The following is a 72,089-nucleotide window of genomic DNA, read 5'->3' as shown; positions in this document are numbered from 1 at the left end:
CTGGATCTCTGGGATGAGGGATCCATATATAGATATCTGTAAGGGAGATGAGCCAGCTTGTGATTTGATTAGTGTCTTCCCTCTGATAGTTCTTGCTTCCACTTGGAGGTTGATGACCTCTTACTCATACCTGGTCGAATTCAGAGAGGCAAGTGTCACAGGAGAAGTTTCTGGAAGATTCCATGCCTCTCCACCTCGCGGAATGACACTGCCATTTGTCACTTCTCGCCCATCGCACCCCATAGAAGGGCTTTTTGAAATGCAATGCACCCACACAGTGTATTTAGGTGAGATGCAACGCACTTTGCCTATGGAGCAGATGAAATGATCCTGTTTTGACCAGTTCTGAGCAGTTTTTCATGGAGAACTTCTGGGAGAAGCTCTAATCAGTTGACCTTGTTCCTTTAGGGGTTAGAACAACACTTTTAGGGACTTAGGAGCCCTTGGTTTATGGACATTTTATGCTTGGGGTTGCAGTGCCCAAAAATGTCTATAACAGTTGCCCCCTAAAGCATGAGGCCGTTAATCTTTTGATGTCGGGTGAAATGCTTTATTATGAGGATCCGAAGTTCTTTCAAGCTGAGAGGAGACCTGTAATAAGATACAATACAATACATTATATTCATAATATTTTCATGATCTAGCTGAGGCGGGCATTCCCATGCTCAGCTTTATAAATTCATTTTCATGTACATAGGACAGACAATCGTCTGAGTGTAGACTGATGATTCTGGTAGAGCCATTATCCCTTTGATTGGATGATTATCTATGCAGCAATGATGTACATTTGATGTATTTATTTCCCTGAATATATATCGCAGCACAGATGGATGAAACTAGATTCGGGGTCTTCAATCTCGTTCGATCTTCACTCGAAGTACAAGTCGATCCATGTGAGAGATGTTCTGGAGTCGAACATGGAAAGACATCGCCTAATTACCAGCCAATGATGTAAGTTGTTAACAGGTGCGAGAGGAATCACCGATAATGATAATGACCCTCAAGGTACTACAGTACAATTCACGTGGTGTGAATAAAGGACTTGGCGTCGAACACCATGCAAAATCTTTCGGTCGAAGGCCATTGATGTAAACCTGTTTCCGGAAGTGAGAAACTTGCCATTGAGGCATGCAAGCTTCAAAGTACTGAACGGGGTGTTCCTCGACCGACTTCTTGGATAATGAGCTGATGTCGACAAGAAGCGATCCGTCACAGGAGGGCCTTAATGAATCATTTAGGTTATACAATCATTTAGTCATATATTAATCATATTTCACTTATAAAAATTTTTAAGTTATATATTAGGGTTTATGTTATCATTTTTAACTTACATTTTAGGTTTAGATATCATTATCATTATAGATTTTAGGTTTTTATTGTTTTATGATATTAATATTAATTTATATATTAGTTTTTAATATTAATATTAATTCAGATTTTAGTTTAAAGTTTTTATTTTATTTTTAGAGATATTAATTAAATAATATTAATTTAAAATAAAATTAGGTTTTCATTATTAATCTCTCTGGCCGACCTGTGCTGTTCCTTTAAACTTTCATCCCTCATGTGTATTTATTTCCTTCATGTGGCTCTTCTTTTTATCATCTTTCTCTTATCATCTTTCTCTGTTCCCTGATGATGGATCCCATTTGGGATTCGAAACGTTGGTGTATAAATTCTACAACTGTGGATTCTCCGGTCAAAAATTCAAGAATCCCACATCAATGACACGGAACAGAGAAAATGATTTTAATGGAGGTGAAAACGATCTGATGACATAAGGTTCAGGGTGGCAGTCATGAAAGAATGGAGTGTAAATGTATTGTAGCGGGTGAGACACAGATGAATTCTCTGAATGACTTCTCTTGAACATATCGGCGACACTGACGTGATGGATTGGTAGCATTAACCCCAAATGTGGATGGTGTGATGGGACCATGGTGATGTGACCGGTGAATGAAACAACCCAACCCGACTTGGATGCAGAATGAAAGTGTCATGTTCAAGAGCGACTTGCTACCAACAAAGTTTCTTCAAGTTTTCTTCCCAATTTTTCCCCAGTCATTGCTGACCAGTACCTCTTTATTTTTGTCAAGCTTGAGGAGGATAACATATGCTTGTTCTATAATTTTCCCTTCGGGCAAACCCATCGCTATGTTTTAACGAGCCTAGCGATAGTGAAACTCGTTCTTGTCTGCTATGGACAAGTTTGTCGCTATTAGGTTTTAACGAGTTTAACGACAAAGATAACTCGGTCCTTTTCAATTTTAGAGAGTCTGAAAAGGGGCGTAAAGGAAACTCCAAAATTCCTTTTTCGTCATCTAATCCCTTAAGTCCGAAAAAGTATAAAACAATACAGAAGGGATGAATTTTCGATACTTTTAACGAGCCGAACAAAACAAGCGCTCGATCTTTTTGTGTAATAATCCCTCAGGTCCAAAAAGATTAAAATCTAAAGGAGGGATAGCACTTCCGGTCCCTTTAACGAGCTAGAGAGGCCAATGGCTGGGCAATCTTTTCATATTTTATGAGTCAGTTGAAAAGAGCTTAAAGGAGACTCGTCTTTTGAGGAACGAGTGATAAAATTGGGTAGCAGTTGATTCCAGGTAAGGTTTGGAATTTTCCAATCACGGCAGTGTTACAAGGATGGCTAGTGGGATCACTCTTCGCAGCTGTTCCTCAAAAGGGGTAAACAATCAAATGGAGGTGAATGATCGGCCAATACAGAGTGGAGGTGATGATGAGAACACGACCAAGGCTTTAAAGGCTGAAGTACTACATTCACGATGGTTATTTACCAGGAAATAGTTCATTTTTTAATGAGCTTAAATGCGGGGAGAAACATTTGCTCATGACTTATGTTTATTTTTTAACGAGCTTGAACTATGTGCTAAAACTACTCGATTAATCCAGTCATATAATAAGAATGTCCCATATATGATAACGGCAATTTTTAGAGTTTTTCCCCACATCCTTTCTTTATGCAAGTTAGGAAACGACCAATCCAAAAAACAGATAAATGATCGTTCTTCGCTTGCACGCCAAAAGGTTTGCATGCCCCTAGGTATAAAACAGAGTTTGAAGGTCACCCTTCAAATCACCGACAAAACATTTGTTTTATCAGGAAAGGTCTACCTCTTTCAGGTTACCAAAGATTGTTCTATTCACAGCGCAAACAAAACACTTCTTCGGCGATGTCTACCGAAATAGAAAAAGGTGAGACAATCCACTCACATAACTTTGACGAGAGAATCTTATTCCAGAATAACTCCCTCTTCCAATCACGGACGGGAGTATAGACCAGTCATATATCTCTCGCGGAAACCTACCCTATACCCGAAGTTTTCCTGCTGAAGCAGACCAGGGTGCATGCCCCCTGGGTTTCAGTCATGTCCCCTGAATCACTCGCGCTCATCAGGTGGACGGACTGGAGATTGATGAGACATTCCTTGTGTGAAAGGACCATTCAGGGATGGTATATGACTATTTGCTATGCGTGATCCGGGAAATGAAAGCTGGTCTACGAGCTTGACCACTCTTCCTTCGTGCGGAAAACACATTACTCTAAAGAGTGATGAGACAATGGCTCCCATGCAATAAATATAGTCTCGTCCAAGGAGTAGATTATAATCCAAGGGTCCTTGGACCACCATTACGTTCATGTGAACAGTTTTCCCTCTCAATGTTATGGGCACATTGGGAAGGATCCCTAATGGTCGACTAGTTCCTTTGTCAAAGCCTGTTAGATTTCTCATCTCAGGCAAAAGCGATGGCGAGCCAAGCGCTTTCCAAGCAGTCGAGGAAAGGATACTCACAGAAGCCCCTTCATCTATGATGGTACCAGCCATAACCATTACAAATATTTGAGCAATAATTCAGAATGGTACGCTAGCCGGTAAACGGGGTCTGCCTAGTTGATTCCAGTCGAAGGAGACAACCAGGTTGCTTGGAGGTGGGACCGAATAGACGGCCGGGTACGACTCTGACGAACTTCCTTCCTGCGGTAAAGGAATGGGTAAATTTCCCCCATGTTCATCAGAGTCAGTGCTTACGAAAAGAATTTGGACAGTGTCATCTTCATTCTCTTCTGTGACTGTATCATCTGAAGATGGAACCTCTGAAGGCAAGACCGGGTCAATTGCCGCCTCGACCTTTTGACTTCCGTCTGGTATGGATTCAGATGGTTTGTCTTCAATGGTAGACGCTTCGGCCGACCACCTGGGCGGGTCAGCCGGATTTTCAACTAGTGACGGACTCGGCAAGAGTTTTTTATATCCAGGAGGAAGTCGTAACGATGAAACCAGACGATCGTCCAAAACTCTTTTAGCCTCGTCTAAGAAGGGACAACGGTGGACGGCATGATCGCCTTTGCATAGTTTACAAGGAAATCTATATTTTCCTTTTTTTCCTGGGGCTTCACTTTCACTAGTCGACGGTGTGTTTTCAACATGATCATCAGAGGTTGACGACACCAGGTTGTGCAAACGAGGAGACCAGTCCCTTAAGATCCGAGGGATGCAAGGACAATCTCTATGATAGTGGTCTCCTTTGCAAATGACACATGGTGATTTAGGCTTGGTCGGTGCAGTGTGTGGATTTTCGCTAGACAACGCTTGGTTGCCCCCTTTCGCTTTTGGCTCCTTCTTCTTCTTCTCTTTCTTCTTCTTTTCCTTCTTCTTCTCAGGTACTTGATTTTTGGCTTTACCAGCCCCATCAAGCGAAGAGGAAGGAGGAGAGGAAGAATTGGAGGAAGTAGAAGGTTGGTGGGTAACTCTGGATTCGTCTAGTTGCTGACTCGATTGTTCAGGAATTGCGGTGTTCTGAACGACAAAGATTGAGAAGAGCCATATGGGCAAGCCGATTGTCAATCCTGGAAGTGACAATGTGGCCATATGGGGTGCACCAACATCTCCCCAAGAGGAGAAGGGGCTAGGATTTCCTCCAAGGGGAATTCCTTGGTTGGTGGGTTCCGTTTTCTCAACCTAAGATCAACATAGGAAAGGGTGATGATTATTCCGTTTAAAATAAATTTTAGACGCTTTGACACAACTTGTTTTTTCAATTTTTAAGAGTCGAGAAAAAACAAAAGATGACTCTAGTCGCCTTCGATTTTTAATAAGCCTGAAGTGACAAGTGCTCAGATGGACCTTTTCCGTTAAGGAGTCTGAAAAGGAATGAAAGGGACTGCTCTGGAAATCTAAGTAGAGGGATTACCAAACCAATCGCAAAACTGCAGAATACTTTTTACGGTACGGCAGTCAATCTTCCTGAATGCTGTGTTCAGTGCATTGCGATCGATAGGGCAGCAGACACGGCTTCCTATGGATAAAGGATTAAGCCTATTGTGGTCTCCCAAAATATACTCGACGGTACGTGGGAGCACAAGTCCGTACTGGCACTTATCGTCTCAAAGTGGAGGAATCACCCAACCATCAGTGAGAACAATAGTTACCAGGCTTTACGACGCCGGAATACGTCTCTAGCCTAGACTTCTAGATGTTGTGCGTTAGGTTCCAAAGCGTTGTTAGATTCATTAAATTTATTTTATAGTTGATCTTGCTTAAGAAATTTTCCTTTCAGGTTCACCACGAGATGTAGATGTACAATTCCTAAAATGCAATCTAAGATGATAAACAGTCTTTTATCTTCTTTGTGCAATGAAAATCCTAGCTACTAAGGAGAGAGAGATAGTATTCTTTCACAAAGAGCAAAGAGCACACACTAAATGCATTGTCCTAAATCAAACCAATCAAACGGTCTAAATGCAAATGCACATGTATGTATTTGTTTTCGACTTTCTTAGTATGTGAATGGTAAAAAGAAAGCTAATGCACAAATTTGAATTACTTTTCAAGCGACAATTACTAACAAGTTTCTTTTCAGAATAAAAAATGGAGACAATCACAACACTTTACGATTCGGAAATGAATACTTGCTTTCGACACTAGAAAGACTACAAATTCAGACCAAATACAATAGTAACAGGGTAATCGACCATCAATAGCAACCAAACTCTTTCCTATGACTAAAAACGACACTTGCGACACTTTCAAATCAAAGGATGACAGTACAATTACGTTACTTTTTGCAAAGGAGAACTGAAAATGACTCAACAAATACACAAAAACATTTACAGTTATTTGCACATTGGAGGCGGAATAACAGCAAGGAAAAGGGGTTTCAAACAGAGATATACTGATTACAGGCAGCAAAGTTGATGAATAGAACTGAAAAGAATGAATCGCAGAAACCAAAACTAAACAATGCCTAGTCTGATTAGTGCACCTGTAACACAGGGAATTTGAAATGCAGCGCACCTACTACACTCGGGAAGTGCACTGAATTTCAGATTCACAGAACAGTACCTGTGCTGGGCCAGAGACGAGACTTTGCTTGGGTTCCGGGTCACAGTTTGCAGTTCAGTTCATGGGTTTTGGCCGAGCAAATGGTAATCAGTAATGCAACAATCAGGGGTAGATCTAAGGAGGTTCTAAGAGCTACCACGAGGGCGATCAGAGAGTTTGTGAATCAGTTGTTTAAGTCATAAACAAATCCTGGAGATTGATTGAAGCGACATTTATCTACTTTGCATTTGCATAGCAAATGTAGTTCGAAAGCTACCTGGCTCGACTTCAGGCTCCGTCTGTAAGTTTATAAAATAGACAACAAGGAAGATAAACAAAAAAACTAATTCGTCCCCAACGGAGTCGCCATTTTGCTACAGGGAAAAGTGTCTACACAGAACTGCTTATCCCACTAAGGTGTGGTAGCTACCTTAGAAACAAACAAAGTAAAGCTACTTTCGTTTTTCCATTATGAAATATAGATGAGAGAAGAACAAAGAAGACCAACCTCTATCTTGCGCTAATCTCCTAGTTCGATTCCTCTCTCTCTTGATGGTCTTTTGCTACTTGCTTCCTTGTATGCCCAGCTTCACAGAGTACCTGTAGGATCACAGTAGCATAAAACTATACAAGAACATGGATCTATAATCATAAACAATCTAGGATCAAATGTAAATTGACCATACAAATGCATAAAACATAAATGGCACAAGAGTATGGAGGAAAACTTGAATAGTTTTTATTGATAAACAAGAAAGAGCCAAGGGAGTTACAACCAATTGTTCTGACCCATCATCATCCTCTTATCAAGTAAGCCCTTCTTCACCTCATACAAAGCTTAGATCACCCAACACTCTGATGTTGTCTCAAGAAACCAACAACAATCCTTACAATATGCAAAATTCCAGCCTCTGGATCTCTGGGATGAGGGATCCATATATAGATATCTGTAAGGGAGATGAGTCAGCTTGTGATTTGATTAGTGTCTTCCCTTTGATAGTTCTTGCTTCCACTTGGAGGTTGATGACCTCTTACTCATCCCTGGTCGAATTCAGAGAGGCAAGTGTCATAGGAGAAGTTTTTGGAAGATTCCATGCCTCTCCACCTCGTGGAATGACATTGCCATTTGTCACTTCTCGCCCATCGCACCCCATAGAGGGGATTTTTGAAATACAACGCACCCACACAGTGTATTTAGGTGAGATGCAATGCACTTTGCCTATGGAGCAGCTGAAATGATCCTGTTTTGACCAGTTCTGAGCAGTTTTTCATGGAGAACTTCTGGGAGAAGCTGTAATCAGTTGACCTTGTTCCTTTAGGGGTTAGAACAACACTTTTAGGGACTTAGGAGCCCTTGGTTTATGGACATTTTATGCTTGGGGTTGCAGTGCCCAAAAATGTCTATAACATACTCGTCAAATGATATGTTGTGCATCTCTCCTTCCGGTTGATCTCCAAGGATCTCATTGTCTCCTTGATCGTTTGAGACTTTCTCCGCTTCCAAATCTAGTGAAGCTAGTAAGTTGGCCTCTTGATGATAATGGATGAGGTCGATGTCTTACTCTAACTCCCGTTGCTCCATATCCGTATCCATTTTCTCAAGTGCTTGTTCAATCTCTTGAGCAATGTCTTTCTCTAGCGACTACTCACACTGTCTCTTTGGTGTTAGCTATTTAGATGAGTCTACTACCCGTACGAGTGAAATTTCATCTTTATGTACATGTTTCACCCCTTTTTGTACCTGTTCTTATTGTTCTTCCTTCTCCTATCTACGCAGCTCCTGTTCCTTCTGGAGATGCTCCTCAACTCATGCAACTCCTTCTTTGTTTCCTCCATTCTCCGTTTTTCTCTTTGCTTTTGCGCATTCCTCCTATTACATTATTGCCTCTTCACCTCTATTTCCAAAGATGCTTTCTACACAAGTGGGTCTGCTCGAAACTTGCAGCTTTGTTCTGCCTCTGCACTGTTGAAAATCTTCCTCTTTCCTTTGTCGCGCACTAGTATGTTTACCTCTGCTACTACTACTGCCGGTGCTCTCCTGGATGTTGCTTCGCTAACAATTCCACAATGATGCCGACTGTTTCATTGGGCCTGGAGAAGCTATAGCAATATCTCCATGGGTCCTCCTCCGCCCAATGACACACCCCATGGATCCACTGAAACTGTACTCTCGCATAATGATCTTTTACAAAATAATGGGGGTCATACGGATTGTAGCTTTAGGCATCGAAAGGATATTTCTTTATCTCCTCTGCTTCAACTGCCGCATGCTTGAAATTTTGTATCTCGTATAAGCTGATCAGCGATGGAAGAACGGGCCAAGGTGCCTTCTTCTTCTAGTGCAAGCTAGCCGACAATCTTACCAAGATGTGGTATGATACCTTTTACATGACGAGCTTGTCCATGGAAAGCTTCGGCAAAATATGCAGAGGCTTCTCTACACTATACATTAGTATAAAGGTGCCGGACGGTGAGGCATACCAATCCGCTATATCAATCAGTGACTCCATTGATGCCTTCGACATGCAAGGTGGATCCTGCTCAAATATCATCTTGTACACTGGGGTGACAAAATTGTCTGACAGTTGTGTGATAACTCCTCTGAAGCTGCATTTGGACAACATTTTACAATAAGTGTTCACAGAGGTCTCCGCTGATTTCCGTGCCCACTTCAAGCCTGGGAACTCCTAACGGGCACAGATTACATCCAAGATGTAAGTGGACATGTAGATTTTTGCTTGCTTACCTTTGGGTAGCTTTCGAGCTCTTGTTACCTATTCCTTCAGCTTGTGAGCCAACATGTCGAACCAATTTCATGCTTTTCCTTCACTGGCCAGTTGGCCCAACGCGATCACCAAACTCCGCGGGAAGGTTTTCGTGGTCTCTTATCCATACAAGCGACATGAAAATATGACTAATTATTGATATGCTTCTGCAGTATCTTCATCTTGTAAACTTGGTTGGGTGTCATCCTGAATTTGGCCGGCTCCTTCACCCAGTTCTTCAAGATAACCCTAGAGTTGGCATTACTGTTGGGTATGCTAAAGGGTGTCTCCATGGTGATCACTGGCTTCGACATATGGTACATATATTCATAATCTAGTGCCCTGAAGGTAGCAATCTCTGTATCACTGACACTTCTCAAATTCATTGTCTTAGGATCAGTGTGCGAAATGATCCAGTGTATCATGTCCGTGCATGGGAACAAGGGATACCTGCATGAAATCTGGTACAAGCCGAACTTGAGAATGTTCACACAGACTTGGAGGTCTTTGAGTTCTTCCCAGAATGTACCTAGAAATGCATCATTAAACTCTTTCCATTTCAGCTTAATGTCCTTGTCTACAATCAACTTGGTGTCTTCATAGATCGGAAAACTTGTAGACACTCACTCAACTCCTGCTCCAGTTGCGCTTCCATTGGTCTCCTTTGATCCTGCTCTCTTGGAGGCCATTGATCCTGAACTGCTGAGAGGTGGACAAACACATGCTAGATCTGGAGACATAGTGACATGCATGGCAATAAATCTATTAGTTAAAACCAAATAAAACTTGAGGAACGACATGCAATATACCTAGGGATTCAGTGGCAAGGATTGCACAATTTGTTTTGGGAGGTCGGGAGACTCGTTGCCAAAACTACAAAAAAGGCAGTCTAGACTGTTGGGAGGCTAGTTTATTGCTGTAATTTCACAATGCGCAATCCATACTGGCCTTGTGGGTGTTGGGATTTCGCAATGCCTAATTTTAGCTAGCAAGGTTTGCAGGCCCTTTGACTACATTGCACAATTTGTTGGGCCAACAGTCACTACCTCTCATAATTATGCAATGCAAGACTTGAGGACAGTTACTAGGCATAAATACACATTTTTTGGGAGGAAGTCAGAGCCTATCCTCTCAGTATTGCATAATTTTGTCTTGGTGAGGCAGAGTTCAGACCAAGGTTTCCCAGACCCACTGACGAGCAACTAAAAGCAAATGTGGATGTGAATGCATGGCAATACTGAGTCTAAGAAGGAGTGAAGCATCGTGCATGCAAATAGTGAATGCAAGATTCAGAAAATGGAACAACATGCATGTGTGTGGAGCGATTCGCCGAATCAACGACCGTTCGTGCAAAATAGTTTCATGCATGCGATAACAGTGAGATGCTAACGAAAACTAAAACAATGTTAGTACAAGCTAATATGCATGCAAATTATGGCAAGCATTCACAAAAATCAAGAAGACATCACCCACACAAGCCAAAACACAAAAAGCAACAAAAATGTTGCAAAAGACAAGTTAAGCGGACTTACCCAGAAATAGCTAAGCCGAATGTATTGAAGACTCCTAGATGTGTTGTGGGATGTCAGAGCTCCAAGATCGATGTGAAGAAGTGAGCCCTAAAGTGTAAAATAAATAATTTTGAGGCTCATGATGTGGATGCCACAAATCTAGGAAGAAGTGACACTTAGAGGAAAGATTCTAAAATGATATTTGCATGTAACCTCCAGTTGCTAAAAATAGCTCCCTAAAATCTAGGGATGTGTTGGTATCATCCCAAGACCCCTTTTTCCTCCCAAAAACATATCATTTATCCATTCATTTTCATCATATATCCCTTAGAATCCTTGAAAATTGATTATTAATAGTCTTATAGTTATTAAAATGCATAGAAATTGATTTAGGGGTTTTATGTTGAAGAATTAGAAGTTTTTGATGAAATGGTTACAGGAAGTTCCCACATCCTGTAATAAGCTTATCGTTTGACATGTGGCGCAGCAGTTGGGCTAGAACAAAAGGCATGGACAAAAAGCAAAATGTCCAAGCATGGACAAACACCTATCTCCCAGCCGAATCGATCCTCCTATATGCGCGGTCAACTCAAGTCAAAGCATGGCACCTGGCAGACAAAAGCAGCAACAGCAGCTCGTTCTATTTTTATTTGGTTTTTGTTCTTTTTGAAAACACTTAGGATAGAAACATTTTGAAAAGGCTTGATGTAATAAAAGCGGCAACAGCCGAATGTACATTCATTGTAGCAATGACATGGCTGTGTTTATACATATGTAAATACAGTCCAGTTAATGGTTAATGTTTAATCGTTGAATCGTTCCAGAACAGAGTTTTTAAGTTTAATACTAAGACCTATTCACAGTTACGACTTGTGTATCTCGTGCATTGATTTGGTAGCCGGTCGATTATAAGCCAGTGTACCCTTGGAACGCGGACGGGCCCTGCGTTCAATCGGTATACTGTCCATTTATTTCATTTACATTTCAGTTATCGTATGGTTTGCACAGTGATTGGATTTCGATTTCAATAGGTTTTATATGGTTTGCATAACAGTTACAATTACATAGCTTTCGATTTCCATTGAATGTATATGGTTTGCGCTTATGGTTGGTTTGCATTTATGGTTATGCTGCACATTCATCACTGAGATTTGGAAGTGCGTCCTGTAAGGGATTCGATCCCTGTGTGTCTTGTAAAAGCACCATCATAAACTCTGTTTTTATTCCACAATTCATTTATGCTCTCTATATAGTTTGATATAGTGTAAATATCATTGAATGCTGTGTGTTTACTGAACAAGGGTTTTCTGGGTAATATCTTTGTAAGGAGATTAAAATCATTGTTACAGTCATACGCAGTTCTTAGGTTTGCACAGTCATACACAGTGCTTAGGTTTGCACAGTCATACACAGTGATTAGGTTCAGGGTTTAATTTGGTAAATGCATTTAATGATAAGCATTGTAATCAGGTATATTAGTAAGGTAATCTGAGTGTTTGAATGATAGGTGACATATCCCAGCCTTCCGTAAAGAAGCCTTGTAACCTACATCATAATCACTTGGCCAACAATCCTTTATGTCTATATATTTTAGACCATGCCTCTAAGCTTACGCACCTTGGTCGATATTAAATATAGAGTCTAGTCTAGTACCCTAGCTAGAACACTACATTTTGGTGGGCAGGTGGAATCAACAAACAAAACTTTGGAGGGGATCATTACCAAAACTGTTGCAATGAACAGGAAAAATTGGGAAGAAAAGCTCAAAGAGGCACTCTGGGCTTACAGGATTACTTGGAAAGATACCACAGGATTTACACCATACCAATTGGTGTACGGTAAGGAGGTCATGCTTCCTATTGAATTCTAAATTCACACTTTTAAACTGGCTGCAAATTTACATATTGATTTGGACCAAGCACAAAAAGAAAGAATCCAGCAGTTGAACCAGCTGGATGAGATGAGGCAGCAAGCAGAACAAACCACCATCCTCATGCAAAAACACAGGAAGCAATGGCATGATTCACACATTAAGAAGAAGCACTTCAAGGAAGGTGACTGGGCTTTACTTTTTGATTCAAAATTCAAGGATCATAAAGCCAAGTTCACCACCCATTGGATGGGCCCCTATGAAATTATTCAGGCTTATGACAATGGTTCAGTTAAGATCAAAACTATTGATGGCGAAGGTCACTCCTTCACAGTCAATGGTCATCGCCTGAAACTGTACACCAAGCCCATCAACAAGCAAGATTTTCTCCATACACTATCTCACAAAGAGAGGTTGAGATACTGCAGCCCTCAGCTGCAGTATCACTGCCTTAGTTTCATTTCCTTTCAATTTCAAAGTCAAAAAGAAAAAATAATAAAAAATATATATATATAGTTTTTTATTTTTTTATTAAAAAAAAAAATAAAAATAATAATAATAATAATAATGGGTTAGATGTGAAAACCAGTATCTGGCACAATCTAACCCCGAATTCCTACTTGAAAACCAATTCGTTGGCGGGTATGAATTCTCTTTCTTTTGTTCACTGTTTAATTTCTCAGCTGAATCATGACTTGAGGACAAGTCAAACTTTAAGTCGTGGAGAGAGGCATCAGCATTCTGTTCTGTTACTTTTATCTCTCCCTTGTAAATTCTTCAAGATTTCTTATTCTATATTTTCACTAGCAGCTTGTTCCAGCATTCCAGACTTCAATAAATAAGCTATTTTGTCATGATTTTATTTCAGAGGGACCTGGTTATAAACATTTTGCAGGGGGACCTGTTCTGTTCAGATATCTACGCTACCAACACCAACAGTAATGGGACCTGTTTTAAGACATTCAGAAGGGACTTGTTAAAGAAATTGACACCAAGGGCTACTTCAACAGAATTTCATCAAGCTTCTACAAGGATTTGGGCACCAACACTCCATCAAATGCCAAGCTCAGTGAACCTGTAACAATATAAGGAGCTGCATGAACATTTTCAAAAATTTTCTGAGGGACCTGTTACATCTTCAAAAATTTTCTAAGGGACCTGTTACATCTTCAATTTTTCTCAAAGGACCTGTGCATTCAATCTTCCTCAGAGGACCTGTTACAACAAGAAAAAGAACAGTCCAAAAAGGGACTAGCTACTCAGCATGTCAATACAATAACGATCAACAAAAGAGTAATGTGTTTCTGTTCTTAAACATTTAATTTCCTAGATTGATTTTTAATGTAACTTTGATGACTATGAACTGTTATGATTAGTTTCAAGGACACCTACATCAATCTCCTATCACCCCTTATCCCACCGATTCTCATCATTCCCATACATCAACCTATTCATATCCCTAAAACCCATTACCAACACATCCACCTTGTCATATATCCTACAGTCATACCAACATCCTCTATACGACCGAATACCAACTGAAAAGGGCACGTGGTGAGTTGTGTTTTTAAATACAAAGGAAGAGACAGATGTAAAGCGGCCTATATATATTTCACTCCACACAGCCAAATCATAACTTCACCACCCAACGTACCCAATGATCAAAAGGGTCTCCCCGAAATCATACCCAGCATTATAGATACGCTACCAGCGCTCTTGGGGTGACATCCATGCAAGCGTACAACACTCCTCTGTTTTTTTTTTAAATGAATGGTTACGTTGTGAAGTGAGTACAGGGTTATCTCACCATCATTTCCACCTTCGATTCCCATAACTTCCAAAGTGAGAACCAGAAGCAAGGAGCGCCGAAGAGAGTATTATCATTTGGGTAGATTTACACAGTGGAATCAGAAGCAAGGAGCGCCGAAGGGAGTATTACCGTTTGGGTCGATTTACACAGTGAAGATTGAAACCAGTGAGTGCCGAAAGAGGAAAGTATCACCATTCTATTTTGACTCCCATCACAGTCATATCGACCGGCCGAGCATCATATTGAAGACTGAAGGAAGCAATACATCAGGTAACCAACTCGAAATTTCTTTGTTAAAATTGTAAGAATATAGACAGAGAAGGGTTAGAAGCACGACCCTCTGCCACCACCATGACTAATAGGGTCGAACCGAGTGTGTTCGACAGTTCACAATACCATGAGGATTGCATTGAAATTCTCAGAGAAATACAGTGGTTACCATTTCTAGAAAAATTCCATGGAAGTAATGAGGAAGTTACCAAGCAATTTGCCTTCACCTTTAATGGAGAAAAGGCCCTAATAGGTAACTTCTCCTTCAGAATTTCAGAGGATACTATAGCTCAGGCAATAGGGATTAGTCCAGAAGGGGAGAAGTACTTTAAAACCAAGCAATTTAAAGAGAAATCATGGACACAGTTCATGTCTAGATCTAGAGTCTCCTCAGTAAACTGGAAGAAGGGTGTTCCAAGAAGCTGGTTAGTTCATCCTTGGGATGAAATGGTTTACATCCTTCAAAAATTCATAACCTGTGAAGGTAGGTACAGTATTGTTTATCTATACCACATCAAACTACTCCTCCATTTGAAGAAACAATGTGTAATCAGTGTGCCATATTTTCTGTTACAAAGCTTAACTAAGATGTCCAAGACTATCCAGAAGCAGAAGGGGAATGAAGACAAGAGCTTGTACCATTTTGGCTTAATTAAAATCCTCATTGAGCATGAATTGCAGAAAAGAGGGAAACCATGGAAAGAATTCCTAGCTGTCAATCAAATTAGAGATGAGGAAGAAAAAGAAGAAGTGCAAGAGGACTCAGGGTTTATGAAGTACATTGATGAAGAAATTCCAGTATCCAAAGCCAGCAAAGCACCTCTACCTGTGGGCAGCATAAGGACCAGGAACATGCAAAAAGGAGATGCTAAGAGGGCCGAAAAAGACAAAATTTTTACCACTTACTCAAGAAGACCAGCTTGAATCTCATGCACCTGCACAAATGGATGTTGAGAGTGGTGACCATTCACTACCAGCACCAGAAGTTGACATGGAGGTAGAAAGCAATAACAAACAGGAAAAATGTTCACCACCTCCCATCAAAAGACAGAAGAAGTTAGAGAAACAAATTGAAGAATTGAAGGAAGAGCTCATGGAAGCTAACATGTTGGAAAAAGTTATTAAAAGAGAAAATGAAATGCTCCGGGCGCAAAGCAAAGAAACTTAGAAGAAAAATGAAAAGTTAAAGGAAAGAATCAGTGAATTGGAGTCTGAGCAAACTGAGATTTCTAACTGGGCCACTAAGTGTTACAATCAGAAGAAGACCCTTAAAGAAAAATATAAAAAGTTAAAGCAGGAGCTCAAGGGACAGAAAAATAACCAGGTGGAAAAGAATGTAGACACCTTGCTCAAGGCAGCAGAGATCCAGGCAGGGACAGAGTTCAAGGGAAGCACTTCGGGGGTAGCATGAGGGCATGCTAATCCTTAAGTCGGGGAGAGATGTTGGTATCATCCCAAGACCCCTTTTTCCTCCCAAAAACATATCATTTATCCATTCATTTTCATCATATATCCCTTAGAATCCTTGAAAATTGATTATTAATAGTCTTATAGTTATTAAATTGCATAGAAATTGATTTAGGGGTTTTATGTTGAAGAATTAGAAGTTTTTGATGAAATGGTTACAGGAAGTTCCCACATCCTGTAATAAGCTTATCGTTTGACATGTGGCGCAGCAGTTGGGCTAGAACGAAAGGCATGGACGAAAAGCAGAATGTCCAAGCATGGACAAACACCTATCTCCCAGCCGAATTGATCCTCCTATATGCATGGTCAACTCAAGTCAAAGCATGGCACTTGGCAGACAAAAGCAGCAACAGCAACTCGTTCTATTTTTATTTGGTTTTTGTTCTTTTTGAAAACACTTAGGATAGAAACATTTTGAAAAGGCTTGATGTAATAAAAGCGGCAACAGCCGAATGTACATTCATTGTAGCAATGACATGGCTGTGGATATACATATGTAAATACAGTCCGGTTAATGGTTAATGTTTAATCGTTGAATCGTTCCAGAACAGAGTTTTTAAGTTTAATACTAAGACCTATTCACAGTTACGACTGGTGTATCTCGTGCATTGATTTGGTAGCCGGTCGATTATAAGCCAGTGTACCCTTGGAACGCGGACGGGCCCTGCGTTCAATCGGTATACTGTCCATTTATTTCATTTACATTTCGGTTATCGTATGGTTTGCACAGTGATTGGATTTCGATTTCAATAGGTTTTATATGGTTTGCATAACAGTTACAATTACATAGATTTCGATTTCCATAGCTTTCGATTTCCATTGAATGTATATGGTTTGCGCTTATGGTTGGTTTGCGTTTATGGTTATGCTACACAGTCATCACTGAGATTTGGAAGTGCGTCCTGTAAGGGATTCGATCCCTGTGTGTCTTGTAAAAGCACCATCATAAACTCTGTTTTTATTCCACAATTCATTTATGCTCTCTATATAGTTTGATATAGTGTAAATATCATTGAATGCTGTGTGTTTACTGAACAAGGGTTTTCTGGGTAATATCTTTGTAAGGAGATTAAAATCATTGTTACAGTCATACGCAGTGCTTAGGTTTGCACAGTCATACACAGTGCTTAGGTTTTCACAGTCATACACAGTCCTTAGGTTCAGGGTTTAATTTGGTAAATGCATTTAATGATAAGCATTGTAATCAGGTATATTAGTAAGGTAATCTGAGTGTTTGAATGATAGGTGACATATCCCAACCTTCCGTAAAGAAGCCTTGTAACCTACATCATAATCACTTGGCCAACAATCCTTTATGTCTATATATTTTAGACCATGCCTCTAAGCTTACGCACCTTGGTCGATATTAAATATAGAGTCTAGTCTAGTACCGTAGCTAGAACACTACAGGATGCTTTTTCCATGTTGCTTTTTCCTATTTCGGGAAAAAGCAACCCATGCATGAAAGTCAAATTTTCTCAGTCCTGGGTGGAACTAGTCAACCTGATGGCACATGCAACAACCTGCTTGCCTGAGGGATAAATTTGCGCATTTCTAGGAGGGTGCTGGGCTGGCTGCCTAGAGGGAATGCACAATTTTTGGGCTAAGAAGCTCACTGCTGCCCAGAATTGTGCAATTTCTGAGTTGGGCAGTCCTATTGGGTCAGATTGCGTATTTTTCTTAGGGAAAGTTGACTGACAGGATTACACAATTTCTGAGCCCAGCAGGTTGCTAGTCAGATTTGCGCAATTTCTGGAGGGAAGATTGGTTCCCCTCCAAAATTGCGCAATTCTTAAGGGATCTTCCCAGCCAGCAGCTCGACCAAGTCCGGAGAAGTAGCCTATGAGGAGAGTGCAACAAGCTATCAAGCACAGGTTGTCATGCTACTAGAAAACTCTTGAAGCTCATGTACTTGACAGTGCAAGACATGTTGTTGAGGATGGTTGGTAGGGAGGCTCCAAAACAAAGCTAAGGAAAAATTTTGGAGGGTGGTTGTAGCTACTACAACAGATGCACAAGAGCATGTGGGAGCTCCTACATCCTTTTGTAGGCAGAGGAGAATACCAAAACAATATACTAGTTATATGGCACTCATGTTAGAACTCATTGATTCTTAGCCTTCTTCATTTGAGGAGGCAATTTCCAAACTAGTGTCGTTAGATGCCATGATGGAGGAGTATGAATCCATCACGGGGAAAATGTATGGGAGGTGGTGCCATGACTAGAGAATAAGTCAGTGGTTGGTTCTATATGGATATACAAAGTGAAACATGTAGTTGGTGGTAGTATTAAGAAGTACAAGGCCAGTTTTATGGCCAAAGGCTTCTCACAGGTAGATGGAGTGGATTATGAGGAGAAATTTCCCATGTGGAATGATACTCCTCCATCAAGACCATTCTAGCATTAACTGCACAAATGGGGTGGAAGATCCAACAAATGGATGTGAAGATTTCCTTCCTCAATGGAGTGGTTGAGGAAGATATTTACATAATGTAGCCTGAGGGGTTTGAGACACTTGATAGGGAGACACGTGTGTAGACTCAGTATATCCCTTTATGGTCTTAATAAGGAACCTCTTGCTTTGTACACTCAAATAGATACATATCTCAATGGATTGGGCTTCACCAAGAGTTAAGTGGATGCCAATGTCTACTACATTATGGTAGATGGAAAATTGCTCATTCTAGTCTTGTATGTAGATGACTTGATACTTATAGGATATGAGAAGTTCATCCACTATTGCAAGGAGGACCTTGCAAGAGAGTTCGAGATGAAGGACATGGGCTTGATGAATTACTTTCTTGGTTTGGAGGTGTGGTAAGGAGATTGAGAGTTGTTTGTGGATGAGGGGAACAATACCACTAAAATACTTCAAATATTCCGTATGCAGGATTGCAAGCCTATGGACGCTCCTCTAGTTACAAACAGGAGGAAGGAGGATGCTTCTACAGGTGACGCAGTAGATGCCACCATCTACATACAACTAGTGGGATCTGTTATGGTCCTATAATAATAGGATTCATAATTTTGAATTGACTATGATTAGTCTTGTAATATTGTACATACTTTTGCTTTCTGCAAAATGTTTTCCCATATTAAAAACAAAAAATGTAAAGAGGATGAAGTCCTAAAAGAAAAATCAAAGGACTAAAGGAAAAGGATAAAAAAAAAAAGTATGAACCCCAACAAAAGGAGATAAAAAAGTAGATTCTGAAAGTGATGCAAATTCAAATGCCACTACTTTTTACTTTGCTTTGCAAAATAAGATTGTGTGCAGCTTGTAAAAAATTCCACAATCCATGATGGTCAAATAGTTTCATCTTGGTTCATTCATGCTTTAAATTTCATGCTGAATGATAGAGAATAAAGATCTAGCCAAACTGTTTAATCTTAGCAGATCAATAGTTAGGTAGACAATAATAATGAGCTCAACAGTTTAATTTGAGCCATTGGAAAGTCATAAGGTTAGAAATAGACAGTTTTCTTACAAAAGAAAAATAAATAAAGGGTCAGCAAGCTCAAAAGCACCTAGTAAATGAAGAAAATATGTTAGGATAAATGATGGGTAGGGAGAAGAAGTTTTCACAACGCATGGAGAGCATCAATTGGCTCATTTTATATTACTGACTTCATTCCAAACTCATTCTCCCTTGTAAGAAAACCCCTTCCCTATTCATTTTCCCTTGTTCTAACACATTCCCCTTCCTGATTTTCCCCTTATTCTAAACCTTTCCCTTTCCTAAAACCCTTTCCCTAGCTTAAAAACCCATTCCCATCATTAAAACCCTTCCCTTAAGGTAATCAGGTCGCATACGAAAATCCCCCCCATTATTATTTAACTCATCCCTAATGTGTTTCTATCACTCACTCTCATATTTCCCCAAGACCCCTTTATATTATTTTAACCTATAGTTTTGATATATTTATTCCCTGCCATATAATCCTAACCCCCATTATATTAAACCTTCGCAATATGTATTATACCCCTCCACATACAATATCCCTAAGTCCCACTTCATTTAAACTCCCTCTATCATTTAAACCTTTGCCTATCTATAACCCAACCGCACACCCCGACTCATCCCTCACAACTCTGCCACCCGATAACCCTCCGATCACCCACCTCGAGATCCAACGGCCTGGCCTGCATTCCATTTCACATGCTCTGATGTTCAACTCTTAACATCACAAAAGAATGTGATATTAGTGGTTTTCCCTGCCCGGCTTTTTGCTATGTGGCAGCCCCACGTTATATCGTGTCCTCCAAAATAATACCACCCTACCACTCAAAAGTGGTGCGATAAACCACCTTACTGCCTCCTCGCGTTATATGAAACTGCCCTGTTGTTTAAACTTAACCCTTTGCCCAAATATTAACCACTGATTGGTTAAAAACAAAAGAAGCTTCCCTTTCAAGTCTTTTCACTATTATTTTGTTAGTAGTTACAGAAAGAACCTCTGCCGACCTATTATAAAGCCCAGAAAATCTACTGAACTGTTTTAAGCCATTTACGACCAGAAGATGTTGCAGACTTCGATTTGAAGTAGCATAAAGAACATTGAAGCCTCAGAAAGCCTCCACTGCCCCCATAGAACCCTTTTGCATACCAAAGCTTCATTTTCCAGGTATTCTTGAAGTGATGAAGGCCTGTACTTAAACTTTGTACAAAATTTCTAATAGGTTAATCAATTGAACCAATTTAAAAGCCTTGCTGACCTAAAGAAAGCCATCGTTGCATCCAAAACCCTTTTTGCAGACTATATTCACCTTTTCACACTATTCCAGAGCTCTAAAGCATACTTCTTAAGCCAGATTGTGATTAATTGAATAAAATAAACAAATCTGTGGCTTCCCAAAGCATTTTGAATGCAAAACCCCTGCAAACTTCTCACCTAGATGTTGGCCACCTCGCATTGGCCGATAGAGATTTCCAGATCAAAGATACAACCTCCCCTAGCAATCTGTTAAAACTCCACTACTGGAGCAAAGATAAATTCCTCAACCAGAATGATGATATTCAGCTATGGGAGTCAAATTTACCCAAATACTTGTTCCCACAGGTATACCAGTTCCCTGAAATCATCCACCTATGCCAACTCTACTATATCCCAAGTCAAAGAGCCATAGTCTCTCCTAATCGAAAAATTTTGTTCACAATCACAGCAGGATCAATAAAGGAAATGTTGCATATCCAGCCAAAGCCTAATGAAGCCCCATTTTATATTGAGAACCTAATTGATCTGTACCTAAAGCTAGGCCTTCCCAAGAGATCCCAAGTTCTTTAGACTTTCCTCCTAGAAAAAGCTCAGGTTCCTACAGACAGCCCTCCATATTCTGCCACCATTTTCTCTGAGAGAGCCAAACAGATTGTAACCATGTTGTCCTGTATTCTAGGATATACTACTGATGAACATGTAGATGAACCTATACTTGGTTTCCTTTCTATTTTTTTCCCAGGCAAGCCTCCAGCTACAGTTTTCAATTTTTCCCAATTCTTAGCAGATAGAATCCATGATCAATTGATCAGATTTCCAGATGAAAGAGTATTCAAATACTCTTTAGTATTGTTCCATATGTTTCTATATTTCCAATCAGAAAGGTTTACAGTTAACATCCAAAAACTGGACACTAAGGGAAATCCTAGATCTGTTATCTTTTGGACACCCTTAATCCAAAAATATTCCACTAATTTTAGCTACAAGGATTTCATTGATTCATTTGTTCACCCAGTTGTTAACATGCTAAGTAGTAGCAATCAACCCAGGATCAGTGATGAAATAAAGAAAGTTTTACAGTTATCAAAACACATTAGAACAGGAGACTGGTATTTATACCAGAACTACACTGAAATTAGGGTGTATGGATGTCAACTCACTCCATATAAGCTGCCTAAATATCTCCCCATGAGGATATTTGCACTAGAATATATCAGGTAGATCATAAATTTAGATGATGTTGATTTTGTATTAGCCAGGAGGAAAACACAGTTTAAAATCAAGAACCATCTTGGTCCTTTTATCTGCAATAATAGGGAGGCTGGAGAGGAAGCAGAAAGATGTTTACAAGAAATGAAATTCAGTGATAGTTTCAAATGGCAGTATGATCCTTTGGGTGTCATAAACAAACTAAGACTCAAGTTTAAATTGAGCCCTTTTATGCATGAGTCCAAGCCAGAGATTGAAATATATGCCAACCAGTCAGAGTGGTTGGAAAACACCTTACTAGATATGGAGGAGCAGGTGGATACTAGTTCCATTCTACATACTCCAACCCTACAGGATAGAAATGCAAAAAGGACTAGAGAAGAAGGTTCTTGCTTAAACAAAGATACAACAGATAACAAATTTGAAATAATGTATAGTAAAAGAACAAAGTTGAATCCAGTAAATGAGCAAGAAGAAGTAATTGATACAATTGAGATCATTAATACAAACACCGTGATTAAAGAAAATGCACTTCCTTCAGTTTCAAAGGAAACTCAACAACCTTCAACTTCTAGTGCTCAGATCATCAAGACGCAGCGTAGTGTTGAAGTCTCTTCATCAAGTGAACCAATGGATAGAGAAATAGACATCAAAGAGAGATACAAAGATATTAAGGCAAAAAATGAAGAAATAAAAGCTAAAATATATTCACAGTATTTGAAGCAGACTCTTGGAGGCCACAACAGATTAATTTTTGCATTTGATTATAAGATAGGAAAAATGTAGATGACCTTTTTGTAGCCCACAGTACAACATCCTAAGTCAACAACAGATTACAAAAAGACAAATTGTGAGATTTCTGCTAAAGATGTTCATCATATAGACCAAATAGAATTTCATAAGAAAGCAGGAGAAATTCTATACTCAACTATGACTGACAAAGCTATGAGTTCCCAAAAGCTTCACAATTCTTTGGAAAATGTAAAAGTACAGTTGAAACTAGAAAAAGCATCCTCACAGGCTAAAGATAACAGAATTAAATCCCTTGAAGATTTGGTTATTGAAATGGGATATGATCCAAAGAATGTCAAAGGTGCAGAAGAACTCATTAAGAAAAAGAATGCAGACATTGCTACATTGAAGAAATAGCTTAAATTGCCTCCTACTGAACATCCATAGACCAAGGAAGTTCTAGAAAATCAAAATCAAAAGGATGAGATGATGAACCTCATTCTTCAGTTAACTACTCAATTAACAGAAATGGAAAATGAGATGGATAAGTTAGTACAGGAGAAAAAGGCCAGCATGGAAGCAGTTACTCTCACTATTATTCCTACAGTTACTACAACAGTTCCTTCCACTCTAGCAGCTTCAGTAGCCACAATAGTTCCAGTAGCTACAACACTTCCCACTACATCAACGACTACATCAGTTACAGAATCATTTACAACAGTAGCTCATCCTAGTGATGAAGCAGGTATATTAATCAAAGCTATGCAGGATGTGTCCATCCAAACAAATGAAATAAATAGACTTAAAGATCAAATAAAAATTCTAGAGGATGAAAAGAAGCTAGTTCAAATCATGCATAAGGATGAAACACAGAAGTCAAATAGATTGACTGAGAGAATACAAAATTTAGAGAAAGAATTGACATTGAAAGAACCACTTGCCCAAGAAAAGTAGTAGTTGTGGGCCAATATCATTAACTCTGTTAATGATATTTGGCCATCCATCCAAGTTATCTTTGAGCAGAAGGATTTAATCAAGGAAGCAACTGAAGCTATTCAAAAAGTTAAGGAAGAACTTGGTAACAAGCCAGAGGAGGCCAATGAAATCATTAAGTTTCTTAATTCCAAGAACAAATAGGGATTGGAAGACATTGGCATAAGTGACAGGACTGAAACAAAAGGTGATTTCTAAGAGGAACTTGATGGTACAACTTGAGGAGAAATGCTAAACAATGGAGCTAGCAATAGCCAGGTTCCTGGTAAAATTTGATGTTTTGAGACAGAAAGGTCTACCTAATCCATTGGTCATTAATGACAGGCTGATGAGGCATGAAGACTATGATAAGAAAATCAGAGAAGTGGCAAAGTAACAAGCAAGCAATTCAGCCATGAAAGGAATTCCAACAGGAAAAGTGTTATATCAGACTTTTGAGAATCTCTTTTACCTCCAGCATGAGGTAAAATATCTCTTTATCAACAAACCTACACTTGCAAAATACACAAAGGCTGATGAAATATTCAGAAGAATGGTAAAGATCAAATTACCAGATGTAGAGACTTGGGAAAAGCTGAATGATTTACTATGAAAATGAAAGGTAAAAAAGTGAAAACAGAGCAATCAAGAGTAGTCAAGGTAAAACATCAAAGAGTACAGATCAACTAAGTCAAAGAGTACCAGATGAAAGACGGAGTTTAAAAGTCAAAGGCAGAGTAAAGGGACAGCCAGTGTAGAGCAACAACAAAAGAAAGCAGCAAAAGATCAAAACAACAAACAACAAAATCAATAAAAGCAGGGACAACTAGCCTTTTAGTCCCCTAGGTGTCTCTATCTTCTTGCATAAATATATTTATTTTTCCTTGAATAATTCATAAATGAGTTTTAGGATATTTTGTAATAGTTTTTGTATAAATACTTCACAATTCGAAGTATTAGGTGTGGATTTCTTAACATTTCTATAGTGGAACTCATCTACAACCTGAGGGTTTATTATACCATTTTCAATTCAATAGACTGGACAAGTAATAAAGGCATTGCATTACAGGATTCATGTGTTGGGAAACTTCAGTGAAGTATCTTTCAATTGTTCAAATTGTTATTTTCTTAAGTGTTCCATAAACTTATTTGTTTTCCAAATTTAAATTTTATAATAGGAAAATTATTGCAGAATATGTTTAATTACACTCTGTCTTGAGCTGTTATTCATTTTGATGGGTTTTTTTTTCTCTAATATCCGGAGTAGGGAATTCTTCATTGCTCCGTAATTTCAATTGACCTCTATCATTTGCTTCATTATCTGGTTTAAGGAATCCTTAACTGCTCCTTGATCCCGATTGAAACTCATTTCACCATCTCAGGCCTAAAAGATCTATTGTTGCTCAACTACCTTGCCCTGTGAACACTTTATTTAGAACCTGATTCAATCATGTTTTCTTGACATTTTGACTCCATATCCCAAATTTGGAAAATAGACAGTGTTTTATCCATCTAAGTCAGTAATTCCAACAACAAATCAAATCAAAACCCAATCAAGCTTAAACGACTAGCCTAAAATCAATTAATTCAACAAAGTTAAATTATTAAGAGAGAGCCCTCTCTGAGCATTAAGAAGGCTAGATCCTGATCTCAAAAGTATGTTTGTGGTTACCTCTATTATTTCTTTAAAAACAACATAACGACCCTAGAGAAAATTTTGGAGTGATAACAGGGTCCTTGATGTATATGAGGAGCACAAGGCTTGACATGTTTTTCAGTTAATCAACTTAGTAAATTTATTGTGAAGCCTACCAAGCTTCACTGGAAAGCAGCAAAGCACGCACTTAGATACCTCAAAGGCACAACAATTTTTGGTTTATGGTACATGAGGACTAATGGTGTGAAGCTCGAAGGCCTCTCTAATGCAGATTTTGCAAGGAGTCCATCACACAGGAAGAGCACTTCAGGAGCTATCTTTAGTGTTGGGTCAACAGTTATTTATTGGTATAGTAGGAAACAAATATACGTAGCACTCAACTTAGTAGAGGTCAAGTATATGGTTGCAAGTCAAGCAACATGCGATGCCATTTGGATGAGGAAAATTATATTTGGTCTCTTCAGTCAGGAGATGGATCCTACTATGATTTACTGTGATAATTAGAGTTGTATCAAACTCTCTAAAAAATTCAGTATTTCCTGACAGGTCCAAGAACATTGATATCAAGTACCATCACTTGAGAGATTGTGTGTAGAGAAGAATCATGGTGTTGCAGTACATTCCCAAAGTGGAGCAAGATGCAAATATTTTGACAAAGGAATTGTCAAGAGGTAAATTCGAGTTACACAGGAGCAGGATAGGGGTGATGCATTATTGTTTTCTTGCTAAGAGGGAGTGTTAAAATGTAGCAAGAAAAGGCTTCATTTTAATTGTGACATGGCTTTGTCTCCTAGTTAAATCAGTAAATTCGAGTTATAACCTAGAAGTAGAGTTGTGCATGGGTTGATTGCTAAAATATAGCAATATAGTGGATTTATTATTAGTTAAACTTAGTTAACTAATCTTTAGTGGGGTCAGTAGGAGTTCAATTGAGTAGTTATAATAGTTGTTAGCTCACTCATATCTCAATTAAATGATCAATTTATTAGAAATAGTCCCATTCAAGTATGGAATTCGAATTTCCTAGTTGGAGTGGAGGAAAAGGAACATTGTAATTTTCAATTGTATACTAGTTGAGTATACAGTGGTTTTTCATTGAGAAAGTGTTCAATTCCTTCAGTATTTGTGCAAGAAAATAGGGAATTCTCCTATTTTTTAGGGGCTAATTTCCTCAAGGATAGTGTAAGGAAATAAGAGGATAACTGAGGCCTTTTTCGGCTAAGTGTTGGTCAGAGCAGGTCAGTCAGTAGGATATCAAAATTGCAGTGTAGGGTGTGTTTTAGGATTGAAGAAATACATTGTAATCGATCCATATTCTCATTTAAATTAATGCAAAGTAGTGGAGTGGTTTTTCCTAGTTGGGTTCCCCTATAAAATCATTGTTTTCCTTGTGTTTTGATGGTTTCACATTATTGCATGTGTTTCTATCATGTGTTTTCCTTTCTGCAGACCTGGATTGAACCTCAAGTTGAAGGAAGGCAATGCCAGGGTAACCACAAACCACGCTTAGCCAAGTAGCTAGCCCTACTAGGCCGGGAGAGGGATCTCTCCGTAAGGATCTTGGCCAAGATGACTGGATGAGGAAAATAATTTTAGGCTAGGTATAGTAGCACAAAGTTTTGATTTGATTTTGAAGGGGTTTTGTTGGGTCAGGAGGAGCTGGATAGTTTAGGTCTAGGGAATTAGGTCAAAATTGCAGGGTGTTCAATGGGGCAAGGTAGGCATAATTTTTAGCACTCTAGGGCTTGATGGGTGAGGTGTTTAAGACTGGCGAGAGGCTAGGAAGAGCATGTGATTATCATGGATCCTTCCCAAACTGTAGAAAACATGAAATGGTGAATATTTCCCAAAGCAGAGCATTGATGTAATGAATTCTGCCTATCAACTTGAAAGCATTCACTTAGAAGCAATGAAATGATTAATGGAATACATAAAACATACTAACATATCATCACAAAAGGAAAATTTTTACTAAAACTCCATACCACATGGATCCCATAAAAATAGTTGCAATTCTTATTAATCTCCTTCTAAAATGCTACAAAATGATGTACAATCAAGGTCTGAGCATCCAGCTGAGTCCAACCCTTTACAATGAGAAAGAAGAAGAAGATATAGGCTTTGTTTCAACCTCCTCCCATCCTCAGGGGTCGAATCCCTAAGATGAGGGGCTAATCTAACCAACACTAAACAAGAAACATGAATATAGGCATCTTAACAACTTGCCTCTGAAAGTGAAAAACTAATTCCTTTGAACTCAAATTGACTTTTAATGCAATGAATCTACCCTCTAATACTAGTTATCCATCATATTTACATTCCAAGTCATCATTTACAATGGTAAAACATCCTCCATGAGAGAAAATCCATGAACACAGTCAAAAAATGGAAAATAGCCATCCTGTGCAAAATCTGCCCTACGTGGAGCGCCACGTTAAGGTCCCTGGTTGAGGCCTTCCCGGCATCCAAATTGAGCTCATGATAGCTCATTGGAAAGGTATTCAAGTATAATTTTCAAAACACCTATAATTTCTTCATTTATAACTCATTTGACCCCTCAAAACGGGATTCTCCCAAGACTGCTTCTGTGTGTCCAAAAAGTGGCAGAAAGGTCATTTTTAGGGTGTTTTTTGACCTTTTGGTGGACCAGTTCTGCCCCAAAAACTTATAAAATTGATAGGGTACATGTACACATCGCTCTGAATCCAAAAATGCAAACCATTTGTGCATTGGATTCCCATAGGAAAATGGCGTTGCGCTGCTTGTTGAGCTTGATTTTCTGTGTTTAAAATTTCAAAATTTGCAAATGACAAAAAATCTTCCAAATTTGACCAAAATTGGTGAGAAGCACCATCATCAAGTATCTTGATGAGCCAAGGAAGCTTCAGCAAGAAACCTAAGCCTATCCTCCTCCTTTTTTCCTTTTAGAGCCCGCCTTAGCACAGCTTTCATCTTTTTGACCCTCATGTTGCAAATTTTGTTTCAGGTCCTGCAATGGTAGGCCATATGACTGATCATATGATTATCCCTACTGGCCTTCTGCAACAGCTTCTCTAAGTGAAAATTGACTCTCTCAAGCCAAGTCTCTCTATCATCTTCAATTTTCTTCTCGATAGGAGTCAAAGTGACCTGTGCCTCCTTGTCACTTTGTCGTTTTACTTTGAGAAGTTCCAGCTCCATGAGGACCTGCTTGTCACTCAACTTCTTGTTTTCTTGTTCCAAATATGTGATGACATACTTGGCCCTCTCCAAATTTTCCATCAAAGCTTGGACTTGAGCCTCCTTTTCCTATATGATTATGTTCTTTATTATTTCTTCGTCCTGAGCCTCTAAGTCAATTATTTCCACACCATGATGAGTATAACGTTGCTCTGGCTCATCATGCTTTGTCAAATCAAAGTCCTTCTCTTTCTCCTCATCATTAAAACTCTCCTCCGGCATCTTTTCCTTCCCTTTGTGCAGTTGTTGCATCTGTACCTGCTATGTTGATGAAGAAGGCAAAGCCCCTTCCACATCTTGTGGAGCTAGCATATGCCTATGGGTTGATGAAGAAGGCAAGGTCCCTTCCATATCCCGTGGAGCAAAAACTTGCCTATCAGCTGCAAACAATCTCCTTGTGCCCCTCTGATATGTCATGTAAGTCTCGGGCACCTCAGTAGTTCTAGTCTCTTTGGCCTCCTCATTTGTTTTCACCTGAGCACTGCTAGAAGGTCCCCCTGCTTCTTGAGACATTGATGGAGGAATTTGAGGACCACTGAAGATTTCATGAGCAACAAATGTCTCCCAAGAGATGTTGAGGAGGCTAAGATGATGAAGCACAATCATCTTGATTAGGGAATAATGATAGAGACTGCTCATCTGCTGAGGGTATGGCTTCTTCTACACAAAATGGGCCATCTTCTCAATATTCTTGCACAAGAAATAAGGGAGGTTTAGCATCTTCACCCTGGTAAAATGCATGAGGAACCTGATGTGATAGGTGTACAGCCTGGAAAATCTACCCTCACAAGTGAAATATTCCATGATGATTTTCATCATGGGGACATACTTGTCTTCAAGAAATCTGAAAGGAAAAATTCTTTTCACCTCATTTTTGTGCTGGGGTTTGATATAAGGCTCATAATAATGTTCATCCAGGTCATGTGCCTTGTACCACTTCTCCCCTACATTTGTAATCCTGGTGGCATCCACAATAATGGAAGGTGAGACTGTGAATGTCACCCCAGCAAGAGTCACCTTGTTGTCCTGGAGATGGGCTACAAAAAGTCTGGTGAGCTCAGGGTGGTGTTGAACTCTCTCTACCTACTCACAGAACTCATAGTAGCCAATATATCTGAAACAAGTGACAACCAACTGAGAATCCTGCAATTCTCTGAGGTTTGATGGCTCTTCCTTGATAATTTTGTCTTCCTTGTGTGGTTTTCTTAGATTCCTAGGTCTATCTGCTGAACTGTCACTGCCTGTGTTTTCCTCCTCATAGTCTCGATCCTCTCTGTCCATGTTTGCAAGGCTTGAGGTTGTATGAATGGAATGAGTGAAAGTGTTTTAGGAGTGAGGGGATGGGAGATGACCTTATGGGCTAGAAAATGAATGAGGGAGTAGGAATCCTAAAAATGAGAGGGAGGGCTTGTTATGTTTGAGATATTGCTTTTTGGGAAGAGGGATAAAGGGATGTGGATGTTATGGAATGTAATAGGGAAAGAGTTTAGAGTTTTAGTGATAGGTGATAGGAGGAAAAATTGGGGTTTAGGGTTTAGGCATAACTAAGGGATAATTTTAGGGTTTCACACTTGCCATGGGGAATGGTGTTTAAAAGTTTGAAATGCAAACCAACAATGTAGTATGGGAGGAAAACTTACTTGCATGAAGGGAAGAGAGGGCAATCTTGAAGATTTTTAAAGTTTTGAGGCCTTTCTGGCCCTTCTACTCAACGCGCAGCGCCACCTCCAGAAGCGCAGCACAATGTAAAATTACACTGCGAAAATATCCAGACGCGTAGCGCCAAACTCTCAACGTGCAGCGCTGACCCTCCTGCCTGAAACATGCACCACCAGTCTGCCTACGTGCAACGCCACTTCACCACTGCTCCAAACGCGCAGCGCCACCCTCCAGAAGCGCAACGCCACTTCTCCTTTGCCCAAAACTCATTCAACCTTTCCACTTCTCCTCACTTTTTGACTCCTTTCTTTCCAAATGAGAACTATGAACTTGAAAATGAAATGTGAGACCTTATATAGGAGTAAATTTTGATTTTTCACTTGAAAAACCCACTTTCTAATGTTTCTTGACCTTCTTCAAAACTCTGTTTTTAATGCCTTTTCTTCTTTGTCTCTTTTCAGGTGGATAATGTTCAACTTGAACTGAGTTTTTAGCGTTTCTTTGTCTTGTAGCAAGGAGAGATGCTTTGGTGCAGCTAGGATCATTTATTACATAAAGTGACTTAAAATTACATAAGAAATACAAATTAACTCAAAATACTCTGTTTTCACCTCAAAAACATGTTTTTGAGGTGAAAATTACATTAGTTTAAAAGATAATTATATAGTGACTATGACCTACAAGCCATCATGCTTGACTTATTTATCATCCTCATACCCTTGCTGCCCTTTATTTACACTTTTAAATCATGCTCTTGACCTTGGTAATGAAACCCTAAGACCTAATGAAACATGCCCTATGACCTAATGAAAGCATGATTGCAAATTGACCATGAAACCATAACTGAAGACAACTTGAAGAAGGGTTAGCAAGTATACTCTATGAGGGAGAAATTAGATTTTCTGAAGAGAAGACAACCATCAGTGGATTAGTTTGACATGACCTAATGAAATGATGTAAAAATTTCAGTATGGGACCCCTAAAATGAAAATGAAAAGAGAAAGATCCTTGATGGAAGTATGCAGATACTGACACTAACATTGGCCTTATTGGGGATGGCAGCTCCTTGGAGGTGTCAAGAACACCGTAGACCAAGTGCCTCATCCATTGGGCAATATGGTCAAACAAACAAAAAAATTGAAAAATAACTCAATACAAATTGAAAACTGACTCCCAACTGACTCTAAACTTGACTCACAACCGACTCTAAACTTGACTATAAACTAAATCAACCAAAGTTGACACAAATCATTCAAACTTTATAGCCTTCACGTCGGGCCCCGAGCTCAGATGACAATGTACTTAAAACCTTGCAAGGAAAAGCAAACTGGTATATACAATGAAGGTGAAGTAACTTTAGGGAATAACCTCAAAAGTAGTAGTGCTTCAGGAGCCTACCATTCACTGGCCCTCCTGAACATTCCTGACCATCCATTTCCTTTAACAAAAATGCATTTTGTCCTTGATAAGCTGAGATTTTATATGGTCCTTTCCATAAATTGTCAAACTTACCATGCTTTCCATTTTCCTCATTCCGTGCATTCCACCACAGCACTACATCTTCCAGCTGAAACTTTTCTGCTTTGGTTTTGTTGTCATAAATTTTATTTATCTTCTCTTGCAACCTGAAAGTGTTTTGGGAAACCTCTTCCCTTGTTTACTGAAGGTGAATAATTTGATTAATTTTGCACTAAATATCATCCTCTTCACTACCAGCTTCTTGTAATAATCTCATGACTGAGACTACAAGTGATGTAGGAAATACTGTATCAGTACCATAAACCAACTCAAAAGGTGACATACCTATTTATTTCTTGTTGCTCACTCTGTCGGCCCATAAGGAATTAACAAGATTTTGATGCCAATTCTTCTTGTTTGCCTCCAACATTTTCTTGATAATGTTCACCAACGATTTATTTGATGACTCAGCCAATCCATTGCCCTGTGGGTAGTATGCCGTGGAATGACCCAATGTAATATTGTACTTGTTGCAAAAATCAACCATTTTCTTGGACTTAAATGCTACTGCATTATCGGTTATAATCTTGTGAGGGCAACCAAAACTAGACAAGATGTTAGATTCTAAAAATTGGATAATTACCGTGTATGTGGCTTGTGTTGTTGGAATGGCCTCAATCCACTTGGTGAAGTAATCGGTAGCTGTCAAAATCCATCTGTGTTGTGTTGATGATGTGGGATGGATTTCTCTCCTGAAATCAAGTCCCCACTACTAAAAAGGTGCATTTATTTCAATTGGCTTCAAAGGAAGAGGAAGCAACTTCCTTTTTCCTTGAAAAACTTGGCATTCATGGCAGCCCATAACTGTCTTATATAAATCTGAAAACAAAGTTGGCCAATAATATCCTGCTCTCAACACTTTTGAGCTATTGTTTTCCAAAACAAATGACTGCCACAATCACCTCTATGAAAATCATTCATTACCTGCTAAGCTTCATTTTCAACCAAACAATTAAAAAGAATTCCTCCCGGATCTTTCCAGTAGAGAGCACTATTTAAAATTCATAATTTTGCAGACTTTAGTTTTAGTGATCTACCTTTACTTCTTGACATTCCAAGAGGTGGCGAAAGATGCTAAAGAACATAAACTATATCAGAATACCAAGGTGATTTGAGAAACATTTCTGATACTTGAATGAGTGAGCCACCATCTTCGTCCTCTGACATTGCTAAAATGAGATTTATGTCTAGAGCATGCAAATTTGATTCAGCCATCAGTTTTGCCAAGCCTCATCCTTTGATCAGTTTGGTAGGCTTAATCTCAAGATCATATTCCAACATTGCTACTATCCACTTACCTCTTCTTCCCTTCGGATGAGTTTGCATGAGAACATCCTTGACTGCTGCATTAGGAACATATGCTATAGTATGTGAATGTAGAATGCATACTCTGAAATCCTTCAATGCTTTTATAAGAGCCAACGCTTGTTTTTCAATGATATTGTAACGCAAGGCAGCATCTCGAATAGTCCTACTGAAAAAATTAATAGGTTGCTCCACCTAATTCCTCTTTTGCATCAACACCGTAGCCATGGTGTTCTCGGATGCAAATGAAAATATAATAAAATCATGAGTATAATTAGGACTGATCAATACTGGGGCTGTGGTCAAAGAAAAATTTACCAAGTTGAATGATTTCATGGCATTCTCGGTCCATTTCATAGTGTTTTCCTTCCTCAACATATTAGTTATTTCACGTAAATTCTCAACCAAATTTGGTATAAATCTGTGTAAGAAATTCATCTTACCATTGAAAGCCTGAATCTCCTTTTTGTTGCGTGGAAATTCTATATGCTGGATTGCCTCCACCCTTGAAGGATCAATGCGAATACCATCTTTAGAAATTATATGACCAAGGAGCTTACCCTCGTCCATGGCAAAAAGACTCTTTTTCGGGTTTAGAGAAATCCCGAACTTCCTACATTTCTGAAAGACAATCCTTAAGTGGTGCAAATGCTCATCATCAGAACCAGAAAATACTGTCAGATCATCTAAATAAACTACCAAGAAAACATCCTTATCATTACCAAAAGCTATGTCCATTGCCCGCGAAAAAGTGGCTCCGACATTCTTCAATCTAGATGGCATTTTGGCATACTGAAAAAGTTCCCCATGGTGTTGTGAAGGCAGTTTTGTCTTGGTCTTTTTCATGCACCAAAATCTGATTATAGCTTGAGTAGCCATCTAGTAGTGACATCCGTGATGATCCAAATACTCTTTGCAGAATATGGTCCATCTTAGGAAGAGGGTAATTATCCTTTAGGGACACTTTGTTGAGGTTTCGGAAATCTATGCACAACCTTATTTCTCTGGTCTTCTTTCGTACTGGGACCAAATTTGAAATCCAATCAAAAAATCTAATTGGAACAATGATGCCAGCTTTAAACAATCTATTTACCTCTTTCTCAATGGATGGCAGCAGCTTTGGATTGATTCTTCTCAACTTCTGTCTAAAAGGTTTTTGATCTAGCTTGATAGGAATAGTATGCTGAATGATATCCTTCTCATACACTTTCAAATCTGAATAATCCCATGCAAAAACATCATAAAATTTAGAAAGTAATCTAACATACTTAGCCTTTACTTCAGCAGACAATGCTTTTGATAACTTTACAGACTTGGGTTGGTCAGCTGTCCCAATATTTACATCTCCAACTCCTTTGTCTGTAGGAACCAAGGTTGGTTTTCTTGCCACATCATCCTGATCAAAAATCTCCTCTAAAGGTATGAGTCCTCTAGGAATAATATTATCCTTTAGCTGTAAAACCTCCATCTGATTTACCTCAATATCTTGTTCATTGGAATCACAAACATCATCAATGGAAGCATTCCTAAACTTTCCTTCATTCTGCAAAAAGGAATTAATTTCATTGTCATCCAAAAAAACTTGCCAATACCTCAAATTATCAGGAACAACAGGCCTATGTTTGACATGAATTTCAAATTTGTTTCTAGAATTCATTGGAATCTTCAAATTGATGGCCGCAATGGCCACTGAATCTGCAATGATGTTTTGAGTCCGGGGTACTGCTGTCAAGGTATATTCAGGAAACATCCTCAAAATATCCAGAATTGTATTTCTGTAGGCTCTCATCCGCAGATGTTTTGCTTGATATTCTCCTTTTACTTGTTTAATCACCAGCTCTGAATCACCATAAACATAAATCCTTTCCGCATCGATCTTCTTCAAAATTTTACGACCTGTAATCAAAGCCTCATACTGCGCTTCATTATTAGAGAAATCAATAGCTAACCTGTAGGAACATACTCTAACATTACTTGTGACTGGCAAGCTAGAAAGCAGGGCTTCAAATCCAAATTCCAATACCAGCACCGTCCTTACCCACAATGCCATCGAAGTCCATGCTCCAAAGGCCGGCTTCATCTTCTGGATGCTGGAATTATATTTCTTTCTCAACCTTACTTTTGTTCTCAACCTTACTTTTGTTGATTACTTCATTTTTCCGCTCTTCATAACCTTTTGTTGTTGTGTAGGTTGCTCAGGAGAAATTTCTATTTTTTCTTTTTCTTGATTAAGAACTGCTCTAAAATTCTCGGAAATTTCTGGTACATCATTTACTTCTACAAGCTGAATATCTACATCATTCAATCCACTATCAGAGTTCAAAACAAAGGACTCTAAATCAGTATGTACAACATTTATCGGATGATTCACAGGCTTCTCTTTACTAGTGATCATATACTTCATTTTCTTTTCCTGATAAAACTTCTTCAATTGACCAAAAACAGGGATGGTAGCATAAAAAAAGTCAAGTTGTAAAGTGCCTTTGAGTTTAGCACCCCACGATCTAGATAAGAACATACCAAATCAAGGTGGTATATCAGCAACTACCACATCCATCAAGACATTTTTGGCTAGGATTTGATCTAAAGAAACCACCAAATCTTTGATGAGACCAATGCAACGAACTCTACCGGAGTCAAAGGAGTAAAAATCATGATATTTTCGGGTGATATCTAGACCCAACTTTTCCATAATGGCTTTAGGCATCAAATTGTGGGAAGCTTCGGAATCTAACATAGCATTATGGAGACTATACTCATGCAGTCTAAGACTCAGGTAAAAGGGAGGGACTTCGCTATCTTCAGGCTAACCTTCTATTGTTGAACCAAAAATGAGTTCAGGATGATCATCCTCAACATTCACTATGTCTGACAAAGGATCTATTTGCAGTATTTTAAATACATGGTGCTTATAATTGTTATTCTTAACAAGCTCAGTCAAAGGAATGGACACTTTTAATTTAGAAATTTCACTTTCTAAATTAAAGGATGAAACTTTTTCTACCTCTTTGACACCAATTTCCTTCTTATCTGCATGCTCTTTCGTTGCACTATCTTTTTGTTGATTGTTCTTCTCGTTTGCAATGATAATTGTTGATGGTACCTTGTTGGGATTCGGATCAACAAACTCTTTCCCTTTCTTCTGAGTGTTCAAGGGATCATTCTTGGATTTCACATCCTTTCTTTTATGAATGGGATTGACCAATACATCTCTGCTCCTTAAAGAGTACTGCCTCTGCTGTGCAGTCAAAGCATTCATATAACCACGCTAACAATCATCAGATTCAGCCTCCAAAACCACATGATTTTCTAAGATGTAATCCTCGTCCCTTTGAATGTATGAAACTTCTGCATATTCTTCATCTTCGGTCAGAAATAGAGGCATACCATTAGTAGTGAAAAAGTGATTTGTGTCAATTACCGAATGTTCCTCATCTTCTTCTTCCATTCCTTGAACATAATTATGTTGTAACGGAGTTCTGATCTGCTATTGTTGCGTTGGTTGCTCTGGTGCTTTTTGTTCTCTCTGCTTGATTCAGAATTGGGGTTGTTGCTGTCCTCTAAAATTTGGATTTTGGATTGGTGGTTTAGGTCTATCTGTGATGGACAACCGGTCAACCATCCTCTCCACTGTTCGAATCAATATATCCATATTTACATCTAAAGTATATGCTTCTTCTTTCATGGTCACTCTTTTCTCAGATATCATTCTTGCTCTTTTGGCTAGCAAGTTCGCTTCTACACTCATAGCATTCTTTTGCATGTCTTCTAGTGTGGTAGGATCATGTTCCCACAACTGATATGCCATATTAGCATTGAAACCGTCTTGAAACTTTAGCAAATCCAATCCCTTCGGTGGTTTAATGTTAGCAGGAATAGCATTGTATACTGCATTAAACCTCACACAATAGTCTTGCACACTGTCGCCAACATTTCTTTTGATGTTCTCATACTTGGACAAAATATGAAGTGGATTCTTCTTCACCTCCCATCGATCCAGGAACTGCCTATGGAGGATTGGTAAAGTGGTGATAGAAGCTGCAGGTAAAGCTCTGAACCATTTTCAAACTCCACCTCCAAAGTGTTGTACAAACAATCTCATTGTCACATATTCAATCTCTACTTCATGGAAGTCAAAGAAATCATTCATTTTATCAACATGTTGCTGAGCTGTAATGGTTTGAGTGGCATCAAAGAAAGGTATTTTGGTTTGATAATCAGTGGGTATGGCACCAAGATTCTGAGGTAAAACAAGGGGTGCATATCGGGTAGCCATAACTTGAGGTGTATTTAAAGCAAGAATTGGGCTACTAGGAGTTGATGCAGTAGTTCATGGAGAACTGGGAGAAATAGGTGAGTGATGGGGAATGATAGGTTGATAGCGAAGTGAAGGTATAAATGGAGGTGGGGAATTAATTTCAAAGTTTGAAGGGAATAATGGTGAACTAAGGGTAGTGGACACTGGTTCAGAAAGCTAAGGGATCTTAGCAATAGTGAGGGATGATTGAGGGGAATTTAGAATATACTCATCAATTGAACGGTTTGCCTTTTGGACTTCGAGATCTACAATAAACTCTGGATCTAGAACTATGTCATCAAGTGCACTTTCAGACTTGGTTCTAAATAGGGAAAGGTCAAACGACAGATCAAAGGGAAGGTCTTCTAAAAACAACCACTCATCAGGGCAGGAATCTACTTTTATTGAAGGTGTTGGACTGACTGAAATTTCTTGTCTTTTGAGTCTTCTCAAAATCAAGTTACGATTATCCACTACTGGGGCAGGTTTTGGATCAGGATTGGCCATAGTGTACTTTCTCGAAGCCAGTGTGCTCAAATTTCGAAGTTTTATATATTGCTTTACAACTTTCCAATTCAGCCTACTAAATTCTAAAACTCATCATCCATAAGCTTAAGAATTCAAATGAAAGATACTACTGGGGTGATTAGTCTTTCATCCCCAGTATGGTCACCACTATGTTATCACCTAGATTGAACCTCAGGCTGAAGCAACGCAATGCCAAGGTAACCACAAACCACACTTAGCCAAGTAGCTAGCCCTACTATAGGCCGAGAGAGGGCTCTCTCCGTAAGGATCTTAGCCAAGATGACTGGATCAGGAAATTAATTTTAGGCTAGGTGTAGTAGCACAAAGTTTTGATTTGATTTTGAAAGGGTTTTGCTGGATCAAGAGGAGCTGGACAGTTTAGGTCTAGGGAATTAGGTCAAAATTGCAAGGTGTTTAATGGGGCAAGGTAGGCATAAGATTTAGAATTATAGGAATTGATGGGTGAGGTGTTTAAGACTGGTGAGAGGCTAGGAAGAGCATGTGATTATCATGGATCCTTCCTAACTGTAGAAAACATGAAATGGTGAATATTTTCCCGAAGCAGAGCACTGATGTAATAAATTTTGCCTATCAACTTGAAAGCATTCACCTAGAAGCAATGAAATTATTAATGGAATACATAAAACATACTAACATATGATCACAAAAGGAAAAACTGTACTAAAACTCCATACCACATGGATCCCATAAAAATAACTCTGATTCTTATTAATATCTTGCTAAACTGCTACAAAATGATGTATAATCAAGATCTGAGCATCCAGCTGAGTCCAATCCTTTACAATGAGAAAGAAGAAGAAGATATAGGCTTTGTTTCAACCTCCTTCCATCCTCAGGGGTCAAATCCCAAAGATGAGGAGCTAATCTAACCAACATTGAACAAGAAACAGGAATATAGGAATCTTAACAACTTGCCTCTAAAAGTGAAAAACTGATTCATTTGAGCTCAAATTGAATTTTAATGCAATGAATCTACCCTCTACTACTAGTTATCCATCATATTTACATGCGAAGTTATCATTTACAATGGTAAAACATCCTCCATGAGAGAAAATCCATGAACACAGACAAAAAATGGAAAAATAGCCATCCTGTACAAAATTTGCCCTACGCGCAGCGCCATTTCAAGTTCCTTTTGGAGGCCTTCCTGGCATCCCAATTGAGCTCATGATAGCTCATTGGAAAGGTATTCAAGTATAATTTCCAAAACACCTAGAATTTCTTCATTTGAAGCTCATTTGACCCCTCAAAACTTGATTCTCCCATGATTGCTTCTATGTGTCCAAAACATGGCAAAAAGGCCATTTTTAGGGTGTTTTTTGACCTTTTTGTGGACCAGTTCTGCCCCAAAAACTTAGAAAATCGATAGGGTTCATGTACTCATCACTTTGAATCCAAAAATACAAACCATTTGTGCATTGGGTTCCCCTAGGAAAAGCACAGTGCCAGTGGCGCTGCGCGTTGAGCCTGATTTTCTGTGTTTAAAATTTCAAAATTTGCAAATGACAAAAACTCTTCCAAACTTGACCAAAATAGGTGAGAAGCACCATCATAAAGTATCCTGATGAGCCAAGGAATCTTCAGCAAGCAACCTAAGCCTATCATCCTCCTTTTTTCCTTTTAGAGCCTGCCTTAGTCTAGCTTTCATCTTTTTGACCCTCATGTTGCAAATTTTGTTTCGGGTCCTGTAATGGTAGGCCATGTGCTTGATCATTTGATTATCCCTATTGGCTTTCTACAAAAGCTTCTCGAAGTGAAAATTGACTCTCTCAAGCCAAATATCTCTATCATATTCAATTTCCTTCTTGATAGGAGTCAAAGTGACCTGTGCCTCCTTGTCACTTTGTCATTTTACTTTGAGAAGTTCCAGCTCCTCAGGACCTTCTTGTCACTCAACTGCTTGTTTTCTTGTTCCAAATATGTGATGACATACTTGACCCTCTCCAAATTGTCCATCAAAGCTTGGACTTGAGCCTCCTTTTCCTATATGATGATATCCTTTATTGTTTCTTCGTTTTGAGCTTCTAAGTCAATTATTTCCATGCCATGATGAGTATAATGTTGCTATGGCTCATCATGCTCTACCAAATCAAAGTCCCTCTCTTTCTCCTTATCATCAAAACTCTCCTCCAGCATCTTTTCCTTCCCTTTGTGTAGCTGCTACACCTGTACCTGCTATGTTGATGAAGAAGGCAAAGCCCCTTCCACATCTTGTGGAGCTAGCATTTGCCTATGGGTTGATGAAGAAGGCAAGGTCCCTTCCACATCCTGTGGAGCAAACACTTGCCTATTAGCTGCAAAAAATCTCCTTGTGCCCCTTTGATATGTCATGTAAGTCTCGTGCACCTCAGTAGTTCTAGTCTCTTTGGCCTCCTCATCTGTTTTCACCTGAGAACTACTAGAAGGTCCCCCTGCTTCTTGAGACACTGATGGAGGAATTTGAGGACCTTTGAAGATGTCATGAGAAATAAATGTCTCCCAAGAGATGTTGAGGAGGCTGAGATGATGAAACACAATCATCTTGATCAGGGAATAATGATAGAGACTGCTCATCTGCTGAGGGTATGGTTTCTTCTGCATAAAATGGGTCATCTTCTCAATATTCCTGAACAAGAAATAAGGGAGGTTTAACATCTTCACCTTGGTAAAATGCATGAGGAGCCTGATGTGATAGGTGTACAGCTTGGAAAATATTCCCTCACAAGTGAAATATCTCATGATGATTTTCATCATGGGGACATACTTGTCTTCAAGAAATCTAAAAGGAAAAAGTATTTTCACCTCATTTTTGTACCGGGGTTTGATATAAGGCTCATAATAATGTTCATCTAGGTCCTGTGCCTTGTAACACTTCTCCCCTACATTTGGAATCCTGGTGGCATCTGCAATAATGTAAGGTGAGACTGTGAATTTCGCCCCAGCAAGAGTCACCTTGTTGTCCTGGAGATGGGCTACAAAAAGTCTGGTGAGCTTAGGGTGGTGTTGAACTCTCTCTACCTGCTCACAGAACTCATATAATCCAAGATATCTAAAATAAGTGACAACCAAATGAGAGGCCTGCAATTCCCTAAGGTTTGATGGCTCTTCCCTGATAATTTTGCCTCCCTTGTGGGTTTTCTCGAATTCCTAGCTCTATCTGCTGAACTGTCACTGCTTGTTTTTTCCTCCTCCTCATAGTCTCGATCCTCTCTATCCATGTTTGCAAGGTTTGAGGTTGTATGAATGGAATGAGTGAAAGTGTTTTAGGAGTGAGGGGATGGGAGAAGACCTTATGGGCTAGAAAATGAATGAGGGAATAGGAATCATAAAAATGAGAGGGAGGGCTTGGTTTGTTTGAGATATTACTTTTTGGGAAGAGGGATAAAGGGATGTGGATGTTATGGAATGTAATAGGGAAAGAGTTTAGATTTTTAGTGATAGGTGATAGGAGGAAAAATTGGGTTTTAGGGTTTAGGCATAACCAAGGGAGAATTTTAGGGTTTCACACTTGCCATAGGGAATGATGTTTAAAAGTTTGAAATGCAAACCAACAATGTAGTATGGGAGGACAACTTACTTGTATGAAGGGAAGAGAGGGAAATCTTGAAGCTTTTTTAAGTTTTGAGGCCTTTCTGGCCCTTCTACTCAACGCGCAGCGCCAATGCACAGACGCGCAACGCCACCTGCAGAAGTGCAGCGTAGTGTAAAATTACACTATGAAAATCTCTAGACGCGCAACGCCAAACTCTTAACGCGCAGGGCTGACCCTCCTGCCCGAAACGCACACTGCCAATCTACCTACACACAGCACCACTTCACCACTGCTCCAAACACACAACGCCACCCTCCAGAAGTGCAACGCCACTTCTCCTTTGCCCAAAACTCACTCAAACTTTCCTCTTCTCCTCACTTTTTGACTCCTTGCTAGCCAAATGAGAATTATGAACTTGAAAATGAAATGTGAGACCTTATATAGGAGTAAATTTTGATTTTTCACTTGAAAAACCCACTTTCTAATGTTTCTTAACCTTCTTCAAAACTCTGTTTTTAATGCCTTTTCTTCTTTGTTCCTTTTAAGGTGGATAATGCTCAACTTGAACTGATTTTTGCAGTGTTTCTTTGTCTTGCAGAAGGAAGATATGCTTTGGTGCAGTCGGGATCATTTATTAGATAAAGTGACTTAAAATTACATAAGAAATACAAATTAACTCAAAATACTCTATTTTCACCTCAAAAACGTGTTTTTGAGGTTAAAATTACATTAGTTTAAAGGATAATTATATAGTGACTATGACCTACAAGCCATCATGCTTGACTTATTTATCATCCTCATACCCTTGCTGCCCTTTATTTACACTTTTAAATCATGCTCTTGACCTTGGTAATGAAACCCTAAGACCTAATGAAACATGCCCTATGACCTAATGAAATCATGATTGCAAATCGACCATGAAACCATAAATGAAAACAACTTGAAGAAGGGTTAGCAAGTATACTCTATAAGAGAGAAATTATATTTTCTGAAGAGAACACAACCATTAGTGGATCAGTTTGACATGACCTAATGAAATGATGTAAAATTTTTAGTATGGGACCTCTAAAATGAAAATGCAAAGAGAAAATTTTGATCCTTGATGGAAGTATGTAGATACTAACACTAACACTTGACAAGTCCAAGAACATTGATATCAGGTACCATCACTCGAGAGATTGTGTGTAGAGAAGAATCATGATGTTGCAGTACATTCCCAAAGAGGAGCAAGATGCAAATATTTTGACAAAGGAATTGTCAAGAGGTAAATTCAAGTTACACATGAGCAGGATAGGGGTGATGCATAACTGTTTTCTTGCTAAGAGGGAGTGTTAAAATGTAGCAAGAAAAGGCTTCATTTGACTTGTGCCTCAGTCAAATGGAGAAATTTGATTTTCCACATCAGTAGGATGACTTGGTTTGTAGTTAGTTGGAGTGACATGGCTTTGTCTCCTAGTTAAATCAAAAAATTCAAGTTATAACCTAGAAGTAGAGTTGTGCATGGGTTGATTGCTAAAATATAGCAATATAGTGGAATTATTATTAGTTAAACTTAGTTAACTAAGCTTTAATCTTTAGTGGGGTTAGTAGGAGTTCAGTTGAGTAGTTATAATAGTTATTAACTCACTCATATCTCAGTTAAATGATCAATTTATTAAAAATAGTCCCATTCATGTATGGAATTCGAATTTCCTAGTTGGAGTGGAGGAAAAGGAACATTGTAATTTTTAATTGTATACTAGTTGAGTATACAGTGGTTTTTCATTGAGAAAGTGTTCAATTCCTTCAGTATTTGTGCAAGAAAATAGGGAATTCTCCTATTTTTTAGGGGCTAATTTCCTCAAGGATAGTGTAAGGAAATAAGAGGATAGCTAAGGCCTTTTTCGGCTAAGTGTTGGTCAGACCAGGTCATTCAGTAGGATATCAAAATTGCAGTGTAGGGTGTGTTTCAGGATTGAAGAAATACATTGTAATCGATCCATATTCTCATTTAAATTAATGCAAAGTAGTGGAGTGGTTTTTCCTAGTTGGGTTCCCCTATAAAATCATTTTTTTCCTTGTGTTTCGATGGTTTCATGTTATTTCATGTGTTTCTATCATGTGTTTTCCTTTCTGCAGAATAGTAGAAGAAACTTATGTCTCTTGATTTCAATTCGATTTCAATAGCAGTAGAAAATTTCTTGAAATTTCTATATAATGGTAATGGGAAGACAAAGAAATACATGGAAAAGTGGCGCAAGTTCCACAAGAACCCTATTACCACAAAATCTAGTAGGCCCTAGGGAGGGAAATCCTATAGGACAAAAAGCTAGACTAAGTGATAACAATGGATAAATGGCCCATTTCCACAACAACCAAGGTCCCCTGCTCTTTTTTGAATTTCATCGATGGGACGGGTCCTGTTAGGAAGGAGATCACTTAAGATAGATATGCTAGGTATATGGCACAAAGTGATCAAGCTAAAACTCATTTCAGAGAGAGAAACTATAGTGGTTCAAGGCTTCAAAGAAGAAAATTTCTCTCAAAGAAAAGTTCTATAAAAAGATGCCCAAGGCATATGGTTTTGATATTTTTCTACGGTGGTAGGTATTTACAAGGTCAGAGCATGGGAGAAAATGATAGTTATGATGTACTAAATAAGTAATAGGCTCATATAGCCTTCAAGGAAGTCCTTCATACAACCTTCATATAATCTTGATATAGCCTTCAAGCTCATACAACCTTTATACAACCTTTAAGGAAGTCCCCATACAACCTTCATGGAAGTTGTTGTCGGAGAAGAAGTGAGTCTACCTTTATGAGATATTTACCTTCTTCCCTAGCAATGATATAATTCATTATTTGGTGACTCCATTGGAAGAACAAAGCGTTAGTTCTTCATTGAACTTCAAAGTTAATTCTTGTAGGGTGAAGCAAGCATCTCTCAAATAATTTTAAGTTCACCCTAGTGACTCCATATCTGAATCTCATGAAACATTTTATGGAAATAAATGGCTCACTAGAAGCACCTATTTTATATATTTCATGATGATGATCTTAATCAAATTTTCATAATGTCATTAGTAAACAAGAGTAGCATTGAAGCCTCTTTTGATGGGTATCTTTGGAGCCATGAAATTGAGGAAGCTCCCCAATGCCATCAAAGGGGGTTGTGGTTCTTCCCAAGATATGATTATTGTAGCACACCTTTTTCTTTCCTCGATAATCAGGATGATGTGATTATCAATACATATAAACTATATATCTCCTCATGTCATAAGGAGGATATGCCCGAGATAAATCTTCATCGAAAGCTTATGAGTTTGGTTTTTGAATTCTCTATCCTTTTGTTGCAAGAGAGGATCAAATGGAATAAGTTGGATTCCTCTTTTCCCTCCTCATCCATGATCCTTGATTGATGCTCATCTTATTTTCTCACCTCCCATCCTTGTGATTCATCATGCCAATCATTTAATTTCCATATTTATTGATCACTTATAGGGGTGATTTTTGTTACATTTATCTAATAATGTGATGATTACATTGGCTCTATTACTACACTTAGCTCTTGCATAATGTGTTAGCATGCATGCTAGTGTAGGTGCATTACATGTTTCTTTTACATAGCTAACATCATCATATCATTTTCTCATGCTAGAATAGAGTGCATTGTAGATTAGTATTGCATATTAGTATATATTTATTTTTTTATATGGTTTTATTATGTGATGAAAAACATGGGTGATACAAGTACGCCTAGTGCACATGCTTCCAATAGTTGTTTATGTGATATGTAGGACACAATTCTACGCTCTAGGAGATTGTTGGAGTTTTCATGACCTCCCTGTTCGAGTACATGGATCATGTTCTCTATGGTGAGCTCATGTCCCAGTTGGAGCTAGATGTTATGAACCAAATGTGGGGACTCCCAAGGGAGATTTTCTCCTAGTCATCTTCTTTAGCCAACAACTAGCAACCCCTGAGAGCCACCCATAGCTGATGCGATGTGTCAATTTATCTCAACTTCCTACATCAATTATATGTTTCCTTTCCCATTTGTTGAGAGCATAGGTTAGAAGGTAGGCAATCCAACCCAAAAGATAAGTTTTTTATTGTGCAATGAGGTGCTTATGCTTTTTTTTTCATTGGGAATTTTCATGGATTATTGGGTGACTTGGAAGAAGGAAAGGCTTTGACTGTGGTTTTCATCCCTCACATTAAATGGGGGGTTAATCTTCAATTCTAGTCTCATGGGATCTCCCATATTAGCATATGGATTTAGGAAGGGAACTACTTGGGAAACCCCAATTTTTGTAGCATGGTCTTGTTTTCCCGTTCCATATGTTTCATTCCCCTTGCATATTACAAGCCCTATTCCATCATTTTCCTTCTCTAGGTTCACATGATCACTAGGTCCACATGGCACTGGTAGACCCCCTCCCCTTGTCCACATATTTGGGTCGAGCCTGGAAATGTTGCCCCAGAGGTTGATGCAACTAAAAGAAAGTTAAAAGCATATCATGTCCAAAAACAAGAAACAAAATAAATAAGATCATAAAATGCCAAGGATGCTTAGGACATTTAATATAGCACGTGGGCAATAGCCAAACATGGTCTTTACCACCCATCATTGTCATCAACCTAATTCCTAGGGCCCCATGAGTCCCCCCACATCATTAAGGAACCCATGCACGTCCCAACTCCTAGTGGGTGACGAACTACCCCACCTTAAGGGGGTAATAAATACTCTATATCATTCACAGTATGATCTCATTTCATGGAGCCCCAAGCAGTAATACAAAGAAAAATCAAGAAAAGGAAAAACACAAATAAACAGGGCTAGAAAATCAAGGCTGGGGTAACTTATGTATCCACAATTTCTCCCTTTTACACCTATATACCTAATGTGTGTATATCCCTAATCATTTCTATCCTTCTACCCATGGCATTTGGCCTTGAGATCTGTGTGCCCCCATCCATTTCATCATCATTAACATGCCACCTATTAATTGAAGGATGTACCTGGGACCTGTCTTTCCCCTTCAGGGCTAAGAACACCTAATAATGTTGTCTATTAACCACTACAACCTAGGGAGGTAACACTATTACGATATTAAAGCCCAAAATTTGGAAGGGAAGCCCCATATGAAGTCTCAATGTGCCCTTTACTAACAAACTTGATTCACTTAGATGCACTAATGAATTATTGTACCTAATGGTGAGGATGAAACATTAGACATTATATGTGATTGACAGGTCGTATCATCATGGGATGGGCAACTTAAATGGGCCCTAAGTCCACTGGAGGAACATATGACACCCTCTAGGTGAATCATTGAGAGCCATGGGACTATTATACTTGTAGAGAATCATTACTTCATTCCATGGAAACCTATAGCACCACAACAATGTGCACTTTGCCCCATCTTATTCATGGGATGATGCACTTGGACCAACATGCCCCAACCGGCTTACCAATGTACATGTGGTTTGATAGCTGATATGAGTCCCAAACAAGTATTGTGTTACCCTCATAGATATGGTAGGGCTAGCACCATTCTTTAAGCCCTCAACGATGGAGAATATTCAGGGTATTCTATCACTTGGAGACCCATGAGACCTATTTTGTGCCCTAAACACAAAATTGGGGTCCACTTGATGTTTTGCATACATGTATAGGGGCCAACCCTTAGTAGATCATCTATGGAGCCCTCTTGACTCATTCTATCACAAAGAGAGCTCAACGCATGCCTCCAAGAGGCCCACACATTGATTACATCATCATTTCAATCTGCTTGTGGGTGTATCTTTATGATTTTTCATTGGCTATGTGGTTGGCTTGTGACCATAATTAGTTTTCCCCTCCATTTGAAAACCAATAAGGGGCTTATAGGATAAATTAAACTTGATGGATCATGTATAAATAGATGAGAGCTCGTTTGAGCTTCTCATCACCATCACACTTGGATTATATCTCCTGAGAAGATATTTCATATCCTGAGAAGATATTTCATTTGTTTCTTTAGCTATTGGAGATTATTTTGGAATTAATTTTGACATTTTGAGAAAATTCACATTTCTTATTTGGAGTTATTTATTGGACCTTGGATGTATATATTGCATGTCATCTTGTAAGTGCTTAATGTTGACGGATTTTATTTCTTGAATTTTTTTAATGTATGGAATTGTTGATTCTAGAATGTGCTAATTATGCCCTAATTATTTAAAATTAATTTTAGAAGGATTTTCAGTTGACTATTGCAAATGTTATTCAATGTATGTTATGTAATGAATTTTCCTAGTGGAGGAAATTCTTGAATAGTCCATGAAATTCCATTACCTTTGGAGGGGCTAAATGCTTAAATGTGGTACCTAGGGAATCATTTTTAAGCCTCCTTAGATATGATTTAGCTCATATTGAACATCCTAAGTCTCCATATTTTTATATGGAATTTGCATCTATGGATAAACACATTTTCCCTAGGTGGGTGACTACACCTAGAACAACAGAAAGAAAGTAGTTTAACCTTTTCCTATAGTAGATAGATGAGATGAAGGAACTTACTTGCAATCTTTCACTTCCTTGATCTCTTTTGAAACGCTTCTATCGCTCCCACTTGAACTAAATCTGCTCAAAAGGTACCTATATGAAGAGAAACAAAAACAAGAAATGATCAAAGCATACATGATCTATCTACTATAAAACAATGGAATTGAAGACATTGAAACACATAATCATCATAGACATGAAAAATAATATGAGAAAAGGAATAAACTCTTTATTAATGTAGAAGGAAGAGTATCACCCAATACAATTTGACCCTGTGCCACTCCTCCAACTTCAGTCCAACCCTCGCCACATCAAAAGCACACCAATCCAACAACATAACATTTCTTAACATGAACTCAATTCTCAAACCAACAAAATTTCCTTACAAACTTCAGACTCTAGCCCCCTTGATCACTATGATGAGTGCTCAATTTATAGGAAATGGAGGTGGTTTTGTCATAAATGAGGTTATTGAATGGCCTTCCAAACTTGGAGTTAATTGCCATGGAGCAAGGGATGAGAGGATAAGAGGTTAATGGATCCTTAGCCTATCCAATTTTGAGCTCATAGGAGGAGATAAGAGATGGGATCCTTCTAGAATCATCTAGAATCAAGGAAAGTTCCCATAACCCTATACAAATTTCGCTCAATCTCGCCTAGCACAAGTCAAAGAGGGCATAAGTGCACTGCAGTGCAGGCCAGAATGGGCTTGCTTGCTTTGCAGCGTAGTTACCCCTGACCAAGGTTGCGCTGGTGTCCCAAGGAGGCATTTTAGCAAGGCTTCAGGCCAGGAAACTTTCATCGAAGGAATCATACAATGAGTTGACTTCTCTAGGGCATGTAACAATTGAATTAGGGTTTGATGAGCCCTAATGGTACTAATTTGAATGTCTGGAGTGATGTGCACAAATAGACGTGTAACAGTTGCCCCCCTAAAGCATGAAGTCTAAAATGATAATGTCGAGTGATATGCGTTACGATGTGATGGAGAGGAACTGAAGCGGATGGTGACTTGCATCGATTACAATACATTACATCATGATATTATGAATTTTTCATGAATTGCTGAGGGAAGGCATACCCATACTCGGCATATAAAATTTTCATTACATGTACATAGATAGTCGTCTACAGATATAGACCCATGATAGTATGACCATCTGTGTAAATCCATTGTACAAATGATTTAGTACTCTCCTGAAATCGCAGCCCAGATGGATGAAACTAGATACGGGGTCTTATATCTCGTCAAACCATTCGCTCAAGTATGAGTCTAACCATGTGAATATGTTATTTGAATTTGAACATGGGAAGACACCGTCTGATTACTAGCTAATGATGTAATCCGTTAACAGACACGTGAGAGATCACTGATAATGATAATGATTCTCAAGGTACTGCAATACATTCTACATGGTGTGAATAAATGTTTTGATGTCGAACACCATACAAAGTCTTTCGGTTGAAGGCCAGTGATGTCAACCTATTGCCGGAATTGAGAAACTTGCCATTGATGTATGCAAGCCTCAAGTTACTGGGAGGGTGTTTCTAAGTCAACTTCTTGGATGTGCTAATGTCGACAAGAAGTGACTTGTCTTAGGAGGGCCTTGATGTATGCCACATCAACGACACGAAACGAGTGTAATGATTTGGAGATAGAATTTGACTGACGACACAAGGTTCAGGAATGGCGGTCATGAAAATCAAGGTTTATGAGTATTGCAAAGGATGAAGTTTACTGAGTGACTTCTCTTGAACATGTCGGTAACACTGAATGAATTGGCAACATTGACCCAAAACCAAATTGATGGATGGTGTGATAGACCATAAGTATGATAACCATCAAGTAGATAACCCAACCCAAATAGTCACAGAGATGAAGTGAAAGTGTCATGTTCAAGAGCGACTTGCTACCATAAAGTGATTTACCCCTTTTCCCATTTTCCCTAGTCATTGCTGACCAGTACCTCTTTATTTTTTAACAAGCTTGAGGAGGATAACATATGCTTGTAGTATAATTCCACCCTTCAGGTGAATCCATTGCTATGTGATGTTTTAACGAGCCTAGCGAAGGTGAAACTCGGTCTTGTCATGATGGACAAGTTTGTCACTATTTGATGTTTTAACGAGTTTAACGACAATGAGAACTCGGTCCTTTTCATGTTTAGAGAGTTTGAAAAGGGACAAAAAGAAAACTCCACAAGTTCTTTTTCGTAAATTTGTCTCTCAAGTCCGAAAAAGCGTAAAATAATACAAGAGAGAACCTATTGACCATGTTCAATCAACGTATTCCTTTTTCGTAAATAATCTATCTCAGTCCGGAAAAGGGTTAAACTTATATTGAGTAGGTGTTGTTTCCAATTCGTTAACGAGCTGAAAAAGACAAGCGCTCAGCAATCTTTTCATATTTCAAGAGTCTAAAAAGATCTTAAAGAATACTCCAAGGGGGTTCCTTTTTTCATGTTTAAAAGAGCTCGAAAAAGAGATAAGAGTATGCTCTGTGGTTAAAAGTACAATTCACAGACGTGCAGGTTAAATTCACTGTATCAGTTGTAAATGCGTTCAAAGAAACACCAAACGGATTAAACATACTTGTTTCATTCGTAAAAATGGGTAAAAAAACTATAGTTTATTCATTAAATGAACATGAAATAACCATAAAACAAGAATTTACCAAGTCATTTTCACCATTTGATATTTACCATTCAGTTTTGTGCTCTGAACCAGTTTTTACCTCGAACTTCAGTAGTTGATTGCAAGAGATTTTGTGGATCATTTGTCGCACCGTTAGGATTAGGTAGGAGATCTACCTTTTCTCTTCCATTTAAGTTCATTCTTTTGTAGTTTCAGGCAAGTTTTTTAGGTTTTTGGGGTCCCTAGGGAAAATATACCTCGCCTTGTGATCGGCGCAACCTATCACATCGAAAATTGCACTACAACGCACCCAAACAGAAGGGTACCTGCTCTGTTTCGCACTGTCTCAAGGCTTGGGTTGCGCTAGGTGCAGTTGAGAAATTTGTTTCTCATGTTTAACCCAAAAACACTTCAATTTTTGCATGAAATGGATCCTAACTAAGCTTATGGTTTGATTTCAGGCTTTGATCAGAAGAGAATGACTATTACTTGGTGTGAAAGAGAGCATGAAGAATAGGATATGGTTATCCTAAATGATCCGGGTACTGTTGAGGCCCTCAGAGACTATGGGTTACTCAAATACTTCAAGTTGTCCAGGATGAGGCAACAACTAGAACTCTTGCAGTTCTTAGTTCATTCATGGGATCTAGCAAATCAAGCTTTTCACATAGGGGGCAAAGTGCTCGTTGTATTGATCGATGATGTTTACTTCCTTATAGGATTGTTGAGACGTGGTGCTCCATATCTCTTTTGGGTTCTGCCCTTGAGGGTGAATCAGTGAGGGACTACATTCGACAGTTCTGTCGGCCAGGTACACAGCCTAGCAAATATGGGAAGATCAACATCAGGGATGTTCATGATTTTCCTTTGCGAACAATCCTTTTCACTATCGCAAAGTTGGTAGGCAGTGCAACACTTCACTGGTGAACATATCATCTATGTAGTTTGCATTTGAGTGCCTTGAGCCAACTACATTCAACTGGTGTGAGGCAGTTATCTCTTTAATGAAAGAGCAGCTGACCAAGGTAAAGAGCGGTAAGACAAATAATTTTAGCTATGGTTCGATCTTTATTGCCTTTACCTTAGAGAGAATTCCATTGATGCAACCTTAGTGTGTGTCATTGAGTTTGACTGGTCCTAGAGAGCCATGGATGCAGAGATAAGTTGAGTTGATGGCTCAACATGTTGGTCAATCACCAATCTCATTTCCTCCTGCATTCTTCAGTTGACTTAGTCGACAACACATTGTCATCGTGGAGCATCCATATGTGGGGATGGACTTTCGTGGAGATCCAGATATGAGGTTACCAGTGGGTGCCTAATGGGGTGCCATATGTAAATTGTTTCGACCAAATGTTTTTAATTTTTTAAGTTTCTACATGTTTTTGTGTTTTTGATGTTTCCAAGACTAAACTAAGAATGTACTCATGCATGCAAATGTTGGTACTCTTCGACTAATGGGTTATCAACAGGAGGCGGGTGAACCAGCGCAGAGAAATGTCAGAAGCGCAGTTCTCTAGGATTTGGATTTGACTGACACTGGCAGAGTTACAGGATCATATAGAGGGGTTAACACTGAGTATTCTGTATGTCCAGATCGAGGAGTTCCCGATGAGGCTGCAACGCCATACTATTGGTGTACCTAGCCGTTGGATGAGGCTATTGCACATGATAGCTTAGGCTGTGACCTGTTATCATGAGCATCATTAGGTCTACTTAGGATGTTTTTCTATATGCATTTTGAGTTTTGAGGTCAGATGACCAACATGTATTGGAAACAAATTTTGTAAAAACTTTTAAACATCTATCTATTTTACTTTTAGTGTTTTTATATATGGTTATGTGCAATCCTATTCAACTATTTATGTAAATTGCAAAATTTACTTTTACATGTGTCGTAAATGTTTGTTTAACACATAGTTTTCTAATGAATTAGTTAATGTGTTAAAGTTCCTGGAAATGTCTTGATATTGCATGTAATCAAAATGTCTTTCCAAGAGATGAAATCTAAGGAACATGCAATAAATTGTTGGATTTCAGATGGTATAAACATTTTTTAATTGCAGTATGACAAGTTGTGAGTCCAACCTAATGATGATTTGACGAATGCCAAGCGAAATGGCATCAGAGAGGAGTTCGATCAACGTGCTATACTCTGTGATATTGTTCGTAGAATGACCGATACAAATCCCTTGAAAAATCACTAACTCGCTACTTGGAGCAAATATGGCCCATGCTACAGAAGATAGGTTCTGTGTACTATGACTAGCACCATCGGCATAACCAACAAATGGTTCCAAAGATTCCGACATCTACAACAAATGCAAAGCGGATTACTTAACCACATAAAAACTCTAAAAGTCACACTGTAACACACACACACACAATCAAAGTATATATACAGTGCTTATTACTACGCAAAATCAGGCATAGTAACGTTTCAAATACAACCCATTACGGGGCTGCGACAATGGAATTCCATCATAATCAACTAACTCATAAGCACCTTTTGCCAAAACACGCTTGAAAATATAGGGGCCCATCCATAATGGTTCAAATTTCCCTGCTCCTAGTTTATCAGCTTCCTGATCATAAAGCAAGACCAGGTCTCCTTCTGAGAAAATGTGAGGCTTGACATTTCGGTCATATTGTGCCTTAATTTGTTTCTAATGTGCTTTGTTAGCCAATGCGGCTTCACGACGTGTTTCATCTAGATGGATGAGCTCTAAGAAATGTGCTTCTTCTTCAGAAGTGTCGGGTAACAAGTCAATCATGAGTTTTAATGATGAAATTTCACATTGTACAGGCAAGATTGCCTCCAAACCATACACCAATTGAAAAGGTGTGAATCCAGTTGCATTTCTCACTGAGGTTCGGTAAGCACACAAAGCTGAGTACCAGATTAAATTCCAGTTTCGTTTATGACCTCCTATCATTCATTGGAGCGTTCGCTTAAGGATTTTATTGATAGCCTCAAATTGTCCATTAGCTTGCGGATAATAAGGAGTAGAACTATCATGTGAAATTCCTAATTTGGCAGTCAATTTGGTCATCATATGGTTGTGAAAATGTGAACCATGATCTATAACTATAGCTTGTGGCACACCAAACTGTGCAACCACATGGTTGAAGGAAAAACAAGCAGCCATCTCACCGCTGTTGTTTAATGTAGGCATGGCCTTGGCCCATTTCATAAAATAGTCCAGGATGACAATAATATACCCATGCCCCCGACCGAGGTAGGGTTACAGGTCATAAAATCAATGCCCCATTTTTCAAATGGTCCAACAGCGACAATAAGATGTAGTGGTGCAGGTGGTAATCATGTTTTGTGGTAAAAAATCTGGCATGCATGGCAACTTCTGACAATAATAATGTAATCATTGAATATGGTTGGCCAGAAGTAACCAGCACGGAGAATATTCTGTGCGGTAGCATAACCAGATAAATGTCCACCACAAGCACCAGAATGGTAATCATTCAAAACCTTCTCGGCTTCCTCACGAGTGAGGCACATCCATAAACTCGCATCGATACCATGATGGTAAAGGGTGTCACCAATGATCATATAATATTTGGCTTGGTAACGAATACGTTAATGTTGCGAGTGAGAGGTATCAGGCCGGAAAGTTTGGGTCTAGAGATAGATCAGTAAATATCCATACCATGGGTCAAGTGACGAAATTAGAAACAGAGACTCATTCAGAATTGATGGTTCCATTGTTGAATCGATGTCAGTAGAGGGAAGGATGCAAAGAAGCTCGGCGAAGACTAGAGATATCTTTGATTTGGATTTGATGAATTCCAAATCAAATTCCTGTAAAATGACAATCCATTTCGAATATTTCCCCCCAGCAATTGACGTGACAGAATGTATGTCATAGGGTTGAAATCTGAAATGACAATGGTCTTTCGGAGTAGGATATAGTGGTAAAATATATGTACAGCTTGAACAATAGCCAAAGCTAACTTTTCGACATAAGAGTACTTGACTTCCGTATCACTGAGATTGCGACTCAAATAATAGATTAGATGTTCAGTCCCATATTCTTATTGGACTAAAACCATAGCAATGGTTGTATCTGTAGTGGCGAGATACAGGAAATAGTTGTTTTGATAATTAGGGGCATACATTAATGATGCTCGAATCAGGGTAGCTTTGAGAGCATCAAAGGAAGCTTGCGCAACCTGATCGCAATGGAAGGGTATCCCCTTTTTCAAAAGACGAGTAAATCCTTTAGCCATTTTAGCATAGTTGGGAATGAACCTCCTTAGAAAGTTAGCCTTCCCTTGGAGTCTTTGTAACTGCAGTAAATTGGAACGTGGACGCAGATCAAAAATTGCCTTAACCTTCAAAGGTTCAAGTCGAATTCCTTCTTTAGACACTACGAAACCAAGCAAACAACCAGAACCCACACAAAAAACACATTTATGTGGATTGAGTTGAATTTTGTAGTGTCGGCATCATAAAAATATATCTCTCATATGTTGTGGGTGATCAACCCGTTTCCGTGAATGAGCAGGTAAATCATCTAGATAGGGTTGAACAATGTGTTTGATGTCATGGAAGGCATAATTCATTGCCCTCTGAAAAGTTTCCCCAACATTCTTCAAACCAAAAGGTAGTTTCCTATATGCGAATGTGCCCTAGGGACAAATAAAAGTAGTTTTATATTGGTCTTATGTGTAGATATTGATCTGATTATCGCTAGAAAAGCCATCCATAAATGAGAATATTTCACATCCTTCACAATCATCAATTATCTGGTCGATAGAGGGAGTGGTATATTTGTCTTTTGGACAAGCGTTATTAACATCCCTATAATCAACACACACTCGTATTGTTCCTTGTTTCTTCATGACAAGAACAAGATTAGGAACCCAATCGGTAAGAGGAACGGGGTAAATGAAACCAACATGCAAAAGTTTTTCAATTTCTACTTTAATGGCAGCAACCTTCTTTGGATGAACAAGATGGAGGTGTTTTTGTACTGGTTTGACATTAGGATACATTTTAATCTCATGTTCAACTATACTAGAATTAATACCTGGCATTTCCTCATACGACTAAGCAAATATATTGCAGAATTCATGGAAAAGAGCACGGTAAGTTTCAAGCTCCGATGGAGAACAAGATTTTCCAACATGGATGTTCTCTACAATTCTAGGTTTGGTCGAAATGTCGATAGAAATGGTTTCTTCAATATTTGACAAGTTTCATTCGGAATCAACTGTGTCTATAAATACAGAATTTGAAATGAAATCAACAATTGAAAGGTGATTTGGTTCATTTGGAATATCTTCTATGTGATCTGGAAGATGGGATCGATGATGATAATCTACCCATGGTTCTTCTTCTGTCATCATTGATTGGATGATTCCTTCATCAGTAGAAAATGTACGTGAAAAAGGATTAGAGGAAGTACTATATTCTAACGAACGATCAACCCATACAATTAGTGATAATGGATTTGGGTTTGCCCTGCAAGCCAAAAATATTGATTTCTATGCAAGCTAAATGGGGCTTAGCCGCATGGTTTCATTACGCATATCATCTTCGGAATTATTGGAAATCTTCCATGAATCAGATGAAGTGGAAGATATCATGTTGTAAGTCTCAAATTTTGCAACTTTTTCCATTTGTGATGGTGGCAGTAGCGAAAAGGTACCCATTAAAGAAGAATCTTTGAAGAGACCTACTCCAACATTCTGAAGAGATATCAGGGGTCCATGAACTAACAAAATGCTTCTAGTAGCCTGTGAACTAGAGGCAAAGAAGTTGAGTTTATTAATTACTGCGATTCCGCCTTTATGAGAGAAAGCGATCGTACGAAAGTATGTCGAAACCATAACAGCCATAACATAAACCCAAGGTCTTCTTAGAAAAATGTTGTAGTCAAGGGGTCTGTCAACGACCTCTACTTCAAGAGTTACAGGTTTTCCCCCTAGTTCTATCTGTAGGTCACTTAAAATTCCACAAGGCGTATAAGTGCGACTGTCAAACGCTTTTAACTTTGTAGGTGATCTTGACAAAGGTGGCGAGCTAAGTGTTTTCCAACAATTCATCGACACGATACAAGTAGATGCACCCTCGTCAACAATGATTCGGTGAATGAGTTTATTTAAAGCGTTTACTTGGAACAAGAAAGCTAACTGAGCTGGTAATTGTGGCATATATCCCGCATGGTTAAAAACCACAATATTGGAATCCATTGAATAAATTCCACCAATTGCTGACAATAAAGCTTGCTTTTGGGAGGGACAATTTTGAATCACCTCAAGCATCGACATAGCAGAAGGTAACTGAGCCAAATCTTCTACTATGTTATAGTTTTGCACTGCTCGAGCTCGAGGGTTGAATGTAGACTTATGTACAACTCCTTTAGGCAGTTTTATTGTTAACTTTGGTGCAATGGGTGGTGGAATAGGATCAAACGATTTGGTTGATCTGAAGCCTAGTTATTCGATGATGATGATGGATTACCATAATATTTACTTTTTGTAGACACCAAAACATCAATCTTAGGCTTAGAGGCAGATAGCATAAGCACTTGTGAAATGGAAGCATGATTTGTAGCAACCAAATGAGTCTCTGGAGTTGGAAAAGGGTTTGTCAACACAGTGGATGCACTAGAAGTCTTAAGAAGTTTTGAGACTTCAGAGTGGTGAGGACAGTCTCGCGTAAAATGCTCCTCATTACATATTAGACATGGATAACGAGGTTTCCTAGCCGGAGAAGAGGAATCAAATGATTTCTCTTAAGGAAGAGGATTTTGTTTCTTTTTAGCTTTCCCCTTCTTCTTGCTTCCAAGTTGCTTTTCATTCTTACCTTTGTCACATGACACGACATTTTTTTGGAAGCAGGAGTATTATCAAATGCAGTAGAAGTTTGATTGGAAATAGCAAGTGTTTGACCAGATGGTCTACTTGGTGTTTGTGTACTTTAAGAACCTATCACACTGTCACACACATGAGAGTCCTTACTAGATGGAGGTGGTGGAATGGTAAAAGCTGGTCTGGGTGCATTTGGAATTTTGTCATAGAGCGTGCCAGACTGGGTGTAAATCAAGTCTAGGTATTGGGCATGAGCAATTACTTACTCTTGAGTGACAAATCCTCCTTTAGCCACATCCTCGGTGATAGATGGCAACAAGGATTTGATAAACCAGTCAGCTAAAAGCTAATCAGGAACATAAGTTTTGACCATTCGATGACGATGATGCCACTCATGAATATGATCAGAAATGTGAGTAGCAGTAGTCTGTTTAAAGTTGGTCAATAGTTCCATTCTAGTTTCATATCTGATGGGTAACTAGAAGTGGGTTAAAAATGTGGTGGCTAAGGATGTGAAGTTATCAAATGAAGCTCGTGGTAATTCAATATACCACTTTGCAGCCAAACCAATAAGTGTTCGCTGGAAAAGACGTAGTCTAACTGAATCATCATTCAGGGAGTTGGATGAACACCATAAATGAAAAGTCATAACATGGTTGGACGGGTCTTCTCTAGGGTTTCCATTGAATTTCAGAATATCGGAAGGCAATTTATGAGGAATCACTAGCCACCAAGGTGTGTAAAGAATTGGATCATTGGTAAGCCGATTTAAATTCGGTAATTCAAGTGTTGCGACAAAAGGCAACTGTCGATTAAGGTCAGGTTGAGCATAACCAGGGTAAGATGGAATTTCCTGGGAAATATGCCTTTGCATACTTGCATAAGGAATCTGCTGCTGGTAACCTTGATAAGGGTAAGTTTGTTGAGCAAATCGGGTATAAGGTGGTTGTTGGGCACCAGGATAAATTTGCTATTTTCCAAACCCAGCATAGGCTTGTTGACCAAGACCTTGGTAAAATTGTTGTTGACCAAACCTAGCATAAGCTTGTTGACCAAGTCTAGGATAAGTTTGGTATTGTTGGAATTGCTATTGTTGATATTGTGGCTGCCATGGTTGTTGATTTAACGGTTGTTGCCCACCAATGTATGTTTGACTAGGTTGTGAATATATGAAACCAGTATAAGTTTGAGTCATTCTAGTAAATGGTAAATTGGCTTGAGGTTGTTGGATTCCAGGCACAAAAGGTTGTTGTAAAATGGCCTGTGAAGACTGAATTTGTAAACCTGAAACTTGGGGGTCAGAGGTTGGAGGACCATCTTGCAAAGGTTGAGATATAATTAATTGAGCTTGCGACTGTAGTAAAGTCGTAACAACAGGCATAGTAGGTATGGATGAAACATATTACATTGGTTGTGATGGATACACAAGCCTTGGTTGAATAAGCATTGTAGGGTGCCACTGACAAACAGTCATTCCACGCTGACCTAAAGATGACGACATACTGCTGTATGGTTTTCCCCCCATAAAATAGAGGATAAGGAGATTGTGCATATTATTCTCCATATGGGGGTAATCCAATGTAAATTGGATACATTGGATGATAACCAGATGGACCAGTTTGATATTGACTTGATGGATCAAATTGTTTAGTATCCGTAAGTGAAGAACCAGGTAAAATTCTTGTGAACGACATGGGTGAAGACCATGGACTAGAAGCAACACTTGAGTGGGTTCCAGTTAAATATTGGTAACCCGGTGGGATAGACAGAACACCATACAGATGTGACTTAGGTGTTGTAGAAAACATCGAAGATGTAGCGACAGTAGATTCTGTCACAATTTTAACAGATGGTACAGTCTGGGATGTTGATTCTGCCATAGTCAAATGACCCAATAAATGTCCTAATGAATCAATGGGAGTCTGAAAGTAACCAAGATCAAAAGGAGCAGTAAAATGAGGAGTATGAGGATAAATATAAAGCCCGGGTCCAAAGAGTTGGAGTTCTGGGTGTTTCTTCTTCATGTTCCTCTTTAATTGAAATCAAACCAAGTTGAAGGATTTCACCATCTGGTCCATAATATATTTCCAGTATTTGACTCTGCGGTAAAGGGTAAGTCTCAACAGTTACAGATGTATGAGGATAAATTGGTCGATCGTCTTCCGGTACGGGAACAACTTCTGATTGTTCAACTTCAAGATCCAAGTGTTCTGGTAAAAGACCAACATGTTCAACTTGGTCTTCTTAAACAACTTTTGGTTGAATTGTGATAGGTTCAGGATTAACTTTTGGTTGAACAGATTCAGGGTCAAAAGTGATTTCTTGTTGAACAATTTGAGCATCAACTTCTTGTTGGAAAACTTGGGATACCATTTCACTAAGTTCACTTTTAGTGTCCTCAGGTAATTGTAAAGGTTCCACTTCAGTAATAGATGTACCAGTAATTGTAGGAGTAACTGGAGTCACAGTACTTATCGGTATAGGTGACTCTGGTAATTCATATGAAGAACTAGAAGTTTGTGATGTACTGGATTCAGTTAAACGAGACTGCTTTTTCTAGCTAGGTGTAGCTTCAAGGGGTAAAGGCAGTTTACTCATTGTCCTCCGTGAACGATGGGGTAAGGGTTAATGTTCCTCCATGATTGTTGATTGATTTTATTACAAAAATAAATAAACAAAAAGATGGTAATCTAGGCAGAAGGATTACCAAGCAACTGTGAACTGCAATATTCTGCCTCAATAAACCAAGGACTTAACATATGTGCAGGCAATCTCCCCGAATGTTGTGTTCGGTGTATCACAGTGTACAAGGTGGCCGACTCGGTTACCTAAGGATGGATAGAAACCTAATGTAGTCCTCCCATATATACCTGAAAGTACGTGGAGGCCCAATCTGTGTTAGCGTTGTCTAATGCGAAACCGCACAGTGAGAGCATTCCTTTATACTTTTCGTACTATAACATCACCCTATATACCCGAAGGTATGTGGATGAGCTACGATATACTTATGTACGTGGAATGAGGTATCACACTCGGAATGTATCGCAGACAATTAACGATAGCTGCTATGTTTTATGATGCCAGAACACGTCTCTAGCCTAGAACCTCTAAATGTTATTCGTTAGGTGACAATGCTCCATTAGGTTAATTGAGATAACTTTTAAGTTGATCTTGATTAAGAGTTTTTCTTTCATGTTCACCGCATGATGTCTTTGAAATTCATAGAATGAAACTATGATGAGAAACATTTTTTTCATTTTATTTGAACAATGAAAACCTTAACTACAAGGGATAGAGCAATCAGAATGTTTAACCAAAGAGAATAGAGCACATCTAATGCAATTTCCCTATACTATTCCTACAAGCACACACAAACCTTTAGATGCATAATGCAAGTTTTTCTTTTTAGTTCCCTTAATGTTTAGATGAACAAAAGGAAACTAAATGCACATACAATCAATAAATACTTTTCGCAAGAAATGAAGACTTTACGACACTTCCTTTTCAGAAAAGATTAATCAACTATAAGCTAACTTTGACAATGAATTGATAATGATAAAGAAATCATTTAAGAAACATTAAAAAATCAAGTCCAAAGTAGGGCTAGGAGGAGAAATACAAATTGATTTCAGAACCACAAGAATCATTGATCTTTCAGCAAGCAAAAACAGAAGAAACTTTGAAAAATCAAGCCAAAGGTGGGTTTTTTAGCCTAAGAGGAATTAGCGCAGGCTAGAATGGGAGACAGTGCGTTGCAATGCACTATCTCTAAGGTAGGGGCTGCTCTGCAGTGCACTATGTCAAGACCAACACTGCGTTGGGTCCAGAGAGTCAAATCAAGAGACATTCAAGCATATTTTTTTGCTAAAAACGCTTCAAAAAGACTGAAATAGGATCAATAAAGTCAAGAAAAGTATACTAGGGTGTAATATGATGAGGGTAAGCCACCAAGAATGATATTCGTTCCCCAGTGGAGTTGCCAATTTGTTATATGGAATTTGCATCTACAGATAAACACATTTTCCCTAAGTGGGTGACTACATCTAGAACAATAGAAAGAAAGTAGTTTAACCTTTTCCTATAGTAGATAGATGAGATGGAGGAACTTACTTGTAGTCTTTCACTTCCTTGATCTTTTTTGAGTCGCTTACGTCGCTCCCACTTGAACTAAATCCTCTCAAAAGGTCCCTATATGAAGAGAAATAGAAACAAGAAACGGTCAAAGCATACATGATCTATCTACTATAAAACAATGGAATCAAATACATTGAAACACATAATCATCACAGATATGAAAAATAATATGAGAAAAGGAATAAACTATTTATTAATGTAGAAGGAAGAGTATCACCCAATAGAGTTCGATCCTGTGCCACTCCTCCAGATTCAGTCCAACCCTCGCCACATCAAAAGCACACCAATCTAGTAGCATAACATTGCTTATCATGAACTAAATTCTCAAACCAACAGAATTTCCTTACAAACTTCATATTCTAGCCCCCTTGATCACTATGATGAGTGCTCAATTTATAGGAAATGGAGGTGGTTTTGTCATAAATGAGGGTATTGAATGGCCTTCCAAACTTGGAGTTAGTTTCCATGGAGAAAGGGATGAGAGTATAGGAGGTTAATGGATCCTTAGCCTATCCTATTTTGAGCTCATAGGAGGAGATAAGAGATGGGATCCTTCTAGAATCATCTAGAATCAAGGAATATTCCCAAAACCTTATGCAAATTTCACTCAATCTCGCCCAGTGCAGGTCAAAGAGGGCCTAAGTGCACTACAGTGCAGGCCAGAATGGGCCTTCCTGCTCTGCAGCATAGTTACCCCTGACCAAGGCTACGTTGGTGTCCCAAGGAGGCATTTTAGCAAGGCTTTGGGCCAGGAAACTTTCATAGAAGGAAGCATTCAATGAGTTGACTTCTCTAGGGCATGTAACAACTAAATTAGGGTTTGATGAGCCCTAATGGTACTTATTTGAATTTCGAGAGTGATGTGCCCAAATAGACCTGTAACACATATGCCCAAAGGACAAGGAACTAATCCAATTCATTGGTGGTCATATCTATTTTTCATCCATAATTTTTCATCTTAAATTTGGTCCTTTGAAGGATAGGGTGAAAATCTAGGGCTTACATGGAAACTTAAGGAAGAAAATTTTCAGTAATTCGAGAGCCTAAACATCAATCTTAGGGTCTAGGATACCTATGCTCAAATTTTGGTGGGCATCCACTCAAGTTTCATCCATAAAATATCTTTCCCTAGGTGTTGCTCCAAGAGGGAAACCCTAGTTTCTTCTTCCTCAACTTGAGGACTTCCTTGAAGGTTGTATGAGATTAGCACTTGTTGAAGTAAATCATAAGAAGATTTTCTCTTGGGACTTGACCTTGTGAATGCCTATTACCATTGAAAAACATTGAAATGCTAGGCCTTGTGCCTTCTTTTTTTAGGGCTTTTCTTAGAGAGTGATTTGCTTCCTTGAAGCCTTGTACCTTTATTGATTCTCTCTTTCGAATGGGCTCTATCTTGATCACTTTGTTTCATATACCTATCATATCTATTCTAAGTGGTCTCCTTCCTACCAAGACTCCTCCCATCAATGAAAGTCCGTAAAGAGAAGGGAATGTTGGATGTAGTGATAGTGGGCCATTGTCCCATTATTAGCACTTAGTCTAGCTCTTTCTCTTGTAGGGTTTCCTCTCCAAGGCCTGGTAGATTTTTTGGTAACAAGCTACACTCATAACGAAAATGAATGCAACAGAAATAGTTGTTGTTGGTTGAGATAAAAGTTTCATATTCAGAAGCATATTCAAACTTTGAAGCAGGCCTCGAAAAGTGGAAACAGATCATTAATGCATAACCTAGTGCTATCGTTGCTGCCACCACAAAGGTCCAGAAAAGTGATCCTAAAGATCCAGAGGAACGCGAGCATCTCTAATGTGGATGAAGGGTGCTCCACTGCATTTCAATGTTGATAGAAAGAGTCAAAATAACATCATCTTACTAGAGGTTTTTAAGTTGCTAGGACTATCTAAAAAACCACACCTGCAACTATACACCATCAGGTGGCTTTACCAAGGGCGAGATCTCTACGTCGGCCATCAGTGCCTCTTCCCTACAAAATTAATCCCTTCACGAACTAGGCATTATGTGATGTTTCTCCCCTTAAACTTTTTGATGTTCTATTAGTCCAACCATTCTTGTGGAAGCATCATGTTGTGTATGATTCCGAACCTCATAGTGTTATTATAAGTTTGGGAAGAAAACTATACAAGATACTAGAGGTAGTCTTGCCTAATACCATTTCTTTGATATCTACTAAGAAATGTAGTAGGATCATTTCTAAGATTGGGAAATTATTCTTCTTCCTAATTTTCTCTCAACATAAGGAGAATACAATGACGACATACATGGCCTCAACACAGGGCTTCTTCATGCAACAAAGGAAAGTGGATAAGGTCTTCGAAGAATATAGAGACATCCTCTCCTCATCAATAGGGGTACCTTTGTACTTTCAGGTTAAGCATTCAATTGATCTATCCCCTAGCACACCTTTACCCAATGGACCAACCTATCATTTCTCCTATCATTTCTCTCTTTTGGAAAATGAGGAAATCAAGTAGAAAATCTATGAAATGTTACAAAAAGGGCACATCTGACCAAGTTCCTCACCTTATGAGAGCCAAATTATACTGGCGTAGAAGAAGGATGGGACCTCGTAACTCTGCATTGATTATCGAGATTTGAAAAAAATCATAGTCAGGAACAGGTACCTGATTCCCTAGATTGACAACCTTCTTGGCCAACTCAAGGGGACCAAGTACTTCAACAAGATTGATTTGAAGTCTAACTATCACCAAGTTCCAATAGAACCAATTGATGTGTGGAAGGTGAATTTCAAGTCCAAGGAGGGCCTTTTTGAATAGTTGGCCATGCCCTTTGGTTTGACAAATGGTCCATAAACTTCCAGGAGGATAATGGATGACATATTACAACCTTTCACCAACTCTTTCATGGTTGTATATTTGAATGATATCCTCATCTTCAACAAGATTTGGGCAAAGCACTTACATCATATTCTGTAGGTCCTTCACCATCTGCAATAACACAAGCTATGTGCTAACTTAGATAAATTATCCCTCAACATGGACAAGATCCAATATCTATGTTACATTATTGATGAGAAAGGTGTGCATGTGGATCCATCTAAGACCCAATTCATTCCTAATTGGCTAGCACTGACATCTCTATCAAAGCTTCACAGCTTCTTGGACCTTGCTAATTTATTTCGCAGATTCATGTGGGGGTTATCGTAATCATTTGGCCCTTGACTCAAGTTACCAAGGGTGGACAAAAAACAAAGCTTTTTCAGTCTAAATCACAACAGAAGGAAATCAATGAGTCGCCTTTTATCTACACCAATCTTCACCTTGACTGCAGTAGCCATTTGAGATTAGGACAAAAGTCTCTAACTATGCTACTGGTATAGTCCTCATTCAACAAGGAAATCAAGTGGCCTATAGTAGTGAGACACTCTCTGATACTCTCTAGAGATATCGCACTTATGATAAGGAGATATATTCCATCGTGCAGGACTATCAAAAATGGAAATATTATATTCTATGGAAGGATATTATCATCCACACATATCACCGACCTCTTCAATTGAGTCAGACACACGTAAGTTGCAAAATGACCGTCGTAAGAAATGTTCCACATATTTGCAACAATTCCATTTGAACATTGAATACAAGAAGGGTAGCACCAATCACGTCACAAATTTCCTTAGTTAGCCTCTAGTTGTGGCACTAACCATCGTTCTCAACTCTTGTGCGAGTGAGACCTCTGGATGGCCACACCTATACAACAATGATTTAAAATCCACTTCGATATACTAGATGTTGATGGTTGGAAAGAAAGTTCCAGACTTCCACCTCCTTTGATGCATGTTGTGCTACCTAGGGCATCTTTTTGTTCTTCAAGCGAGCATGCCAAGCTAATCTAAGAGGCACATTATGGTTGGGTAGCAGGGTACTTTGGTGTGGTAAATCAAATGGCAGTACTGTAGAATCATTTTTATTAGTCGAAACTTCGACAATATTTTTGCAAGTATATCATGTCCTACACCACCTATGCCATTTCAAAACCAACCATTAAGAAGCAAGGCCTATACACCCCTCTTCCTACTCCTAATAGGCCCTGTGAATCTATCTCTATGGACTGAATGTTTTTCCTTCCATTTACCAAGCATGGTAACGATTTATTTTTTATGGTTGTCGATATGTTTTCTAATATGGCCATCTTGACTACCTGCAAAAAGAGTATCACAAAAAAATCCACTACCAAGCTCTTCTTCAAATGAGTGTGGTTATATTTTGTGATCCCACAAATCATCATATCAGATCAATATAGTAGGTTCCTCAACACATTCTAGTCGAGCCTCTGGTTATTGTTGAACACCAACCTCACCAAATAAACTACTTTCTATTGATTTTTCATATAATAGAAATTGATCTTCAAGTATGATAATTAATTTCTAGTGACTTCCATTTGAGTCATATTATGTCACATATATCATTAAGAAATCATACATATGAAATCTCAATAGTAATGAAACAATAACAATAGGATCATAAAGAGACAACCAATCACAAGAGAGACACCAATTTACCCTAGGAAAACCCAAACTTGAGAAAAACTCACTTTTCTTCTTAGAAGAAATTGTTCTTCAACAATAATTACAATTCCAAAATTAATCTAGGAATTTGTGCCAAAATCTACCAGTCAAACTAGGTCGAAGTATCATGCATTTAATGTTGATCGAACCCTCAAAATAATCACTTCTAGTCATTTTTTAGCTTAGTCAAATAGTCTCATGTGATCAACTTTAGGTCTGTGGTTCACACCTGTAGTCAACTTGGACTTGCAATTGACTTCCTGTAATCAAACTTTCAGACAACCCTACAGTCAAAGCTCATTCTTTTTGTGTTCAAAGTCCAAATTTTATGTAGTCAAATCATCCTTCTTTCAATGGTCAAACTCTCTGTCAAGAAACAACTTGTTCTCGGTCAAACAAGGCATAAAAAATTCGATCAACTTGATTAGGTAAATGATGGTCAAATAAACTACAAACTTTAGTCTTCTTTCTCGCTCCTTCCCATGTGTGGATCATAATAGAAGATGTTTATGTGATCTCCGAATTAGTCAAAGTGAAAGAAGTAAACTTATATTTATATTAGTTATATGGGGTGACCATGGACCAAAATTCACACCCCTTCACTTACAAGGCCAACTTAACACTTAGGGCCTACATGAAGACAAAAAATTCATAATTTAAATTTTCATTTTATGTAAATTTTTTTGGCCGACTTATGAGGCCTCTTTTCATGTTGGAATACCTCTTAATTCTACACAAAAGTCAACACTCCCTCTTAGTGAGGGAGGTATCCTCGTGGGATGCAAAAAATTTCCCTTCCGCAAAATTCCCCTTCCTTAAGAAAAGTTCATGAGCTTTTCATGTTGATGCATACCTATAAAATAAATCCATCCTAGGGTGGGAAATGTAATTCTTTATATATCCAGGTTTTTTCTAAGTCCTTTATAGATCCTCAAGAAGATTTATCATTCTCCTTTGGTCATGACCTCGCCTAAGCATCCAAATCTTCTAGCTTCTTGGTAGAAAAATTTCCTTTGGACCATTCACCTTTCTGGTTAAAGTCCATTATGACCTAGCGAAGTCCTTCTAGCTTTGAAGGTGAATTACATATATCTTATTCGGTTGACATAGCCATATCCTTCTAGCTTCCAAAGAGAAGATCTATCCAATCTAAATATTTCCCTAGAACATTCACCTCTTGTCGACCTAGCCAAGTCCTTATGGCTTCATAGGTGAATGTGTCTTATAATTTCCTTGGACCATCACCTTTCTGGTCAAATTCCTTTATGACCTAGCCAAGTCCTTTTGACAACCAAGTCCTTCTAGCTTCAAAGGTGAATGTATTCATCTCCTCTTGGTCAAAGTCCATTATGACCCAGCCAAAGTCCTTTATGGATTTGGAATTGGTCATTCCATTCCTACAAACACCTCATCATTCTCTTTCAATGACATAAAAATTCAGTATCATACTAATCTCATCTTTTTCCACAATCTATTCATATCTAGATATGTATTAGAGCTCTACTACTCCTCTTCGCTCCATATCCAGTTATACCAAACATGCAATACATCTTTATTTCAACCCAATGTATCTACCTCTGCTTAACCATATAATAGCTCGAGGTGTTCATTTGTAGAGAAAATATCTGATCCCTAGATAGAGTCGTGGACTTTTTGTCCATCAAAATCTAGACAATGTACTTTGGAAGATCCAATCTAAGAAATAATGCATACGGTCAAAATCCTTCATCTCAATTTCTGAAGCTAACTCCCTCTAAGGCTGAAACATATCTTCTTTGTGGTAATATTGGTTTCTCCCTCTATCATGGAAATAACCCCTTCTACTATCCCCTTTGTTACATAAGAAATTCCTTCTACTACTTCCTGCTACTTAGGCAAGTCCTTCTACCATTATTGCTCCCTTTGTCATGTAGGCAAGCCCTTCTGCCCCAAAGTTTGCTTCGTTCTTTTGGATATTTAGAATCATTTCATAGAAGCTTTCATGAAGTACCTGCAAACATTATTCAGGAGGTCATGAAAGAAAAATTATAATCAAGTACTAAATACAAAGAAAAAATTATTGTCCAAGGAATAAAATAAAAATAGTAATTTAGGGAGAAGGATGTGAATTACTTATTTTTTTTATTAATTTGTTGAGAGATGTATGGAATTGATGACTCCCTCTAGATATTTTCCTCCTTGTAGAAATCATTGAAATCTTTCTACAATATTGATCACGTTTATGTAACTTCTTCCTTGTATTTAGCATTCCAAGTGTATTTCTAGGGTTTCATCCCACAAACCTTAGAATTTACGATAGGTTTTCCTTTGCCTTCAATGTATTTACAAAGATCATCTCCTTATGATCATTGTTAACTCACTGCATAATCTCAGCCCATGACATGGTCCTAGGTGTCTATAAATCAATCTTCTTATGAGTGGAGAAATAATATACCTGTATTTATCTCCTTCTAGAAGGACAATCCTTGTTCCTACTATATTTCATTGTAATTTTTGATGATGCCATTTACTACATGGATTATTTTAATGGTAGTCTTCACAAGGGTCTTCCTTTCCTTATTTATAAGGGCAAGAAAATTTATAATATAAGTAGGAAGAATTACCAAAGCTATACAAAAATTAAAAGAACAAGAAGCTTGACTATATAATAGAAAATGATCAAGGGAGAGGAAAATAACAAAAAAAATACTTATCTTTTAATTGAAAGAAATCCTTTGACCTCTTTTGAGGTGGCTTGTCATCCTCATCCCTAACATAAATTGTTGGTGCATGTTTCTCTCTTCCTTTCCTATTTCTTGTATAAAAGCTAGGGTTGTTTTCATTCAACATATTCATCACATTTTATTGAACACTCTAGGTATATCTATAGTCTCAGGTCATTTCATAGGAACAAATGATATGGTACCAATCATTCTTTGTAATGGAATTTGACCATTGTTCATTGAGCATAAGAGATATTATGAATACCATTTAATTACATAAGTTGTCCTCTGATGCTCTCACAAAGGCTCCTTTTGGCCAGCATCAATCACTAGCTTGTTGGCCTTCCTTGACCCCTTTAGTTTGGTATTGGTTAGTCCACTTCTACTATAACAAATCCAAATCTAGGTCTTGACAAGAAATTCCCTTGTTTAAATTTCTTGAGTTCTCTTTGGTCCTTTTTTACTCCATAGTCTAGCCTATACTCAACCCCATCCCTCTCTATTCACACTTTGGCTTCATGTAGTTTAGGCTTCCATATAAATGATTAGGTAAAACATACATTTTCTGATGTCACTTTTAATTTTGCATTGCCCAAAAAAATCTTTCAATGTGTATGCTAGTTTCATATGCAACTCAAGAAGGAGGCCATTTCATCAAATCCATCCATGTCTTACACAGTTCTATCAATGAAATTGGGATTTGTAAAATATTTTTCTTTTGGAAAAACTTCTTTAGGCTAATGTTAGCCCTAAATATTCCTTAACAAACTTTACACTAGTCACTCAGATGTCATTCTTTTATCCATTTTTAGCCTCTTGGATTCCATTCATGAGGCCTGCAACTATATTTATTTTACCTGTAGCCTAGATAGACATAGTCCAACTCGGTCTATAGTTTGAACCTCTTTATCGACTCCTTTTAAACACATAAACTTAGCATCCTTTAGTGCTCTTATATTCCACACATGTAGTCCTTCATTGTGTCTATGCTAATTTCAAATGTTTTCCCTTTCACCAAGCTCTGAAACCATGTTGATTTTTCATATAATAGAAACTGATCTTTTAATTTGATAATTACTTTCTGATGATTTCTAATTGAGTTATCCTATGTCACATATATCATTAAGAAATTATATATAAAAAATCTCAACAGTAATGCAATGATAAAGTAGGATCATAAAGAGATATCCAAGCACAAGAGAGACACAAATTAACCCTAGGAAAAAACAACCTTGGGAAAAACCCATGAAAATTTTCTTCTTAGGTGAAATTATTCTTAAAAAATACTTAGAATTATTCCAAAATTAATCTAGGAATATGTACCAATATCCAAGTCAAATACACTAGTCAAATTTGCTCAAAGTATCATCATGTCAATGCTAGTGAAGCCCTCAAAATAATTACTTCTAGTCAAATTTTGGCTTATTCAAACAATTTCCTGTAGTCAACTTCAGGTCTGAGGTTGACCCCTGTGGTTAACTCAAACCTGCAGTTGACTTCCTGCTATTAAATTGATAGTTAAAGCTCATATTTACTTTGGTTAAAGTCCAAATTTTATCCATTCAAAATAGCCACCTTTTAGTGGTCAAACTTTGTCAAAATATTGGTCAAACAACAACTTGTTCTCGATCAAACAAGGTAGATCAAATTTGGTCAACTTGAGCAAGTCAATGATGGTCAAATGAAAATTCAAACTTATGTCTTCTTTCTCTCTCCTTCACATGTGTCGATCAGAATAGAAGATGATTATGTGATCTTTGAATTAGTTAAAGTGGAGGAAGTCAACTTATATTTATATTAGTGAGATGGGGTGGCTTTTGACCAAAAGTCACACCCCTTCACTTATGAGGCTGATTTGACACTTGGGAGCTACATGAAGCCTGTTATCACTAAAAAATGATCACCTATCCATTTCTAACTAGGTGGATCAAAATACACCATGTAGGATTAATTTGAGTAAAATCACTTTCATCGTGGGAAATAATTTAGTGAACCATTTTATTAAAGTATTTTTAGTTAAAATTAAAAAAAAAAAAAACATGAGAATAATTGAATAAATCATTATTTATTTAATTTTTTCTAGGAATAATTATTAAATCATTGTTTGATAATTATTCTATGTCACATTTGACTAAATCACCTAGGAATAATTAAATAAATCACTATTTATTTATTATTCTTTAATTCTATTATTGGAATAATTGTTAAATCACTATTTAATAACTATTTCAATTTCACACCATTCTTAATGCTCATGAAATAATTAATAAATCTTTTTATTTGTTAATTATTTCTAAATAAAGATATTTGACCATTTTGAATATCTTTTCTCTCTCCGAAAAATATAATAAAGTATTTCTAATGATTAGATCTTGATTTGGTCAATATGAATTTATTATTTCCCATTTTTGAGATCAACCCTATACTTTGTTATAAATAAGAGGGTTTTCCATTCATTCTTCACCACAATCATTAACATCTTCACCATTATCGTCTTCTTGCATCTCAGCTCCCACTTGAGTTCTACACATTGTTTTGGGTTTTTCACACATTGAGAGACAGAATCGATTACTGAAGAATCAAGGACATCAAAGGACCTATCCCCTGTATAGGAATTTATAGACCCCTTTTTGTAAACCTCCTTCACCAAGTGTTAACAATAAAGATTATTATTCATATAAAAGACTTTCCATATTGGGTTATTACATTGGATATATATTGTTGTTTGTTGTTTTGGATCACATATGTCTTTTTGTTGCATGTTTTTCTCATTTTATTATTGCAGATCTGAAGCATAAGCAACCACAAATTGTTGTTAGCATCACTTGTCACCAGTGACTTAAGTGATATGTTTTTGGTACACCTTCCAAGAAATCTCATACTAACAAATGATGACTCCACTAGGTTTTGAGCTACATTTGTCATCCAACAAATGACGACTCCACTGGTGTAGTAATTCAATTCCTAGGTGGCTAAAGTTTCAATAAATTTCAAGGTTTTCTACAACTATTTTTATCCTCTCAATTTCTATTTAGAGTTTTTCCCTTTTTTGTCAAATTTTCAGATTTTGGTGCTTTTCTGGTTCTTTCCGTAGGTCACAGGTACCAACCGAGCAGGAGATGACAAAATCTGTGTGATATCTGCCAACCAAGAGTCTTGGGAGAAAAACACTTTTCATCCCCAGATATGTGTTTCAGAGTGCATGTTTTGGTCCATTATCCGTGTTTTGCACTGTTTTCAGGTCAATACCTACGTTTTGGATATTTTCTAAGAATTTTTCAAAAAAAATTTAGACTTGCCAAGAGTGTTGTTAGTACACTGGGAAGGGTTT

This window comes from Pinus tabuliformis, chromosome X (assembly GCF_031772625.1).
Source record: "Pinus tabuliformis cultivar Carrire ecotype Pingquan chromosome X, CPIR1, whole genome shotgun sequence".
NCBI lineage: Eukaryota > Viridiplantae > Streptophyta > Pinopsida > Pinales > Pinaceae > Pinus > Pinus tabuliformis.
The sequence above is the reverse complement of the archived record's forward strand: the minus strand, read 5'-3'. Positions refer to the sequence as shown.